The sequence below is a fragment of the Callionymus lyra genome, chromosome 5 (genome assembly GCF_982586985.1).
Source record: "Callionymus lyra chromosome 5, fCalLyr1.hap1.1, whole genome shotgun sequence".
Lineage (NCBI taxonomy): Eukaryota > Metazoa > Chordata > Actinopteri > Syngnathiformes > Callionymidae > Callionymus > Callionymus lyra.
Genome location: NC_141822.1, coordinates 17072434 through 17133381, shown reverse-complemented (window position 1 = coordinate 17133381; position 60948 = coordinate 17072434). Strand labels below are relative to the sequence as shown.

The following is a 60948-nucleotide window of genomic DNA, read 5'->3' as shown; positions in this document are numbered from 1 at the left end:
GACCAGACCAGACAGCAGCTGCCCCAGCATCTCACTGACTACAGATGACTTCTCACCGACTCACTTGCAAATTTTTAATAAGCTACTTTTTTCTAGCACATAATATCCAAGGATGCATATTGAAGTGCGAGAGTGAGAGCGATGGATGTCGCCACCAAGATTTTGTTCAGACCTGCGGGGAGAAAATTGAAAAAGTATTTTCTCCGTGAGATCAGTGTTGTGAAGGAGAAACGCTGAAATCAGGGTGTGAGAAAAGTGTGATTTATTCTTTTATGCGGGCACTGGCTGTTCGTGACAAAGAAAGAAAGACCGAGCTGAGCCAGATGCTGCGGTTTGATGGAAGAGAATGACAGATTTATAGAAATGTTGCGATAATGAAGACGCACAAATGATTTACTGAATCCTTGACATTCTTCAGATACATGCAGGGTCAATGAGGATAAATGGGAGAGAAACTCTGGAAACAACAGGACGTGAGAGGACACGAGTGACAAGAGGGCTTGTCTTGATGCTGGACTGCTGACCCGTCAAGGTCGTCCTTCTAGGCTTGAGTGGCTTCAGCCTTTTTGACCTTTGAAATACTCTGACAAACTAAAGTGTATGTTTGTGTTCGGTCGACTCAAAAGATGAGAGCAGATGGAGAACAGACGTCTCTCAAATCGACATGTTCGTAGATCTGTCACTCAATTGTCAGTCAATTAAGCGTGAACTACTGCCTCACTGAGTCGGTGATGGAAACGATCAACTATCGACGTCTTTATCCAAAAACTTGCCGCGTAAGAGAAGCTTTTAACATCATCTACATGCAGGAGAGAGTGTGTCCTGTCATTGGCTCGCTCTCTCTCGCTCTCATTTCTCTCGGCGTCGGAGAGCGGCGGCAGCTCTCAGAGACACACTGGAGGATTGTCATCTCCCCCAACTGTGCTCAGGTAAGAAACGCACTTTATCGCCGCTCGTGTTCACCTGTCGCCGGCAAAACGCTGCCAATTTAAAGATTAAATATTGATCCGTTGGTTTTGGGGTTTGCTTGTTTAAGTTGAGCTTTGTCACATGTCTTTATCTTTAAAATCTATAGGATGGAATCGAATGTGAATTCTTGACAACTTACCATTTTTGCACACCAAGAAATAAGCGTTAAGAGACGTTTTTTCATTGCTGCGACTGCAGTTTGGAATAAACTCGCAGTGATTCTTCTGTGCTGCTGTGACTGGTGGTCTTCATCTGATGGTATTTAACACTCATCACAGCGTCTGCTGCTGTCACGTTTTTAAAATATAAAAGAGTTAATAAGGCGACTAATAAGATCGGACTAGAAGAGAATTAAATAATATACCATTGATAGCTTTAATAAGATGTATTAAAGAAAAAAGTCTTCTTCACTTCAAAATAAAATCATGATCCTATTAAATACATTTGAATAAAATTGAGTGATTAGAAAGTTGACATTATAAATGATAACTGCATGGATTAATATTCAATACTAGTCAATTTAATAGTACATTTATTAGTGACAAAAAAAAACGAAATACTTTATGCTGAGTTAGTCAAGAAGGAATTCAAAGAAAACAATTAGCATATCAACATGCTAACATGCTAACATGCTCACAGCAGAATAACTTAAGCAAACATCCTGAAGTTGATTTAAGAAAAGTAAAAAACGACTTTAAAATGGAAAGTAGAGAGTAGATCTATGTTCATACGAGCTGGTTTAGTGGAAAATAATGTTGAATATCTGCATATTAACCAACATGCTAATGCTAATAATGAATATCCATCTTTAAAACATGTATAAATAAAATGTTGCTAACTATTATTACTAAATTAACTTTTTACCTGTGATAATTCAGAAGTGAGTTAAGTTATTGTAAAATTAAAAATAGTGCTGACTTATGAATAGGTTCTGGTGTCAAAATATTAACGTGTCTTTACGTTTTAATTGTGTTTTTATGCTTGCTGTCAGGTTTTATGTAAGGCGACTTTGAGTGCCAAGAAAGGTGCCTCGAAATAAAATGTATCATTTTTATTATTTTTATCAAACAATGTTATTAAAACATTTTTAATAATTATCGTTACTTAGTGGATGGCAAGAGTCATACATTGTTTGTTGGTTTTTAATGTGAATGTTACAAGCATCTATTACCGCAACCAAGGAGTTGATATTTTTATGTGTTCCAAATCCAGGACACTTTCAAAGGTTCTAAGAAACGTAGCAACTCTTCTCCATCTACCTTGTTGTGTGTGTTTTCTAGTTTTCACAATTCATTTGTAAAATATAAAAAACTACGAACACAGCAGAGGTGCTTTTAGCAAGAGATTCAAATTCCTTGAGTCTACAGTGTTTATATTAGTGTTCGGGAATGTGAGTGTATTTGTAGGAATGTACATGAATGTGAGTGTATTTGTACAAATGTACATGAATGTGAGTTTATTTGTACAAATGTATATGCATGTGAGTGTGTTTGTAGGAATGTATATGAATGTGAGTGTATTTGTAGGAATGTACATGCATGTGAGTGTATTTGTACGATTGTTTGGGAATGTGAGTGTATTTGTACGAATGTACATGAATGTGAGTTTATTTGTACAAATGTACATGAATACGAGTGTATTTGTACGATTTGTTTGGGAATGTGAGTGTATTTGTACGAATGTACATGAATGCGAGTGTATTTGTACAAATGTACATGAATACGAGTGTATTTGTACACATGTACATGAATGTGAGTGTATTTGTACGAATGTACATGAATGCGAGTGTATTTGTACAAATGTATATGAATGTGAGTGTATTTGTACGATTGTTTGGGAATGTGAGTGTATTTGTACGAATGTACATGAATGTCCGAGTGTATTTGTACGAGTGTTCATGAATGGGAGTGTATTTGTATGAATGTAAATAAATGTCAGAGTGTATTTGTACGAATGTACATGAATGTCAGAGTGTATTTATATGAATGTACATGAATATCCGAGTGTTCATGAACGGGAGTGTATTTGTATGAATGTACATGAATATCCGAGTGTTCATGAATGGGAGTGTATTTGTATGAATGTACATGAATGTACGAGTGTTCATGAATGGGAGTGTATTTGTACTAGTATACATGTAAGTTGTGTGTGTGTGTGTGTGTATTATATGATTTCTTATTCCGTGTCCAAAGAGTTCATTCTCACGGTTGTGTAGAGTTGATTGTCGTTTTAAATAAACCATGTTCCACTTATGATCTGAGTCATCTCTCCACATTGATAACAACCTTTTCTCCGTGAGCATCTCTAATGATGGAGACACTTTGTTCTCTTGTTCTCTTTGAATACGTCTAGTAGACATGACGGTGAAGAGTCTTGTGACTGCTGTCAGCTGTAAATGTCAGCAACTGTCTTGTTGGCCCTGTTATTATCTGGAAGGATGCATAAGAATTGACAGTCAATTACCTCTTGTATTTCTGGTCGACAGATCGTCAGCCATGGAGTCCAACCACAGCAGCCTCGCCAAGAACACCAAAGCAGCTTTTCCGCACACGGAGTCGGTGTTCGAGGTCGCCGTACGCAACGGCTCCGTCAACGGCAGCGCTCAGTTTGCCGACGTGGCGCTGCTGCAGACCGTCAAGCCGCTCATCATCCCCTTCTACGTGCTGGTGCTGGTGGTCGGCGTCTTCGGGAACTACCTGCTGCTCTACGTCATCTGCCGCACGCGCAGGATGCACAACGTCACCAACTTCTTCATCGGGAACCTGGCCTTCTCCGACATGCTCATGTGCGTGACGTGCGTGCCCTTCACGCTGGCCTACGCCTTCAACCCCCACGGCTGGGTCTTCGGACGCACCATGTGCTACGTGGTGTTCCTCGTCCAGCCCGTCACCGTCTACGTGTCCGTCTTCACGCTCACGGCCATCGCCGTCGACAGGTGAGCGCCGCGTGATCAGTGTGGTATCACAATAGAAACAATCACAAGTACTAGTGTGTACGCTAACATTTGAGCAAACACACACACCTCTCTAACACAAAAATAGAAATCAACACATACACCACCCCTACACAAACATGGAAACAAACACACCACACCAACACAAAGACAGAAACAAACACAAATTATTACAACACAAAAACAAAACCTAAAACGCAAATACAAACCAAAATACACTCCAACACAAACACAGAAGAAAAAAACACACACCACCCAAACACAAAAAACAAACACACACCATCTCACACAAACACAGTTACAAAAAACACACCACACCAACACAAACACAGAAACAAACACACACCATCTTACACAAACACAGTAACAAAAAACACACCACACCAACACAAACACAGAAAAAAAACACACCACCCAAACACAAAAACAAAACCTAAAACCACCCTAAAACACAAATACAAACCAAATAACACACAACACCAACACAAAATAACACCCCACCCCAACACCAAACACAGAAAAAAACACACCACCCAAACACAAAAACAAACACACACCATCTCACACAAACACAGTTACAAAAAACACACCACACCAACACAAACACAGAAACAAACACACACCATCTTACACAAGCACAGTAACAAAAAACACACCACACCAACACAAACACAGACAAAAAAACACACCACCCAAACACAAAAACAAAACCTAAAACCACCCTAAAACACAAATACAAACCAAATAACACACAACACCAACACAAAATAACACCCCACCCCAACACCAAACACAGAAAAAAACACACCACCCAAACACAAAAACAAAACCTAAAACCACACTAAAACACAAATACAAACCAAATAACACACCACACCAACACAAAATAACACCCCACCCCAACACCAAACACAGACCCAACAACCCCACCCCATCAAAACAACAAAAGAAAACACCTGCAACATAGACACACACAACACAAAAACAAACACACAAACCATCCCAACACAAAAAAACTCACTCACCACCTGAACACAGAAACAAACTTACTTGCAATCCAAATACAAACACAAACTATCCCAACACAAAAACAAACAAACACACAAACCACCCCAACATAAAAACAAACACATAATTACACCCAAACACAAAAACAAAACCGTCCCTTCACAAAAACAAACACATAATTTCACCCCAACACAAAAACAAACACAGAAATCATCCCTTCACAAAAATAAACACAATTACACCCAAACACAAAAACAAAATCGTCCCTTCACAAAAACAAACACATAATTTCACCCCAACACAAAAACAAACACAGAAATCGTCCCTTCACAAAAATAAACACACCTCACATGCTCAACAATAGATGCAGCTCTAGTAACTCTACTGTATACGTCTTCTACAGAATACAAATATTTAAAAAGTCTTTGGTCTTTTGAAAACCCTAAAAGCTTATAAATGCTTCTCCACTGTTGAGCCGAGGGTGTCTCACCAAGACGCAGTTATGTCTGTGAATCTTTCATAAATATTAAATTGGTTCTGAATAAAACAAACTCAGTTTGATGTTCAAAGCAACAACCTCGTCCGTCTTCCCTCATCTCGCCGTCCAATTATTTCGCTGGAGATCTGCTCCTCGTTGATCCACTCGGCTGTTCGCCGGAAAGTAAGGCTGTCGTGGTATTCGTCGCCGGCTTCAGCCCAGTCGTGTTGTGCTGCTGAAATAAACCTTCTTGAATAAACATTAGCTTTAGCGGCTGCAGCTAATGATCCTGCCAGCTGGCATGAGACAACAACGTCGGACTGACCAACGGCATGTCAGCGAAAGGTCAGGGTTTTTATGAACAAAACAAATACCATCAGATGTAAACTCTGCAAGACATCACAGGAAGGATAGGGTGCCATTAGCACTAAGCAGTTCAAAGTTTAAAGTTCAATCGTGAGAAACGAAAAGCTAGCTATGGTTCTGCAGGCTGTTAAACTGTCCGAGTCATTATGATCTTAATTCAAACTCTGTTGTCACAATGATGTGAGCAGCCGTCAGGCAAAGGAATACAAATAAAGACATGAAGAAAGGAGCCTATATGGTTCTAAAACTAAATAATCTCAATATAAAAACAAATGTTGAAGTCTTCCTCTCCAAGATACATTAAGTTCCTCGTCATGACCATGTTTTGAACTTATTACTTTATAAAGTTTTTGGCGAACAAAAGGTTATGAGAGCGGAGACCATTATGACATATTACCGTCTTCACTCCTCCTCCAGCCAGCTGTAATCAAGCCCGCTTTCTTTATACAACAAGTCCCTTGGAGGTGTAGACTCCTTGGATTGATGACACACGATGACGAACCTCAATGTTTGACCAATCACAGCAGAGTGGGCGTGGTTATAGTAAGGTGTTTTCAGTGGGCGGGGCTTAAGCACATTTTCTAAAGTAAATATTTCAATGAAGAGTTTTGTACAAAAACACACTGATGATACAATAGAGTCCAACATCTATTTAAGACACACTTAAATCAACACATTAGTTGCGCTGTAAAATAATGAGAAAATTTTTCCTACTTTCACTTAATAATTGAATACATTTTTAAGCTCGCAATGAAGTTTACTTCAAATATTCTATGTATTTTTTTTCCATGTTAACATTCCCACTTCAATTTTAATTAATTTGGTTTTATCTATTTGGATCCATATTCATTTCCATTTAATTCTGAGTTATAAATCCAACATGTTTTACTATCCCTTAAAGGCCATGCAAACAAATGTGTTTGTGGTATCCCTTGTGTTGTCTCTGGGTCAAGGTGAACGACCTGCCTGGCTTTTATAAACACATATGCAGTGGTGGAGGTTGTTCACCTTGACCCAGAGACAACACAAGGGATACCGCAAACACATTTTTTTTCTTTTTGTGGCCTTTGGGTCACCTTAAACCAGAGACAACACAAGGGATACCACAAATACATTTGCTTTCGTGGCCTTTGGGTCACCTTGACCCTGAGACAACACAAGGGATACCACAAATACATTTGTTTTCATGGCCTTTTGGTCACCTTGACCCAGAGACAACACAAGGGATACCACAAACACATTTGTTTTCGTGGCCTTTGGGTCACCTTGACCCAGAGACAACACAAGGGATACCACAAACACATTTGTTTTCGTGGCCTTTGGGTCACCTTGACCCAGAGACAACACAAGGGATACCACAAACACATTTGTTTTGGTTTTTGGTGGCCTTTGGGTCACATTGACCCTGAGATAACACAAGGGTTAAAAATAAAATCCAGCCATTTTGTTGAAATGAAAGTGAGTGTAAGGCTCGGATCTCAACTGTGACCTTGCAGGTACTATGCCACGGTGCACCCTCTGAAGAAACGCACCACAGTTGCCACCTGTGTGTCGGTCCTCGCCGGGATCTGGCTGCTGTCCTGCGTCCTGGTGGCGCCGGCCGTCAGCCACACCTACCACGTGGAGTTCAAGGACGAGGGCTTCACCATCTGCGAGGAGTTCTGGATCGACCAGGAGACGGCGAGGCGCGCCTACGCCTACAGCACCCTGCTCATGACCTACGTCCTGCCGCTGTCGGCCGTCTTCGTCTCCTACCTGTGCATCACCGTCAAGCTGAAGAAGTGCGTGGCCCCGGGTCAGAGGTCGCAGAGCCAGGCGGGGGTCCACCGCGCCAGGAAGAAGAAGATCTTCCGGCTGGTCGCCCTCCTGGTGGCGGCCTTCGCCGTCTGCTGGCTGCCCATCCACGTGTTCAACGTGCTGCGCGACATCGACATCCAGCTGATCAACAAGCGCTTCTTCCTGCTCATCCAGCTGCTGTGTCACCTGTGCGCCATGAGCTCGTCCTGCTGCAACCCCTTCCTCTACGCCTGGCTGCACGACCGCTTCCGCGCCGAGCTCAGGAAGATGTTCAAGTGCCACCGTCGCGTCGGAGTTCCTGTCAATCACTGCGCCGCCGCCGTCGTCTTGTAATCATCTCTCGCCGAAGATAGACTTTTTTTTTTTTCCCTCCCGTGTCCTATTGATCCAATGTTTGGCAGGAAACCACGAATAAACTTGAGACTTGTGCCACTTAATGCTGAACCACAGAAGCACCTCCAGCTCCAGAAGTGGAGTCTAATAGGAGAGCAAGTGCATAATTGTGAGAATTTTTTCCTAGTCGTTCTGCGACACTTTTTAGAGTCGTGGGTTTTTTTGTGTGCTTCGCCTCCTGCTGTGCAATCTTGAGCTTTACTGCAGAGATCGACTCGTGTCTGGCTCGGGCTTCTGTGTCGTGTCGCCGTGAATAAATGTATGAAGGGCGATAAATGACTCGTGTATAAATAAATGTCAAAATACATGAGAAATAGGAATAAATGACAAAATGTATGTATGTATACGTAAAAATAGCTCCATTCTTTGGACAGAAGTCATTTATTTATTTTGACAAATTGATATTTATCCTTTTAACATTTGTTTATTCATTTTGTTACGTATTTATACATTTATTTATACACAAGTCATTTATCGTCCTTCATATAGACGTTTTGCAAATAACACAATCAGAAATGTCAATACTTTTGTCTACCTTTATATATACTGTATATATTTTAAATTTATTTTAAAATATCCGATATAAATATATATGTATATATGGGAATCTGTGTTTGTCTTATGTGTCTTCGCCTTTTAGAGTTTATATTTTAACTGTGTATAGTTCTGATTGTTAAAGTGCTTAGTGACCCTGGTGCTTTAGAAATAACTATTTAACTTACTTACCTACAATTTTCGTATAATAGTGGTCAGCGCGACCACAGCAAGAAGGTTGTCGGTTCGCTTCCAGGTCAGGAGGGAGCCAACTTGTGTGGAGTTTGTTGTTGTTCTTCTCGTGTTGTGTGAGTTTACTCCGGGCACTCCGGTTTCCTCCCACAGTCCAAAAACATACAGATTGTTTAGGAACTGGGGGAAATTGTCCATAGGTATGAGTGTGTGTGTGAATGGTTGTCTGTCTTTGTGTGCCCTGCGACAGACTGGCGTCCTGTCCAGGGTGTCCGCTCACCTCACTGGGATAGGCTCCCTCCCTATGACACTCATAAGCGAATAAGTGCTAAAGAAAATGAATGAATGACTGACGAAGAAATGTATTCCTAGACACTATGAAATGCCACAAAAATGCAGTGCCTTGTTCCAGCTGCTCTCATTGTAAACGTAGACAACCAATAGAAGGCCGACGGGCCACATGTTTGAAACCCATGTCTTCAGTCATATATAGATGTCTAAATGACTGTAAAAAAAAAGGTTGACATCACTTTGTGGGTCATCAAATCAGGTGCATTATGGGAGATCTCATTTCAGTTTCAATTTTAACATTTGATTTCAGAGTTTTCCCATTTTAAACACAGGTTACAGGCCCCAACCAAGTTGTATCTATTGAAGATTCTCTAAGACGTAATCCGGTGTTAATTTTTAACCTTTTTTTTTTTTTGCATATTGTAGGAGTTTACAGAAATAATCGATCAAATTTTTCCATAGAATTGCAAATATTAAACACTGTGATCTTAATAACTTTTAATACTGACAAGCAGTTAAAAAAAACATGAATCTACGTTATTTATAACAATTATTTGGTAGAATGATATTGGTATTTATAGAGCACATGTAATGCTCTTGTAAACAGACAAGGGTGTTACATTTAAGATATAAATCATGCATTTATAAATGTAACATTTATTTTCAGTTTCATATTCGAAATAATTATCCTAATTATTTGAGTATTAAAGAATCTAGATATTAACAATGAACAAAGATACCTCATTCATCATCAGTTATATTGGCTAGTTAAGCTAAGCTAACAAGTTTAGCATTCATTTAAAATGTCATTCAATGACTTGCAAATAAACTGTGAATTGACTTAAAGAAAAAGTTATAGAAACTACATGTGAACGTTGAGGGGGTCGTTTGCCAAACAACTAATTTATCAATGAATCAGACTTTGATTTAAAGTCTACATAAAAAGATGCGTCGACATCAAGGTTATGACCGAAATAACATTTAAGAAAACCTGGTTAAAACTAAATGTTTTTTTATGGATATCGAATAATGTGAAACGTGAAGCTTTACATTCATATATGAAGCGTGTCAGAAGAACCGGCACTCATGCTTTCAATGTCTTAACACGCATGTGAGGTCAACATGTCAACGGTTTCTAATGAAGTGATAATGAGAATAATCTTATTCTCAGGATACGTTAGTTTCGGGCAGATTACTGTCACGTGGCTGTAAATGCTTTGAAAACGCTTCTCTGTACATGTGGTGGTAAAAATAACCATTTATGAATCAGATTGAATTCTAGCTACACGTGAGACTTTTTACAAAATAAAAGTTCATATCATAAATCAATGTGTTTGTTTTTTTATTATATCAATCCAGTCATTCTTTAGAAGTGACGACAGCAAAATAAAAGTGTAACCAAAGTAACCAGATTCAACCTCCTTTTTTAGCAGGTGAAAAAAACAACAAGTCCAACTAAAGAGAAACACAAGTCACAAGACATTCCCTGCACACATTATGGTCTGTCTGACACACTCATGAGAAAATTCAAAGTCCCAGAAATGAAAACGTATCAAGCGATGACAGCTGCTAAAGAAAAAAAATAAAATTTCAATTTATTTCTTTTCTGTAACAACGATTATTAAATCAAACGTCCTGTCAGGGAATGCAATAGTCCAGCCGACTATTAAAGCCGACTCCCATTAAATGTACCATCAGACTGAAGTGCAAAACGGAGGCATAGCAACACAAGCAACTTAAAAAAAAAAAAGAAAAAAGATGAACTTCAGTGAAATACAAGGTTATGAAACCTATAATTGGCAAGAGCAAGACACAACATTGTCATCTTTAACAGAAGTGTCATCCAAAAGCAAATGGAGGCACAAATAGCACTTTCAGCATCTTCCGCCCATCTACCGAAATGTCAGGGAAAATGCCAAGACTTCCACAAAGTATTCTTCTTAACCGTTAGAATGTTGGTTTTTTTACGTCACCGACAGGCACTTATTCAGGAGCGAGGCTCGTCTTAGCACGGCCGCAGAAAAATACGAAAAGCGGTTTACAATTGATTTCTGTTCACGTCAAGATGTCGAAGCATTCAGTGCAGTGTAGAATTGAACATAAATAGACGTACATAGACGTAACTTAGCACAACATAAATCACCATTATTCTCAACTTAGCCCTGGAAGTTCCAACTAAATCCAGGTCATGTGATCAAGAAATGGCGGATATATTTTCAACACGAGTCTTATGCGACCGGGAATGTAGATCCAAAGCAGAATCTGCTCGTATAATTATGTCTATTGTAGAACAACTAATCTTCTTCAAAGAACGTTATCAATAATCCAGCATCAGATAATCAAATAATTCCTCAAAATCTGAAGTAAATGATAAAACTTACAACATAACCAGAACATGTTATTTTAACGTGTCAAATATGAGCGAACATAGGTTTGATATGTGCAAAATAAATGCAACAGCGTCACAGTTTTTCACCTTCACTTAAGACCTTCTGCGCGTGGGCGAAGTCTTTGCACTCTTCAGGAGTGCGGATGTACGATTCTATCTCGCTGTCCGAGATTTCTTCATCGCCAGTCACCTCCTGTAGTGGGCGCTGCTGTGCCAGTCTTCTCTTCTTGGGATGGAGCAAACATGGAGGCGCGAACAGCAGCCTCTTGCCACCATCGGATCCAGTTGTGTCGACCTCCACCTCGACAACATCCTCTTCACTTTCCTCAACACGGTCTGGTTCAGCAGTTTGGGAAGGTTTTTCCTGATCCTCTGTAGCCATCTGAGACCTGACAGCCTTCTGGAGCAGAGAGGGCCGGAGCTTCAGGATGTCCTCCACCAGCTCAACAATGTTATCCGCCGTCACCGGCTGCCGAGCCCACGGGATCCCCTTCCCTAGCTTGACGAGGACTTCCTTTATCTCGCTCACCCTCATGACGGCCATGGGCTGCTTCTTCACATTGACCATCTGGCAGAATTTATTCAGGGACAGTTTGAGGCGTCTCGGGGTGGGTTTTAAAGACTGCCAGGCCAAATAGATGGCTGCCAGGATGATGAAGAACGACTTGCGTCCGGTCACGATCCACGAGTCGGCTGCCAGCTCCACCAGAGCCTCGGCACGTCTGGCCAGCGCTTTTGTAGACTCGGCAAAATCCCCGGCAACACAATCCAGTTTGTACCTGAAGAAGAGATTATTATCAAGACCAACAAATATTGGATCTGAGAATTCACACGCCTGGTTGTTGATAAACTAAGCATCAGTTTAAAATGTCCTCCCCTTTAGATTAATGATGGTTAAACATTTTTTTTAAATAAAAATAAAGCTTAATGTGAGCAGTTTCTATTGTGTATTAGGGGGTGAGTTCATTTTAACAGCCTATATATTTAACTACCAATAGTAGCAAATAAATCCACTCAAATTTTGTGAGAACATATCCGCTTGAGACCTTGGCTCTCGCAAGGGTTTGAGTGATGTTTAACCTGTGTTATCGATCGGTCGAACTGACCCAAAGACCTGATAATGAATGTGTTCATGTGTTGACCCAGCGATAAAACAAGGGTTAATAATGGATAGACGTACATAGACAAACATAAATCACCATTATTCTCAAAACAAGGGTTAATAATGGAATAAATGGAAATTTGATTTAAATGAAAATGTTATACTCCAATTTGAACCTTTTACACATGAGAAAAATAGTCCATATTATGGGTAAACTATATAAGCAGTTTCTACAAGTTACCAAAATCAGAATTCTTTGTTTAAGAAGTTTGATCTTCTTAAAACATTTGGACAACTTTTCCGTTTCTTAGACTATGCCTTCTGAATTCTCAAAAGAATACACTGTAAGATTAAATGTTACATCAACACAAAGTGGACTGGCACCAAAAGTGGCCATAATGGAGAGATTCTTCTTTTGCCTCGTGAAATATAGACCTAATGCAAATCCAGCAGAGACTCCCCCGTTTCCGGTGAGCTCCGATTGACTCAGTGATAAAAGAAAAGTGCATCCGAGTCAATTTGCAGTATTAAAATGCTATTTAATAGCTTTAACTCTGAAACAAAAACATGGTTCCTCCTTTAAAGTAAAGTTTGCAAAAATCAAACTTAACTGCTCACCCCCATGTCGACCAACGGTTGGGATTATTTTCTTCTTCTTTTTTTTATTAGAGTATTAGAAAAAAATGTATGTTCATTTTAATTTAGCGACTGGATCTCAGTCATCTTCATAATACCTCCATACTGTTCGTCTTTAACGTCCATCTTGTATTGAAGCCTAGCTATGAAGAATTGTTCATAACTAAAAAGTTGGATTTTTAGAGGAACTCCCTCGACTTTTGTTGATCAGCCACAAACCTGGACTCCTCCAGGTGTTAGTCCTGGTGAAGCCTCTTGACTTACTCTGAACATTGAGCCTCCACGAGTGCCGTGATGTTGACGACAGGCGCCGTGATCTTAAAGATTTCCATCATGTCTTGGTAAACACCAGCCACCGACATGGAGTCGCTGTCCACCAAGCACGCGATGGTACCGATGGAAACCGGCCAGTTGAGCAGCCGGCAGCTCAGCAGAATACTGCAGCCGCCAAGAACCTCCTTCGTGGTGGTCAACCCATGCAGGAACTTTTCGTGTTGATAAGCCTGCCTGAAATAAGTGACGGACTGCTCCTCGATGTCCCGGTTGAGCCTCAGAGTGCGACATATGGCTCTCACGCGCAGAAGACCTGTAGCACAAGAGAGATCCGACCACATCTAGAGAAATAACATCACAAAAACAAGTAAAAACAACAACAACTTACCTCTTTTCAAGTTCAAACACGGCCTCTTGGTCGCAGCTGAGGAGAAGGCGTAACTTACGTCTGCGGAGGCAGAATTGAGAAACTTTGAAAACAAAAAAAAACTCCCTTCTGCTGTTCAACATTTGAGATAAACTATAATTTACTGTTTAACAAAAACAAAACCCCCATAAGGCCCTCAAGTAAACTGCCAAACAATATGTTTTTTTATTTAATAATAACATTTTTTGCCTGAGAGGAGAAATGTCTTATTTCTGCAGTTCATTCTTTTTTTTTTTTAAATGCAAAATTGTATTCAATAAACTTTAAGTTCATATTGTTTAAGCTTTAAAAATAATAAATAGTTTATTAATATTTTTTAATTTGCAATTAGGGCTGCCTCAGCCAATCGGCCAGAATTTCAGACCTCATCCTGATAGGCCGGTTTTTATTACATGTTAATTATAGTCATACACCATAATAGATACATAGAACTTAATTTTATCACCCCATTAAAATAAATCAGCAACACATGCGTGGATGAGGGAAAGAATGGAAGAACATGATGAAGGTTAACTTTCTCTGAACTTGTTTGTCACAATCCAATGACGCATTCAATGACGTCAGGATTGTGTTTGTATGTCAAGTGTCGAAGTGATACGTGAAGTTTACGTTGTAGATTTGATTAGTTCACCATTGTCTGCAATTACTCGTTCAATTGTTGTATTAAACAGCAAGTTTTGTATCGTTTGGAATTTATTTTCTGCTACAGGTTGATGTATTTTTTGTTCTGTGTTGTTCAGTTGGATTGTATTTAATAGGTTTGTGTGATAGAAAATAAAAAATAGTGACTTTGTCGTCCACAAAGACGACAATAGTATGCACCTCTATTTGTACTGTTGTCTTTCTTACGCTGTAACAAGGTTAAATTAAACGTAGGCAAAAGGACACAGAGAAAGGACTCCACAATCAAACAGGAATACATGAATCAAGTTAAATGTTTTATGGAATGGATTACACAAACTTTGTTGGAGCCATTTTAAGTAGCTATTAAGCAGCTCATCTGTCCTAGGAAACACAGAGCAATACATTTTCATTGAATATAAAAGCCTTGAAAGGTAAGAGACGCCGTTATTGCCCGTCTGCTCAAAACTGTTACAGAATATTCATCCGAGTCGACCAACACACATTAGATGACACAGGAGAAATCCACATTAAAAATGATTTGCAGGTGTTATGCAAGTTTCAAATCTTGAGACAGTTTCCTTCACATAAAAGAGAGCAACCATTCCTGGAATGATGGACTCACTGCTCTAAAGCAGTTTAGTCACGTTGACACTCACAAATTATTCAAGTGCATCTCTTGAGTCTGTGGTTTCCACATATCCTCCTATTCAGAAGTATTTCTTTGCCAGAACTGCAGTGAATAACCTTGCAGCTGACATCCTCTGGCACAAAGACAGTTGCCGTTCATGATCAGCAGCATTTGCCTTTCAGCAGTCTGTTTCGTGTGCAATAAGACACAAGATCAACTTGGATTGGCAACAATATGATCAAACTAAAAATAGATTAAAGAGGTTATAAAATATACACGACATATGTGGCACCCATTTAATTTAAAGTCCACCTATAGGCTTTTCAATGAATCAAACTACTCTTTGACTGCAAAACAGGAATTTAGAAAAAGGTCTTTTAAATTTTTAGTTTTTCCTCATGGTAGATTTGATTTAATATAATAATCCTATATCAGATAAGACTTCTGTTCTGTTCCCAGATGCGACACAATAGTAAACATGGCCCAACTTTGGTGATCACAGGCAATTGGATATAGAACTATTACAAAATATTAGGCTGTGAACCTTTTCAATGAGAGTTCAAATACTAGGACTGAGGTCACCAAACCAGAGACCAAAACAAAACACTGTATTCCCTTTTGAACTGTGTTCACATTGTTCTTGTCACCACAATACACCAATACCCAACACACATGTCTTAGTTTATTAAGAATATCTTAAGTATTCTGATTGAAGAAGTACAGACGGCACAAATCTCTAACATTTTCCCTCGACAAAACATCTATGGTGAGTAAAATCTTCATTGGAATCACTATATTATGAGTTATCATTCATCTACGAGTCTGCCAAATATATTTTAAATTAATACAGTATTAATGGCATTGATTTCAGAGCCAAATTTTCCAATTTAACATCAATTATTAAAGATTGTTAACATAACTATTACATTATGAAACAGGTTCTTCTGTTTCTTCATTTAGCAAACAAATTGTGATAGCAACCTTTTTAAATGTGGTAAATATTAAGCAAGATATGACATTTTGAAAGTCAGATTCAGCAAAAATTCACAACAAATATTACTTACTTAAATTAACTTAGAATTAAGAAGGTAGATCAGAAATGAGCGCATTTTCAGATAATATATAACTTTATCATTATCACAGGTAAATCATACTAATATCACTGGAGTCGTTTTTACAGTTTGAGGGCAAAAATAATGAATGAAAGTAAAATATGCTGATTTGATGTTTGGCTATTAGCACATATACTATATATATTATTGCGTACATAGATTTGAGTTTTACACACCTGTTCCCTCGTCGGTGTTGCTGGTCAGAATCCCCTCGGACACCACCAAGCCGCAGTCGGCGCACACACAAATGTCTTCCTCCACAATGTTCGTGGAGCCACAGGATGAACAGGAAGGACGAATCGCAGACATCTTTCCCAGAAGAAACGTTCAAAACCGCTTGCATACGTTTTAACTCATCACCTGTACACGTTTAACTCATCACCCGCACACGCCAACGTGAAGCGAACGACAGCCAAGATACCAAAAATAATTCCGAGTAGAAACAAGTGCAGCTCAACGATGGTTCCGCTTTTGAAGCCAACGTTACACTTTAGTCCTCAAATTTGTTTCCACTACGAATAATAAAAACATCAGCTGAAAATATATATTAAAATTAAGCGTAATTAATATTATTTTAATTACTCATCTTCAATCGTTAACCGTTTGAATCCAGTGCCTTTATTGAACATAACTGTAATCGGAAATTAGTAATTAAAAGTTAAAGTTAAATTAAAATTGAAATCCAGAGTTTAATATCCGAAACATCCCGTAACGATGCACACATTAATCCTTTACAATTCCACTAGTATATCTAACAAATGACAGAGTTACCTACTTAAAAAAAGCACGTTATAATGACTAATACCTAGAAAATTAACTCATGACGTAACACAACTATTAAAAACAGTTATATTCTTGGATGGATAGTTTTATGCATCAGGGACAACAGCAAGGACGAGTACAGGATATTTATATATATGTTTAATACATGACTTTGTGGACTGGAATGAGAGGAACCACCTGGGGTGTGAATGTGTCCAACAGGAGTGTCAACAGGTTTAATTCTGTTAATCTTTGTATCAATTTTCCTTTGCATCCTTTTTCTTTATACTTGCACCTTGTCATCCCTTGCATTTGTTCTTGTTTTTATGAAACTTACTGTACTGAACTGGAAACTCAATTTCCCAAAGTCGATCTCCAGAGTGATTTAATTGAATTTAATTGATTTATAATGTCTATCAATCTATATTCTACTATTTGGTCAAAGTAAAATTCTCATTCTTTGTCCAAAGATGGCAACCTCACAGAACTCTGATAAGTACGGAAAAGGAGATTATTAAATTCAATTGTTTATTTAAATTTATCATCAAAATACATATATCAAAATGTAGGAATCAAGTACAAAGACAGAAATAATCATGTTAGGAAATCATACAAGTAAAGTGCGTTTTGGGGTTAGTAGAATAATAATGTAAACATCTGACACAAGTGCAGCATTGTAACAGTCAGCAAAAGGCACATTTACAGCAGTTCATCATATACATTTGATTGATTACGTTTCATCCTGACATACAAACGCACATATTGTTTCACCAACAGAATCAGTATCGGAGGAGTTGAATGAAACTGTGATATGAAGCTGTCAGATTCATGACTGACACTCAGAGATGATCATATTTACAGCCATCATTTAACGTCTCATCATCTACCAAAATGATGAGATCCCGTCTTGAAGGCTCATGCGGTCTTCTTCATACTGTTCAGGGACATGAGGATGCTCGGCTGCTCTTCCATGACACGGACGAGAAGGCAGTCTATGTACTGCTCCAGCTCGGCTATCTTCTTGTCCCGGTCCGACAGCTGCTGCTCTTGTTTCTGGACCAGACGTACGAGTTCCTCCAGGGTCAATAAAGAGTACGGCCCCTTCACTTCAGATCTTTTCGTCTAGGAAACAAGAAACAGTTTTATAGACATGAACTCATTGTCCTCCCCTGCTTACTTTTTCACATTTTCTATCACTTTTAGAAGTCAATAAATAATGTGAACCTATAGAAAAGTAATTGCCTTTGGTCATGTAACAATGCTGCAAGAAGATTTATTTATTTTCACAGCTTTACTCTGTTCTAGTTGCTTTTTTTTCTTTCAATTTTCAGCAATCTGATCAAGTCAATAACACACCCTGTATCATGTTTGCATTATCCATACATCTACTATTACAGACTTGTACTAAACCTGCTTCTCCTCCTCCATGATTAAAGTAGATTTCACGCTCTGCTCGTGGTCTTGATGTTCCAGGGCATTCAAAGGTTTCACGGGTTGAAGCCTGAGAAGAGAGACAAGAGGACGTGATCACAGGTTTTATTTTTTTTAAGTGCGTCTTGTCATCGTGTCACCTTCGACGTGCGGTCTGTGGAGGTCCACTCTTCTGTCTCTCAGGCTTCTGAGGTGGGCTCTCGAGGAAAGACAGGGAGAGGCCCGAGTCTCGCTCTGGATCACACGTCTGGTTCCCGGGCGCTGGCGTCAGGTCGAGGTCTTCTGACGAAGTGCTGGATGGCGTTGTTGCATTTCCTGGAGGCTTGGGGGCTCGTGTCCCCTTAGAGGACTTCGTTTTTGCTTCAGGGTCGACGATTTCAGTATCTTCAGAGTCTTCGAAGGGATTCAAACTATGACAACTGGATTTGGAGTCAGGTGACGATGACTTCAGACCCTGTGAGGGTCTAGACGGCGCCAGACCCTTAGAGTGTCGGACCCGATCCGCAGGTCCCTCGTCGCCCCCGGTCCTGTTCTCCGTTGGACTCGCTCTGAGGGAAGGGACAGACTCTGCTGGTTGTTGAGGAACGACAGTAACAGTGTTGGGACGTTTGTCTTTCATCCCTTGTGGCGGTGAATCATCTCGTTCCTGCTGACGCTGGCGCACAGCAGGATTCCTTCCTGGTGGCTGAGGAGCTGGAGTCTTCTTCCGCTGACTCACAGAAAGGTCCTTGTCGGTTTCTGACGCAGCCTCGCTTCCGTCCGATGAATCAGATGGACACCTGAGGGAAATCACAGAACCCATTCATGTAGTTTTGTCGAGTGGTTACATATTCCCTCATGACACACACACTGGAATATCGATGATGCCATGAGTTCAATCCAAGTAAATAACAGCCGTTAATGAAAGAAAATGAATCAAAGGGCAAGTTTTACATCAAAACAATAACTGCAACTTTAAGTATAATATATTGACTTGTTCAAGTTGTTTTTTCTCCCCAGAACAATTCCTAATATCATTAAACTACGAATGATTGACAGGAGGTTTAAATAAAGAAAATCTATTTTAACAAGCATTTATTAACTCAATTTTAGCTAATACAAGTCAATTTCCATTAATTGAATAGTTTGCAAAGCAAATCTATAAACTATTTTTTGTGAAGAACGAATGCTACAATGCTTCTGGAAACATTTGTCCACAAATGATATTTTCTTATTGTTCAGATTTAGGGATGTTTTCAAAGAATCTCTGGATAACCGTGAGGCCAGTGTTTTGCGAACGAACCTGGTCTGGAGCGAGGACGGAGCAGGTGAGTCGGGAACATCAAACGGATTATTTGATACGTTTTCATCAAAAGGATTGTTTGAGGAGTCGGTAAGGTCAGCAGCCATGATCTCCGCCGTCTTCTGCGCCTTCTGTTCTTCCGCTTTCTTTCTGGCTGCTTCCTCGATTCTAATCCTCTCTTCCTCACGCTTTTCTCTTTCCTCTCTTCTTCTCAGCTCCTCTTCGATTCTTTTTTGTTCTTCCAAGGTTTCTTTTTCAATCCTCTCCTTTTCCTCTGCCCCTTTTTTAATCCTTTCCTCTTCAAATCTCTTCTTTTCTTCTGCCTCTTTTTTAATTCTTTCCTCTTCAAATCTCTTCTTTTCTTCTGCCTCTTTTTTAATTCTTTCCTCTTCAACTCTCTCCCTTTCTTCTGCCTCTTTCTTTATTCTTTCCTCTTCAACTCTCTCCCTTTCTTCTGCCTCTTTCTTTATTCTTTCGTCTTCAACTCTCTCCCTTTCTTCTGCCTCTTTCTTTATTCTTTCCTCTTCAACTCTCTCTCTTTCTTCTGCCTCTTTCTTTATTCTTTCCTCTTCAACTCTCTCCCTTTCTTCTGCCTCTTTCTTTATTCTTTCATCTTCAACTCTCTCCCTTTCTTCTGCCTCTTTCTTTATTCTTTCCTCTTCAACTCTCTCTCTTTCTTCTGCCAGTAGCTCTTCTTTTCGCCTCAGATGCTCATCCTCCTTTCTCATCTTCTCTTCTTCCATTAATTGTTCTTGTTCCCTTTGCATCCTCTTCTCTTCTTCCAATTTCCTTTGTTCCTCTTGCTGCTTTTCTTCCACTTCCCTCCTGAAGTTCTCCTCTTCCTCCTTTCTTGCCCTCTCTTCTTCCAGCAACCTTTCTTGTTCTCTCTGAATTCTCTTTTCCTCTTCCAGTTTCCTCTGTTCCTCCACCTGTCTCTTCTTTTCCTCTTCCTCCCTTAACTTCTCTTTTAGTTTCTGCTCTTCAATCCGTTTTCTTTCTTCCTCTTCCCTCTTTTCTTCATTTGCCCTCCTTAATAACTCCTCTTCCTCCTTTTGTATCCTTTCTTCTTCAGCGAGTCTCAGTTCATTTTCTCTTTGCTCTTGCTCCTCTTTTTCTTTTTGCATTCTTTCCAGGAGTATCCTTTTCTCCTCTTCAATTCTTTCCCGTTCCAACTTTTCTTGCTCGTCTTTCAATTTTTGTTCCTCCTCGCTTCTTCTTTGTTCAAGTCTAACGGCCTCCTCCTTTTGTAGGCTTTCTTCCACAAGCCTCCTTTCTTCTTCTTCTTCTTGTCTTCTTTTCTCCCCCAGCAGCATTTCTTCATCCCTTTTCCTTTGCTCCATTTCCTCCTGCAATTGTCTTCTCTCTTCCTCAGCCTTCTCCAGGTTTTCCTCTTCTCGTGCTCTAGTCTCCATGTCATCCACCCCCCTTTGTTTTTCTTCCTTGATTTTTCCTACTCCCCTTTTTTCTTTCTTGTCCTTCTCAAACCTTCTGAGCATCATCTGGACTTTATTCTGTTCACCCACCCTGCAGTCTTCACCACTCTTCTGTTCCTTCTCTTTTCTCTGAATCTCTTCGAGTCTTTTACGCACAACACTGTCCTCAGTAGATTCTTCTTCTTCTTCTTCATATCTGGGGTTATCTTCCAAATAGTCCATCGTATCTTCCCTCATCCCCTCCTCCGTCCAGGAAGAGCATTCTTGCACGACTCGGAGCGAGTCCACAGAAGGAGGAGAACTTTCAGGGACGTCCTCCAAGGATCCGTGCCCTGAGCTGGTGAGACTGAAGTTGGATCCGGCGCGAGTGCTTCGAGGCTGAGGCTCCTCACAGTAGACGTGACTCCCATTGATGCACACGTTACTTTGTTCCGTTTGCTTCTGGGAATCTTTGCTGTCGGAGCGTTTGTGCTTCAAGAACTTGAATTTCTTCTTACCTGGAAGAAAGAATGACATTTTTATTTTACCTAAAAGCATGAAAATCATGATGACCTTTTTATTTTTAACCCTCCTGCTGTTTTACATTCCACCCCGAAACGCTTAAATGTTCTGGGTATAAGATACCATTTCTTTAGGTGACATCAAAGAAAGCAGACGACACAACTCAAACCTTGCAGGTGATTTCTCACTCAATGCGATACGATTCATTTGATCTTTTTGGTTGTTAGAATGCTTTCGTTGTTTTTTTGTTTTTTTATATAGTTGCACACATTTTTTAAAAATATTTTTGGTGTTAAAAATATATTCAGAAAATCTCCAGTTAAATTACTTAGTGAAATAATAAACCAAGGTCATTTTTATGACAGAAAAACATTCAATGTTTGGATATTAAGTCCTGTTTTAAGTCCATATTGTCAGTTATGGGGTGGTCCATTTATGTCTAAAAGGTGGGAAAATATTTGTATCCGCTTGTTTTTACCAAATACAACAATACAAAAATGTTTGATGGAATGCCACAGTACAGAAGGTTTACCTTCTGAAGGATCCACATTAAGTGATGAAAGACTTCCCGTCAGTGACGAGTCTTTCCCAGGCAGGACGGTCATGGACTGGGACATATTTTTATGAAGATTGGATTTTGGGGCAAAAAGAGACTTCATCTTATGTTTCTTCTTCTTCTCTTCCTCTGGCAACCCTTCCTTCCCTTCCTCCTCGCTGTCCGTCAGAACCTGGTCAAAGGTCGGGACAGCGATGGACGATGCGTCGGATTCCTTTTTCTTGCCCCGAACTTTGTCCTTGAACTTGCCCAGTCGAGATCTGGACTTCCCGGCAGAGGACAGATCAAACATGCTGGCCGTCATGTTGTTCCTCATGAACTGTATGTCCACGAGAACCTCTCCTCGGTCTTTGTCCGATTTTCCAGTTTTATCCAATAACTTGAACCACCTGCAAGACAAAATAACATTTTTAAAAATTCAGGTTAATCAAGGAAGTCAAATTCCCATTGACATAATTTCCCGTGTGACTCGAGTATGACAGACACAAGACTCGGGTTTCTCGAAGGTTTCCTTTTCATCCTTCCTTTAGGCTTCTAAAGTATTAATAGACCGAGTCTCAGGTTTACAATTCCTGAGAAAGACGAGATCAGAATCAGTTCTTGCCGGTTTGGTAACATTTTTGAAAATAAGATTACATGAAAGATGATCATTGTTTGTTCTAGTTCACAAATGAAAGGTGTCTCTGGAGACGTTGCTGAGAATTAGAGCTTTCGCTTCACTTTGCATTTTCACACCATAAAACAGAGATTTATCCTGTGAGCAGCAGCCTCTGGAGGGAAGCAAAAGATTCATTTTAGGGGTCGGTTCATTGGAACAAAACCCTAACACTACAATTACTTTTTTCCTTAGACATATTTGTTTAGTTTAAGTCAAGTTAATTATTAGCAAGGATATTTTGTGGCTTAAACAAAAGTAGAGGTGGGCAGGGAAAGGTTCACTGGGTAGGTGTGTTGGCACCACAAGCCGCGCCCAAAATTTTTAGATAGATAAGACTATTAATCCCTCTGGAGATCTCCTTCGGTAAAATTGGGTTTCCAGTTCACAGCAGACAATAGTTTCATAAAAGCTAGAACAAAAACAAACAGCAAATAAAAAGAACAAAGCGCAAGGGATGACAAAGTGAAAATATACAGAACATAGGTCGCAAAAAGATTATTTTGTTGCGTGGAAATCGCCTTTTGGAAACATAACCTAAAAATGTTTTCAATTGTTTCATTCTTGGAGGCACCAGCTATCTTCATCATCTCCTCGATTGTTATTCCCATCAAAATTATTTTAAATCTTCAAAAACAACTGTTTGAATTTTTTATGTCAAACTTTGATTTTGAGCAGTATTTGCTCAAAAATTCTCAAATTTCTATCCCAAAAAAAAGAATTTCTGTATAATCGAGGTTCCGCGGTTTTGAAGTCTGTCTGGATCTTGTAATAGGATAAGATAGTGGGTTTTTTTTTTCCAGGAACCAAGGCCGCACACAGGGCCTAGCCAGCAGGTTACTAAAAACAATAACAGGGCCCTAAATCTGTGTTCAAACAGAATAACAAAAAAGTAAAACTTGAGCTAGCAAAAACAGCTAAAATTATGAAACTATATTATTGTAAAATAACAACTTCAACAAATCAAATTTCATGCAACTATAGTGGGGAAAATTCTTTTCTCCCTAAATTTCCAAAAGTTCTTTCTCAATCAACATAGTTTTTAAAATATTGCCAGGCTAATGGTTGAAGTCCTGGTCAAATAACTAACAATTCCTGAATTTTTTATTTATTTTATTGTGTACCATTTTTTATCCAAGTCATGTGACAAGAGTTGCAGTCAGCGAAACGAGCGCTGTGAGAGAACGTGATCCAATAATCAGGTTACACCACTAACTGTGGCTGGAACTACTCAAAAACAAGAACCAGATCAGTGACACAAAGAGCACTTTGTCAATAATTAACCGAGGTGGAGCTGCTCACAAACCCTAAACTATTATATACACTGTATAGACGTGTCTTTCTAACTAGTTAGCCAACTTCCAGTTTCTTTCCAGTGACCGAAATGCACTAAATAAGTTTGAGGTTATTAAATATCCTCCGGTCCAAACTCAGTGATCCATGAGAAACTGTTTTTGAGACAAAAAACATGATGGAATTTCTGTGATCTTTTCCTGGAAAATGACAAAATAGTAACTGGAATGTTGGAGGAACATCTTGATTACAACCAGGAAAGCGACCTTGAGGGAGGTTTCACAAAAAAACAAAAAAAATTGGTCCAGACTGTAGCGACACACACATGGAAACAACCTATGAATGCATGTACTGTATTTCCTAAAAGCCTGAAGCTTCGCAAACATTCCACGTCCCACTGACCACACAAATATTTATGAGTCGATCTCGCCTTCAAGTGCTCGTCTGCCTCTGTGAAAAGAACATTTTTGTCTGGACAAAATACATCCCAGAACATTCCTCAGGAAGAACCTGATCCCGAGCTCTTTTCTAACGAAAAGAAAAGATTAACAGATATTATTGAACATTCCAAGGTCATTTTGAAAAAAAAGGTCGAAAAACTTTTCTAGTTTTGTCACTTTGTCAAGCTACGCTCTCCTAATGTTAAAAAATGAGTTTCTTAAAAGATACACCCAGCTGCTCTTCCACTGAGCCTATCATGATCAATAATATTTCAAATGCTAAAAAATAAATGGAATTGTATAGATACAATGAATATAAAGGTTTTGTGGGTGGAAATAAGTTGCTGGACAGATGCCTGCTCTCTCTGGGGTCCAATAAAAAAAGGATTTTGTTGGTTTGGACAAGACGAAAAAACACCTCAGCAGAAAAAAAAAAAGTGCTGATGAAGCATGAGTTGGAGGTCAGCTCAGCACGGAACAAACAAGTGAAACTCCAGGGCCAGAGAAAGGAAGGAAGTGAGTCAGAAGCCTTAGAAATTGTGTTTGCACCAGATCCTCTAAAGTAGACTTTATCCAACTGCGATCTCGGCAGCAGCTTTAGAAGCCACAGGTTTTTTTTCCCCAAGTCGTTCTTGTTCTCTTGATAAAACAAACGAAAGAGTGAAACGCCTTTTTCCTGCAATTTGCTGTGTTTACAAGTGTTAATACTCAGAAGGAATCTTGAGGTTAAAAGAAGAAATGTCCCATTCATTCAAAATTATTTCAGTTTTTGACCAACATTTAGTCTATTTTTTTCCCTAATGACCATGATACTTAACTGACTTTAATTTAAACAAATAAAGTTTAATTAAATTTCTTATACAGTACAGGCCTAAAGTTTGTACTTATAGTGCTTTTCTTTGTTTTCACGATCATTTACATAGTACATTTATCACTGAATGCATCAAAACTATGAATGAACACATGCGGAACCTTGTACTTAACAGTGTAAAATAACTGAAAACTTGTCTTATATTGTAGTTTCTTCAAAGTAGCCACTTTCTTCTCTGATGACTGTTATTCCGCATTCCTTTGACGACCTTCAACATATAGATGCTGGAATGGTTTTTACTTCACAGGCATGTCTTTTTCAGAGTTACTTGCTGGAATTTCTTCTTTATTAATGGGGTCGAGAACATTAGTCGTGTTGTGCAGAATTTGGGGCGATACAGCCCTATTGGACAACTGGAGCCACAGAGTGAATCCATTGAAGGATCGATCGAGAAAATTCCTATTGAATTTTAAAAAGAACATCAATTCTGCAACAACTCATAGAGAAGCTCTTCAGAATCCTTCATTTGTCTTTGTGTCAATATTCCTTGAGTTATTTAAAAGTTTCATGTTTCCACTGCAGTCGACCCTCCTCTGTGATTATTCATCTTTCCAGGAACATTTTACATTTTCTGCTCACACATCCTTCAGTGAGGAACTTGAACTTGAGATAAGTGCCCTCTGCTCTTATCTTCACTTGCACAGCTTGTGTGAGGGGAAAAAAAATGAAAGAAAAGCTTAGTCGGTTGAACGACATCGGAGGACCTGGCTCTCCGGACAGGACCTCATGCAGGGAGTTTAATGAAGGGATGTGCACAGGAAATGAAGGGATGAGAGAAACATTATGGTGGTTTTAACGTGGCCTCTGAATGTTTGGCCAAGATGTCTGAAGATATAGCTCACAGGATTTTTCCAACTTCATCTACGCAAGAGAAGAGACACCAGACGTGTGTTGTTGAAACAGCGGTGACCTCGCTTCACTGAGTATTTGCTGCTTCATTGATCTAAACTTTCAGGAATGTGAGGTTACACTTTAGACCAGCACAGATAAAACCCTCTTATCTGACTGAAACTGAACAGAGCGTAGCACATCGGTTCATTTTTTACAACGCTTCACAAAAATACAGTGGAAAACAAATAGAGTACATTATTCTGCATGTGTTCCCTCATAGTTTTAATGCATTCAGTCAGAAGTTATTACGCAAATAATCAAGGAAAAAACATTGCAGGAGGTGTGTCAAAGCCTTTCGCCTGTACTATCTATCTATATATATATATATATATATATACATATACACACACAGTACATAATTGAAAGAAATGGTGAAGGAACAGGGAAGCAAATTGGGGGGAAAAGAAGTGTGTTGCTGTAATGCTAATATACATAATGAGCTATAAAAATACATTATGAACTATAAAAATACATTATGAATTGAAAATGGGTAGATGGTTGTGTTTTTTCTGCCTCTTCATGGTTCATCTTTTGCATCCTTGACACCATTTTTTAGCTTTAAAATAAATAATATTAAGCATATTTTCAACCAAAAAAAAAAACGACTGTATAAAACACAGACAAATTGGAAAATGCTGTCACTTCAGCACCTGAAGAAGAGCCACTCACAGTGAGTGTCTTGTGGCCTCATGATTGAAGCAAGTGTAGGATTGAGTGTGTAGTTTTAATTTTGAGTTTTTTAAAAGTTCCAGGCTGGCAGTGTTCGAGTGGGACGGACTTGTAAAGTATTGTAAAGGGTTTATAATGAGTTCAATGTAGAAATGAAAGACGTCATGTTGGATCCACAACTTGTCTTGACTTTTCACAGGCGGTCTGGAACTCAACCATAATCAAGGTGTGTGTGTGTGTGTGTGTGTGTGTGTGTGTTGTGTATCCCACCGAGGGAACTCAAATACCTAAACAGCTTAGCACATACCACATTATGTGAGCAGGTTCACAAATGACGATGGTTCCCTTCTGAACGACAACACTTGAAACTCGAAAGCACCAATAGAAATCCAACATCTTTCAAGAGAGAATCTGAAGCTACCTGAAGGCAACACTGAAATATTAAATCCACTCCTCCAGAGAAGAGCAGACAGCAGCAGGATTGATATCGAGCGAAAAGCATCAGACAAGAACCGTCTCCATGGATGTCACTTTTTTTTGAGGAGAGGACGAGGCTTGACGTCTTATTCCGATATTGCACACTCACATTTGGATCCTAATGGAATTCAGGTTCATTGAGAAGATGACTTTATCTAAAGTGACTCAAAGATGGTGGATTTGTTTCCAACTCTGAGTCAATTAAGCAGATGCGCATCTTTAGCAACCGCTTCTTCTTGAATAAACGTTAAATAACTTGACATTTGCAGTGTAATCAAAAGGGAAGTGACCGTTTCGAAATCGGGAAGTCCGTTCTCTTTCCACCCTCACCAGCCTGAACTCACTACAACTGACTCCACCACAACTGGACCTCAGTGTCCACACATCTCAGATCACAAGTTATTGTCTGCTGGAGAATTCATTTAAATCATTTAAAATATCTCCAACTACAGCGAGAACAAAATGGAAACGAGAAAAGAGAAGCTCTGGCTCTTACAGTCCACTCTTGTTTTAAGTTACACTGCCAACAAAGCCATGTTTGTTTGGAAAATACTTTCGGGGAGGTTTTAGTTTCAGCGGTTACTCCTCCTGCGATGAGAACCATCGATCAACTCCTAGATAAGAGCGAGAAATCCAGGCTTGCTTATGAATAATTGAAGATTACTCGGAGGTTTATTTTTTGATCATAACCACATGTTTGAGCCAAACTAAACGTAGTCATACTTGATAAATGTAACATACAGGAAGAAGAGAAATACCACATACATGTTATTTTAGGACACTGGTGCAATTTTGAATGGGCATTAACCAAAAAAGTATAATTTCATTTTTTTTTTTAAGGATTAACACGATATAAAATTCATAAAAAAAATGACTTTTTCCCCACATCAACCCCCAGTAACAGATAACATGAACTCCATTCAAGAGAAAAGTATCTATGAATTTACTTTTCATAAAAACATGCCTAATGCATCATTTAAAAGAGCAGCTTTTACAACATTTAAAGATGGCAAGACCGTTAGCATCGACAAGCTACGCTATCAAGAAAACATTACTGTTAAGTTTCTCTATAAAATATAATTAACAATAAATAGAACATATGTATAAAATCAAAGTGAGTGTGAATTTGCCTGCTTAAGAACTGGGCTCCTGCGAGTTTTGAGACAGATTATTAAAGAGTTGCGAGCTGGTATGTAAAACTTTGAGTTTTTTAATTTAACAAATTGTCTTTTATTTAAAAAAAATAAATCATATACTAACAAGGAAAACACATTGTGGGGATTTTAAGTAACAATGTTAGTGAATATGAATGTTTAGAATCAGTCATTTTACATATTTAAGATGCATTTTCTAAGATACATGTATTAGTTGGAAAAATAAAAATAATCTTGATTGTTTCTTTCATTACTTTTTGTTGTGCATGTCTCAGTTGTTCCCTCTACACACACACAAACACAACACTTGTGTATTTGACCAGCAACAGGTGAGAAACTACCATCCGACACCTGAGGGTCTCCTCTAGTCTCCTCAGGGTCTCGATCAAACTTGAATGAAGTCAGAAAAAAAACTTTTCTCAAGACTCACGCCGTCTTGTCTCGACTCGTGTCTTCTCTGAGCTGGACCAGGTCGATGACCGCCTGACCCAGCAGCTTGTCCGGACCCACCAGGGCTCGGTGCAGGACGTGGACCTGCAGCGTGGAGGTGCTTCTCCCCCCGGGCTGCAGCAGCAGCTCGAAGGCGGCCTCCTCCTTCCACACCGGGGCCACACTCTTCTCCACCACCGACGTCTGGAACTTCTCCTTCGCCACCTGCATCACCGCGTACGCATCGTTGGTCCCGTGCTTGCCTTTGGCCCTCAGACCCCGGGCCTGGACCGCGGTCACCTGGACGCTGGTGGGGGTCCACGACAGGTCCATGTTCACGGCGCGAGAGCTTTCAAACATGGAGCTGCTCACAAGTTTCTCTGGACTTGAGGAAACAGCTGACGGGGGGCGTGGCTTCACTTGCCTGGCTCGGATTAGCAGATTACGTGAATCATCTTCTGACCACACCTGCGCCCGTGACGTCACACCCGGGTCACCATCAGTCCAGGCGAGCGCGAGTGAGTCCATATCTTCACACTGACCCGTCATCTTATCTCAGATTATTCAATGCAAACATGAAACATCTACTCATACGAGTGTGGCCTCTTGCCGCAAAATGTTGTGTAGATGAGGATATAAAATACACAACATTACGACACCAGTGATGGTCAATTACATTTACTCAGGGGCCACTTTTATACACTGCCTGTTGTGAGGGGCCACCAAGCAAAAATAATAAATAAATAAAAAGTATCAAATATATTAATTAAATTAAGCTCAATGTGATAAAAAACAACAACAGTTAATTGTATTTTTATACAGCATTCAAAAAACAATATGTTTGAAAAAATATTTTTTATATTCATTTAAATCTGTTTGATGGGCTTTAAGACTCACAAAAATGACACAAGTCCTAAAACAAAAAACCCTAGTCATATTTAGAGACTAGTAATGAACTATAGTAATAAATACAAAATAGAAGATTAGTTTCAATATGATCTTTGACCTCATGAGGGCCACGTTAATAAGGGAGACTGACTCATACAGTGTTTAATATTGATTTAAGTAAATATTGATATGGTTTCTGTGCTTATACTGACTCCTGCTGTTTTAAAGTAGTAGGATTTATGTGTTTACTATCAATGTGAATTTTGTAACGTGTTGTGCTATAGACCATACCTGGGAAAAGTGTATTTAAAGTGTCACTCATGTGGTCAAAAATCCATGTAGAAAATAACAATTTTATTTTGCATAGACCTTAAATATGGCCATAGAGTTTTATCGTCTTGAAAAATGTAATATAAAACCTATTTTTTTGGGGGAAATAAATGCTATTTTGTGAGATTAAGAAATAAAAAATTAAATAATATTTTTTAGCATAATGTATTTCATCACTTGATTTTATACCTTTCCCCCTCTTTATGCTCTAAGGCCCCTCAAAAAAACCCACTTTTTAAATGTGGCCCCTAAAATAAATGAAGGTTTCCACCAGTGCTATTGACAGTTGCTGTATTGCTCAAGAACATATTTATTTCAAGTAAGTAGTTAAAAAAACCAACCAATGCAATCACGTGCATTTAAGAGCTTTTCAACGCACAGTTCACACTAAATCATATTTAAGATGTTTATACTCTCATTTCACTTCTCAGTAAATAACCAACTTGTCAATTTTACTAATAAATGACTGAGTCCATATAATCTATTTAAAATAATATTATTAATATATATATAATATTAATATATTAATTTAGCGTACACTTCATTTTAAAACGAGATTAAACTACGAATCAGGTTGTTTTTTTTAGAAAGATTAGAATAAAAAAGAATATATCGCAACCATGCAATTGAACATAAAACAAGTCTCAACAATGTTTTGATGTAACTTTTAGCATTAGCTATTTCCTGCTAGCTTTTAATAAGTTAAACGTCCATATTTATTTTTCATCTATTAAAAAATATGTTGATCTTAACGGATCTTAAAAGGTCAGAGGTGAATGTCACATTATATGTACATGATTAGTTGCTTAAAAATTAATATTATATTAACTCAAACAATGTGATTCACGTCATTGCCCACACGGTGGTAGTAGCGAGCTGTTCTTAATCATGCACGTTTGAAAAGAACGTCGTTAGATCTTTACCTCAAAAAAAAAGTATAAAACTGTTGAAAAACTTTACATGTACAGCTGAACAAATTAATCGACTGTCTTTATTTTGTGTCGAAAGGAAGAAAAAGGGAATTAGAGTGTGTCTTCTACTGATGACCACTAGAGGTCAGGCTTCACCTTATTATTTTCAACAACAGAATCATGAACTGTTGATGCTTATATTTAAAAGGCATTGGGATATAGTTGTTGCCTAAATGAAATGTATCGAATACATCAACCATTGTAGACTATAATGTCTGAATTTTGACTCATCACTTTTGCTTCTAAAGCTTTTTCTATGAAGCAAAATATGTCATTGTTGACGGTACCGAGACGAGACCTCGCCCCGAGACCCGGAATCTGGTCCACCAGAGATAACAAAAGCTCCCGGGAGAGTTGTCAAAGCCGAAGTCGCCCAGGAGAGATCAAGTACCAGGCCCTGTACAGTACACACATAATCCCTTTGAGCCGTGACGTCTCTGGAGAACCAGCGCGGAAAAGATCGGACTCCAGGGTCTGGCAGCAGCGACTGGAAACAACGTGGATTTATAGTCAACCAGACACAAGATTGTATTCTCCATGTAGCTCAGATATATTCAGATTATCTTTTACTTAATCATTACTTTTCACGTCAGAAATCTTTAGATGTTCCCTTGTCAGATTGAGCATCAGAGGAAATGGAAAAATAAAAATATTCATCTAAATTATTATCTCTTATTTATTTGTCATTCAAAAATATATCTAAATAATTGAAGCTATCAATAAAAACCATACTAGTATTTCTCCACAGGGTAATGAACCACTAACCTGTCCAGCCCAAGTTACTTAAGCACGAGTAAGTAAAAGAAAAAAGAATGGATTAAAATATTCTAGATATAGAGTTGTAGTATTTAAGACTTTTTGGTCAAAATTCCCCTGTTAATCATCAACAAACTAAATACTAAGCAAAGATAATGTGATGAACCAAAAGGCCTATGGGTTGTCGTAGAATAGTGATGTTGAATTTAACTTTTGAATTCATGATTTGTACACAAAAATATATTTTTAAGGGATGTATAATGATAAAACAAAAAGCCCTTAATCTTCTGTGGCCTAGAAGTACAACATTCAGAATCACAAACACCAAAATTACAGTTTTCTGAAACAAATATAAATAAATCCTGAAACGTGAGTTTCAGAGTTTGTGATTTTGTTTCAAACTTTGTACATTTTTTTTAACTTCTGGGCCACCGTACTAACCTTTAGTTTAGGCATGAGCGTTGAAATTTTAGCTCCATGAAGGTCCTTCAAACAAACCAGCCGACATGTTCATACAAAAAAAAAAAATCTTTATTTTCTTTATAGAATTTGCTACAAATTGTAATGCATGCATAGATATCCACACTTAAGACAAGAAGAATCACACAATATTTTTTTCATCGTGGCAGGTTCTGGACTCGCCACTTAAGACCTCCTTCATGCTTCCAGACCCAAGTTCAAGTCAACTAGTTAAAATACAGAACACATTTTTACAACACTTGAAATAAGACCTTAAAGAACGGTGTAAACTTTCTTTGGCATTTTGTTCATGAAGACATCGATGCTTCTTATTCAACACGGGGATGAAGGTTGACTAACACGGCAGGGATGAGGTTGATTGTTCAAATAAAGTTGAGGTATTAGAGGTCACTGTAGAAATCTCACAACCAAAACAAGAACATATGGAATTATATGTCAGATCTACTTTAAACTTAAACATGACTTTAGAAAAGTTCTAAATGCTACAGTGCAAGCTGGAGATATTTTCATTAAAAAAAAAAAAATCACACTTTTCCTCAACAAACACTCCTATCACAGTTAAGATGTGTTTCTACAGTAAGTAAACAATGTAAATCAACGTCACAGTACGAGGCTTTTTTGCTGTCCTCGTGTGGACCGCTACCTGTTAGCGAGGAATGAAGGGTCAAGAGAGTCATTGCTTTCTTTAAAGGAACCCTAGAACGAGAACATTTGTCTCTCTTTTGGGTTTTATTCTACAAGTCAGTTATCACATGACCAACGATAACTGTGTATTTTAAGGCCTACGTCACTTAAGAGTCTTTAAATAATATTGGCACGTGATTATATGACCAAAACTACCTTCTATTGTGCGCAGATGGTCACTATATTTAGCCCGGAGGGAGCAATAAACTAAACGTGATTTTCATCTGCTACTAAAGAAAACAACCACTTGTCACAATAACACTGCAAATAGTGTTGATTTTAAAGACCACCAGTTGCACGTAAGACTTTGGAAAATGATGATCCCTGCGTTAAATACTCATATACTATCTACAGTTCCTTTTGATCAGTCATGATAGCTCTCCGTTAGCATCTCACGTTTAGCATCAGGTACTACATCAAAGGTGCCTTTTGTCATATGTAAAATATACGGGCGAATAGTGCAAAGTTCTTCATAAATAAACGCTCCATGTTTATCAAAACTACAGTGCATTTCGTGGGCCCTTTAATAAACCCTAACAGATCATATCCACATAAACACATCCATGCAGCTTTGATAGGATCATATTGAATATATTGCAAAATTGTGCTTTTCGATTTTCCTCCCATTAGGAAAATAATCTTCTTTTCTGTTGCCGATTTTAAATAGCTACGTAACTTATTAGCTCCAGTGATTTAAGAAAAAACAAAAACATGTTTCATACCCACGAGAGCGTTAGAAATGTCAGAGCTAATGAGACTTTTAAAAAACCGACTCTGCAAAAGTCAAAAATGCAGCTTTGTTGCAGCAGGACGATAAAGTGCTGATCCTGGGCTTTGTGCTTGAGATTGGCAGTTTTAGGACGAAGCTTGATATGTTTGTCTTCTCCTCCAATGACAATCCAGGGATGCAGGGTTGGTCCCTGTTCCATCTCCAAGTCTTCACATGCCATCCTCCCATACTTGAACTCACCGGGACATCATTCGTACAAATTCTAGGATGTAATAAAAAAAAAAGTATATATATTTGGTCACATAGGTTAATACAACAGTTTATTTTCGTGTCTAAACAAGAAGGATCTGTCTCGCCTGCAGTTAATACAAAACTCTGCAGCGAGAATTCTGACCAGCTCTAGTAGAAGAACTCACATTTTCCGATCCTTAAATCTCTTCACTCGCTGCCAGTTTCTTTCAGGATCAATTTTAAAATTCTGGTTCTTTCTTTCAGATCTATTCATGGTCAGGCTCCTCCTTACATCACTGATCTGATCCAGCCTTACACCCCAGCTTGGGCTCTGAGGTCTGTGGATCAGAATCTACTGATGGTTCCTGAACACGGTTCACGACCAGAGGAAAAAAATCCTTCCAGACTGTTGCTCCTAAGCTTTGGAACGATCGTCCTCTCCCTCTGTGTTTGATGATCTACTGACTCCTTCAAGAAACATCTTAAGACCTTCTTATTTGTGCAGGATTTTCCCTGATTTTCTGAAAGTGTTGTTCGCGGTGTTATCTTGACCTTTAAAGTAAAAACTTTATATAATATTGTTTGGATTGTTTAAGCGCTTTGTGACCCTGGTCTTGAAAAGCGCTACATAAATAAAAATGACTTACTTACTTACTTACTTTCCTCTCCAGCTACATCATGGGGTGGGATCTTATCTAAAACAGGCAGCTGAGCCAAGGGCTCAGATTTGGTGTAGTTGATTTTCATCCCTTTTAGTTCCCGCTCGGTCATAAACTCCTCAGGGTAGAGCCGAAGCTCATGGCCCTGACGAAACCAACCGCATGAACTGCAAAAAGCAGTGACTCAAACCTAAGACCACCAACCCGGACTCTCTCATTAGCATGGCTGCTAGAAATCATGTCCTTAAAGGTTAAGAATGGAAAAGATGACAAATGGCAGCCCTGGCGAAGACCAACCCTCTCTGGATGGGTCCGACTTATTAATGGCTATCCTTACCAAGTACTACAGTACTACACGGAAGTCATTGGCGAATTACTTCTCCATAGCCACAAAGCACATTTAGACAGATTGGGGAAACTCCTATGCACCCTTAAGGATTCCACCAGGGAGTACAGAATGGATCCACAGTTCCACAACCCAGTCAAACACCACATTGCTCCTCATGAATCCGAAGTCCATCTATCCAATGTACCCTCCAATTAAGGACCCGTGAAAAGAACCTGAGAGGGAGGCTGAGGAGTGGGACACCCCTATAGTTGGAACACGCCCTCTGATCCCCCATCTTAAAAAAGGGGGAACGACCACCCCGGTCAGACAAACCAGAGGCACTGCTCCTTATGTCCATGTGATAGCCATAGCGGCGTCAACCACCACAGCTCTACAACATCCAAGGCCTTGAGAATACGTCAGAACCTGGGAATCCACAATGTGCAGTGTGGGCCCCCCCCAGCAATGGTGCTGGCACCATTCCTCTTGACATTATACACTACAGACCTCTCACACCTGTCATCCACCTGCCACCTGCAAAAGGTCCTCGAACGACTCTGCCATTGTCGGCCTCATCAAAGACGGGGACAACCAGTCGTATCGCAGACTTGTCCAGGACTTTGTGGACTGGTGCCAGAAAAACCACCTCCAGCTATGCAAGGAAGGCCAGCTATGTCCTGGGACGCCCCCTGGAGTCCCTGGAGGAGGTGTCTAGGGGAAGGATACCATCCAAGCTGGCCTCCATGAGGAAAAATGTCTCACACCTGAGATATGTGCCCGCAAGTTTGATGACTAAGGTAAGGTAAGGTAAAACTTTATTGATCCCTCAGGAGGTCTGAAATTGTTTTTTTTTCCAATAGCCAATACATACAGCATTTTTTTTATAAAAAATAAAAAATAAATCAAAATAAAATAAGAACAAGAGAAATAAAGAGAAAGAACACAATAAAATAATCTAAGTCTAAAAATAAAGAACATAAATAAAAGAAAAACAACAAAGACAAAGGATACAAAGATTAACATAGAACAGAACATCCAGATACTCTCACTCCACTCCTGCCCCCGAACTCAGAATTGTAAGGTAAGGTAAGGTAAGGTAAAACTTTATTGATCCCTCAGGAGGTCTCCTTCAGGAAATAGTTTTTTTCCAATAGCCAACATTGTACAAAATAGACTACAGTACAGATGGAGTGCACCAATGCTCCTCCCCATATGCAACACTAATAGACTAAACACAATTTCCTGAAGGAGAATTCCAGAAGGATTATCCATCCATCCATCCATCAATCTATCTTGAAGACCATCGAACAGTGGCCTAGGGTGGACAAGTGAAACCCTTATTCTTGAACACCATGATTAGTATGGATGAGCAAAGACGTTTCCATTTATTAAACATGCTAAAAAATGAATTGTTGAATTGTTGTTATCAAAAACTCCATACTCACAAACGTGGGTGGTTCCTTGAACACCTCTCCCTCCGGTTCTAGAGATTATGTTTTTTTAATCTTGCTGAAATCCACTAAAATGCACACACAAGTGTATTTCTTTAACTGTTTTATTTATAGCTGTCTGATATTCTCATAATTCCCAGCCAGCATGCATCCCCTCTTCTGTGTGCAATCTGAGAGGTGACATAATCCCTCAGTGTGAAGATAATCTGACAGACAGACATACTGCTTTGCTCTCTCACGTCAGCGTGGTATTTTGTGAGGAGTGCAAATATCTGAGACGAAGAAGACCTGCTGGTGAAAAGGAGCCGGATGTGCAGCTTTGATTTCTAAATCTTGACTGCGGTTTGTTTCTAGAACGTGCTCAGGATTTACCTTCAAAGTCTACGTGTCCATCACCGTTGAGGTCGATGTCTCGAAGGATGTCCTCCAGGTCTCTGTGGCCCACCTGTGATGAATACACACTTATTGATGATGATGATCTTGGTAATGACATCAAGCATCTTTTGAAAATGTCATTCTTTATTTTAAGTGTTGTGCTTAACGTGGAGAAAAAGTCACTTACTGTATTTGGGTTAGTACAGTATTGACCTGAAGATTTGTTTCCAGTTGGAAACAGTAGTTATACAGTTTATTTTGTAAGATTAATGCTTTTATTAAAAGGCCTGGTTTTAGAGAACTCTTTTTTTAAGCTACTTAAGTCCATCCCCCTTTCTTCAGACTCTCCCCCGCAGCCTCTTTACAGAAACTTAAGTTGTTTGGGGGGTTGTTAATTTTTTTTTTTTCACAATTAAAAGTGCTTTGGACTACATACAAATGTTGCTCAACTTAGTGTTGAGAAATTTTAAACAACATTTTTGGAGATTTTAGTTTGTATATAAGAATGCATGAATTGTTTACTAACACAAAACCTATCTCTCCTGACTCACTCACATGTTTCAAATTTTGAAGTCTTCCTCTCCAAGATGCAGTAAGTCCTTCATCAAGACCATGTTTTGAAGTAATTACTTCATAAAGTTTTCCCCCGTCTGAAATCTGGGCGAACGAGAGGTTATGAGAGCAGAGTCCATTATGACGTAATAATGGCTTCACTCCTCCTCAAGCCAGCTGTAATCACGCCCCACTTTTTTTTATACAAAAAGTCCCTTGAAGGTGGAGATTCTGGGATTGATGACACGAAGTGACAAACCTTGATGATTAACCAATCACAGGAGAGTGGGCCTCGTAAAATCAGGAGCATTTTATAAGGGTCAGCAATGTGTTGTTGCTCATCAACTTTCAAGAATAATTTATTTTATTTTGAGTTAAATCCCAGATCAGTTAAAGCAACCGTGAGGGATTTAAAGACTTTCTAAATGAAAGTGAATCCAGTTATAAACACAAACGAACTGCGCAAACACTTGACTACCTGCTGTCCCAGCAACTTTTTCATGGCTTCACGGAGTTCTGCGGTGCTGATCTGGCCGTCTCCGTTTGTGTCGAACTGAAGACAGACACGAGGAGAAAAAACACATTTGATTTCACCTGCATCATCGACTCACACTTTCTCCATCGTCTCTCACCTCTTTGAAGGCGTCCCTCAGCTCTTTCACGCCGATCATGTCCGCCGTCTCCGCCAGCAGCTTCGGTCCCATCAGTTCCACGAAGTCCTCAAAGTCAACGTGTCCTCCCACTGACGAGGGCGAGAAAGAAGATTTGAAGCTTCTCACGTCGTCACCTTGAAGTCGCCGCACTTACGGTTCATGTTGATCTGCTGACTCAGCTCGATCAGCTCCATCTCGGTCGGCATGTACCCCATCGTCCTCATGCAGTTGCCCAGGTCCTTGCAGCCGATGAAGCCGTCCTTGTCCTTGTCGAACTCCTTGAACGCCTCCCGCAGCTCTGAGGGCGGGGGGGGGAAAAGACAAACTTTTAGAAAGATAGTGACATGTCTTTGTGTTCTTTTGGAACCGCTGTCACTTACCATCCATTTCTTCTGGCCTCAACTCGCGGTCCTGCAAAAAGTCACATTCAGTTTAAGTCTCAAGATATTCATGGTTTCTATAAACATCAAAGTTCAGGCACCACTGCTGCTGCCGCTGCTGCTCGGAGTAAATCAATCATCGTGAGATAAGAGACAGAAGCAAAAACAGAGAATCTCCATGAAAGTGTTTTTTCCCAAAGGGATTAATAAATACATCTATATATAGTTATATGTCTATCGAAATAACTTTTTTTAGATCATCAATGGAAAATTCCAGTAAACTAATCATTCTGAAAATAATATAAGAAGGATACATAAACATGTTAAAAATACATAGATAATTATGAAACACTTTCAAAATGATTATTAAAAAACAAGTGTAACAATGATACAAACATTTAAACAATAGGCACAAAAATACCACCAATAATCAACCAAACATAAATTGTTATTGAATATTTATTTTTATTATTTTAAGATAAGCCAAGCTGTGTAGGGTGGAAATGGAAAGATTTCTAATTATACAATCATTATTCAATATTTATTTTGTATTTATTTATTTGATTATTTTTCATTTTCATAAATGTTTTGTTTTGTAGCCTTTTCACTGGGTGTATATATATATATACAGTATATGAAATATTTATTTGTTGAAAAAATAGGGTTCATGAAAAATGTTAAATGTAATTGTCTTTAATAATATTTACATATATATATATTATTATTATAATGCTATAAAAAGAATATATATCAAGATAGAATGAATGAATGAGGGTAGAATGTGTGCGAAAGATTTGGGGGATGAAAATACTTAAAAATTAAACAAAAACTAAACTAGATAAAATGCGTACATTTAATCCAAACAAACATTTACATACACATTTCCTCTCACGCAGTCAAAGTAAGTTTAACCTGCTTGGGCACGAACTAAACAAGGAACATTATTTATTTCCCAAAATGGCAAAATACTTGAAGACAGTCTTCAAAACAGTCTTTCTTTTCTTTTCTCTCTTCAAGCATGAAGTGATTCTTTCGTCTCTCACACACACACACACACACACACACACACACACACACAACCTCGCGACACATCCTCCAACATCAGTCGTTCTCTGTCGTTCTCTCAAGCCCTTGATCCACTAGTCGTGTCATGCTGACGCTAGAATTCTGCGCTCGTGGGATTTATCGCCTCTTTTTTTTTTTTCCGGACATGCAGTCAACGCCACGTTTCTCTGGACTTACGTACAGCCTGCCGGTTCTCAGCGAAGCCCTTGCGTAGAAAGATGCAGGCGGGCCCGAGCACGTTGTGCATGGTGGCTCCGTTCTGGGCCAGGGCCACTAGCGGCTCCAGATGGGCCCCCCCAGATCCCCCCTCCTCAGAGGACACTGCCTTGTAGTTCTTCTTTTGGTCCTGGAGTTGAGTCAGAGGTTCCGGACATTGGAGGAGCGCAAGGGAGTCAACATTCAGAGGAGGGGAGGGAGGGTTTGATGGAGGAGGTCGTCTGTCAGTCATGAAGATGATCTTGTCGTCCATGGGGATATAACCCTTGGTTCTAAGATTGATCTGAGGGTCTAAGATGGATACTTTCTCGTTGAAATCTAAAGTTAAAGTCATCAAGAGCCCGGGGGAACGATACATTGTGGACTCGATGAAAGCGCAGTTGAAGACACTCAATAATGGACGTCCAGAAGTTCATGTTTCCTGGTCGCCATGTTGTGTTACAGGAGTGTTACGTTCACTCATCCATCTCATTATAATCACCTAAGAAGCCAATGAAGCGGAACAAACGAGACTCACGAACCCATGACGGAGAGATCGACAGGTTAATTAAAGTGGACGTTCTGCTCATTAGCTTTCATATGAGGAAGAACACGCTCCAGAACCTCATCAGGGAGTGTTTACGCACAACATCAAATGATGCTTTGGAAGATTTCAGTTTGATCAGTTCCAGGTTTAACCACTAGAGGTTACATCAAATCCCGGAGATGAGTTTAATTGTGTATTGTTTACCTTTTTTTTTACAACTGAATCTTTCTTGTAATACAATTAAGTGCAAACATACAGTCGATGCCAAGAATATATATCAGCGCCTTTGCCTGTTCTATCAACACACATATGTTGTTGTTACTAATTATCTTTGCAAATATGCATTGGAACAACACTTAACCCAAAATTTATGTGGAGGATTATGGAAGAAATAATTGCTTTCAATCGCGTAATACTCGTTATTTTTACTCACGCTGATCATATGGAAGAGAGTCAAAGTGTTGGGGAACCTTCAATCCGAACAAAGCTAGAGATCATTAGGGTCATGTGTAAGTAAGTTTTATTTGTAAAGCACCTCTTCACAGATCAGGGTCACAAGTTGCTCAAACAACAAAAGAATAGTTAAAAATACATTCAAATTTAAAAACGTTATGTCGTCATGTCATCAAGCTAACCTCTCGGGAAGTGGACTGAAGACAAAATAGATTTTTAAAACCGCAACAAAGGATAATATCATTAACAGTAAATAAAAGGGTCGATGAAGCCGACCTGTACACACAACGTACAATGTTTTTGACCCACACTTTCTGAACTCCACAATAAAAGATAATGATCATCGTGGCGACGGAGAATATGATTCAAAACGTAAGTCTTTCATTTATTTACTTATTACTAAATATTACTATAGTGGCTGCCAATGATTATATTCAGGCCATGTTTTGAGTTTTGCTTTCTTTGTTGAAACTATTTTCATGCCATTTTCATGGACTTTCTATTACTGAACATCAGATATCACACGTAAATCCACAAAACATTAAACATCAAAATCATAATAAAAACAACTTAACGACGCCTAAGCCTGTCGCCCGGTCCCCACAAGAAGTCCCCTTCTGGTGGGCCCCTAGGACAGCTGAGGTTGAGACCCCTGCTATGCAAATTTCCATTTGACTTTATTTCTTAAGGCTCTAGATTATAATTCCTCCCTTGTTAGGAAGCGACACGTTGTGAGGGTCAAGATTGTGACATACATGCTTAAAATCTTGACATTTTCTGACGGCATGTTCCTTAAAGATCAACTAATGTGTTGATTTAAGTGTGTCTTAAATAGATGTTGGACTGTTTCTGTTAGTACAAAACTCTCTTTTCATTTAAATATTTACATTAAAAAATGTGATTAAGCTCCACCCACTGAAAACACTATGTTTTTCTGGAGATTAAATTTTGTTCACCATAACCACGCCCACTCTGCAAGTTTGTCACCGCGCGTCATCAATCCTGGAAGTCTCCACCTCCAAGGGAATCGTTGTATAAACAAAGCTCTCTTGAGTAACTATTTAAAATATCATTTGCAAGGTTGTCTCTGACATCAGATGTCTGTAAATTTCCATTTGCACTTCATTTTTTTATTTTTTGTCATATGCTAAAGGGAAACTATTGTGTTAAATAATGCTCTGCTATTTCACTGCGAGTGCACAATATAAGAGACGGAACAGGAAAATCCAGCTCTGCAGTCGCTGTCACAGCGGATTACTGATTCCCTTTACTCTGACGCGCTCAGACGTCAACTGGCTTCATGAGCTTTTAGACAAAAAAAACAAACAAACAAACCATATATTTGTATGAACTCTTTGTATCAAAGACCATGGAAGAGCTAAGAATATTTTTTCCGATGACCTTCACGCTGTTACTACTGCAGAGCGGTTCATGCCGTTCCCACCACAGGAGTCAGAAGCCCGCTGGCTGATCTAACCCAGTGATGCAGGGACGTCTGCGGAGATATCGTGCCAGGAAAATGACCACGAAGCCATGCATTTGACGTTATGTAAGCATGAAAAAAAAAAATACTGAGGAAGGCCTGAAGTCGAGGCAAAAATCTTCCCCAGCACAGATGGCATCAACAGTTGCACGCGGTTTTATAATTTCATGTCCAGCTGATGAAGAGAGGAAGTTATTCAAGGCTGACCGGACGTATGCGTAGCACGCGTCATGGTTCCACGCTGAAGGCGATCCATGGGCTTGTATAATATAAGGAGGGACAAGGTGAGTAGAAAAGGTATTTATGAAAAAAATACTGATTCTTGACAGGTCACGAACGCTGGTAAAAAATACTCTCTTTTTTTTTAAACAAATGTGTATGTATATGTTTTAACTAATAAGATAATAAATAACAGTAGGTCAGTGACTCACGACATAAAATAAAAAAATGTTTAAAGATCTTGTGTCATAAGGCTTTTAATTTGCACCTTAACACTTAGACACGTACAACGCAATAGAATAGGCTTTTGCCAGGTCGGTTTCCTGTCACCAGATACTCTCGATTTTTCAGCCATAATGGAAATGAATGCAACAGCCGTCACAAGAGCACTGTTGAGAATTTAGTGTAGTGATCACAAAGAATATCTGAGGTGGACGCTCACGACTGTTTAAAATAAAACTAGTTATGAAAGAAGATTCACCAAAATAACTGTGTTTTATTTGAAAATTTCACCTATTGCTGCTATAAAATGTGTATATCCGATTGACAATGTGTTATTTGTAAACACAAACACAAAATAAGTTCCTGACCAAAGTAGCCGTGCAGCCTAGAACTGAAGAAGAATTCAATATACTACATATTACCTTATTTTAAAGAAAATCATAGACAGTGTTTTCCAAATGCTAGTTTTTATTATCTTTACAGGTCCAAAATATTGTCATTAAAAAGCATTAGCGAAGTTGATAACCAAGTTCTAAGTCAAGTACCTGCAGTAGTTAAATGTTCTTTAATAAATCGAATAGACTCCGAAGAGATATGTTCCGTCATGATTAGCTACCTAGCATGTTTGCTAGGTAGCTATCAAGCTAATTATTACATACACTCAATTAAAACCAAAAATAATTGTAATTGTTATAGATAATCAATACACAAACAAAACAATCATTTTCTACAAAAATACTGACATGTTTTTGGAGACAATCTTTGCTAGCAGTAAGAAGATTAGCTTTTTGTGATATAGCATCAGTGGTGTGTCAATGTTTTCTTTTACCTGTCTTAAAAAAGAGTGAGATTAAATCAAGTGAATCATTTATTAACCTGTCACCATTAATATTTGGTAAAGTGGTTAACGAAAAACACGTGTTAAAGATAATTATTAACCTTCTATGTGAAAGGAAATAAAAGTATTTTGAAGAATATATATGAAAATACGACTTCATCATGAGACATCTTCATTTCTCAAGCATTTTTCAACGTTGCAATGACGAAAACCTTTCAAATTCATAGTATAAATATTCCTTGACTAACTTTATAACTGGAATGTGATCATGGAGATATGAGTTACGTCATTGTTAGCTTATTAGCATGTATGCGAGCAAATGAGTTGCTATCCAACAGTGACTGAAAGCTTAATGTTGAAAAACATCTGAAAAATACATTTTAAACATATGAGTATTAGTACTAGTGTAGCGTCAATCTAGTACCTTTAAAGATGAGAAATTACGAAACAAAAATTAACAGTAAACCAGTCAAAAAAAAAAGTTTTTGGTAAAGAATTCCTGCCCAATAAATCACCAATAAATGGCTTTAGTTAAACCAAGTATCCATCAGAATATTAGCACCGGAGATCATCACGAAACAGTCGGGTCGACGTGGAGGTCACGCGGGTTTGGTGGAGGTCAGGAGAAGGATTCAGACATGCGGCGGATTCAAGTGAAAAACCCTCGACCTTACCTTCTTGTTGAAATTTTTAAGCGACTTTACAGAGTTGCCCATTGCAAGAGAGAAAAGTCCTCCTCGTGTTTTTTTTCTCTCTAAGTGTGTGTGTGTGTGTGTGGAGACTCACGTGTGTGCATGTGCGCCGGCATCTGTTTCCCGGCATGCATGGAAACTGAGGCGCTCAGGAGAAGGAGTTTAGTGGGTCAGTGGTTAATATTGGAGGAGGTTTGGGAGGTATCACAGGTGGGAGAGGAGGAGGACACTGGGAGGAACGAGGGAGGGACACCGAGACAAAGGAGTAAATACGTAAACAAAGAGAGATGTGCGAGGGAGAGGAAGCATGCATGTGATCGGAGATGTACGCGCCAGGAATAGAAAACAAGATTCACTCCATCCTCCTTCCGACAGAGTCTTTGCTCCCTCCCCTCTTTCTCTCTTCCCTCTATCTCTCCCCCTCTTCCCCTTCACTCTCTCTCTCTCTCTCTCCCTCCCTCTTTCTCTCTCTCCACTGTTCCAAACCTATGCAAATGTGGCGGAGGAAGCTCATTCGGACAAGCATATTACCTTCCCCTAAGCAAGACGCCCCGGCCACTAATCCAAATGTAACACACACACACACACAATCACACACACACAATCACACATACTCACTTGATTAAACACACACCGATGTGGGGCTGTGTTTCTAAAAATACACACTTTCTCTCCCCCTATCCTCCACAAACTCACCCCACTCTACCCCAAGCCTCTCCCGCTGACTGACACACACACACACACACACACACACACACACACAGTATAGCGACACACGCGAGCAGAGACACACACAGACATCACAAAGTCATGTGAAGCTCAGAGGGCTTTGGATTGAGATCAAGACGAGAATGAAATGATAAGAAATGACACATGATTATAAAACACCAATGACACAAACCGATGGATGCGACACACACACACGACCGCCTCGTACACACACACACTCATACACACACGACAAGCTCGTACACACACACAGCTAACATGCTTATCTATGGCGAATAAACCGCATAAAGGTCATCCTGGGCAACAACATGGATCACAAGGTGTAGCATTGAATAAAAAAAAGTCAGCTGTGTGTAGTGCAGATATAATAATAACCAATACTTACACCAATAGTAGTTTGAATTAATTATGAATTAATTTTATATAATACATTTTGATTATTGTGCCCTTTTCTATCAGATATATATTTATACTTCTTTGATTAACTCTTTGATTATTAACATTTACCATTTTTTACCTTTTGCTTTATGTCTGATTTTTGGTTGTTCAACGTTAGGGGTGTAAAAAAAAAACACCAAGACTAAAATATTGTGATACTTTTTTTTTCAAAATACTCTATCTATATGCAATAGCATATGTATCTATTTTCTTTTCATATTCATCAGATTTATGTAAGTATGTAAAAAATATTTAAAAAATTGGATTTTATTGGTTACGTATATATATATATATATATATATATATTTACAATTAACATGCAAAACATATGCAGTGTTTATTCATTTTTGTGTATCTGGGCAAGATGCCAGCCATCATTACTTCCTCCGCAACTAAAGGAACTTCTGCAAGATCCAGGCAATGACTGAGGACGAGAGGATACAGTCAACTCCAGCAGCTTTTAAAGCTGTTGTTTGGACATATTTTACTTTCAAAACAAATGAAAGCAGTTACGACTTTGTCAAGACTCATGTGGTCTTTAAATTCTGCAACACCAGAGTCAAGTACTCAGACGATACTACAAATATATCCTTGTTCTTAGATTATACCGTATTGTCATACGTGTAGTATTGACAGATACTTGACAATACACAGTCCTAGTTAACGTTCCATAAGATTAAAACGGCGACACCAACCAATGAACTGAAGCCTTTCTACCTGTAACTTTTCCTCACCTGTCAGTAACCCTAAACATTCCAGCGCCGTCGAGTGTCTTTCTTTCTCCCTCACACACTTCCTTGTCTAGTTTTAATGAGCGCATTCACACCACAGTCATTTCCAATTTCTCCTCCATTCAGCAGCGACGCGGCTGGTCTGTGTGTGTCTGTGCGCATGAATCACAGCCTCTCACCGGAGGCTCATTGTGAACATCACAACGCATCAGACGTCAGACACAGCAGCCATCAGCTCGGATAATGTCAGAGCGTGCACGGGTAAGAGAGTCATCCCTGCCTGGCTGCTCCTCACTGTTTTTATTCGTCTTCTCCAACTCTGGCTGCAGCATCTTAACCCAAGTTACGCAACAGTGAGGACAAACTGGGAACGTTGTGTTTACGCTGTTCGCTCAATTCTGAGGTCGCCTGCCATTAAAACTTGTTCACAAGCGATGCCCTACAACTGGTCACATACTTGCTAAACTATATACACTCAGAGGACCTTGAAATTGTGTTTGACAGTGTTCTTCATGAAATCATGTGGTGGGTACACCGGGGATTTAGGGGTACATTTTGATGTTTGTATTTGGATGCAACATTAGTACTTATTTATAATTATACTTTAAATTTATCTTCAGCGATTGGAAAAGTAATTTCCCCAAAGGAACCTTCTCAAGGGAATAATAATATTAATAATAATATGAGGATTATTTGATTTTGTCTAATTACCTTCGTCAGTCCAGAGCTGAGCCAAAAGGCAAAGCTCCAGATTGCCCAGGCAATCCATGTTCTTTACTTTGAATACGTCAGTTGTTCCGACTCTTTTTTGCAGTATGTCGTCATAGCATATGTTAAGCATATGCAGGTTGTTTTTTTTTAATATTTTAAGATTAAAAAATGTATATAAAATAAAATAAACTTATTTGGGTGGGCAAATTGAACTTAAAGGTTATAAGTTATAAATATCTGTGTGCCAGTCTATCTATTATTATCAGTCAAAAGAGCTGAGCCAAAAGACAGAAACATTCTTACCGTTGACTAAGTCATTGCTTCAGTTTGTTGTCATAATATAACGTTGGGATGCACAGATTTTTCATTGATTTAAAAAATTGTCTGTCCAGGTTTTGACTTGGAAAATGGGGAAATAATAAACTGAAAATTATTTTGGGGGTTCATTCATTATTCTGCACATAAATATTATTAGAATATCTCCTGTAATCACTTCTTTTTTTAGGCAAAATAGACAATATATTTGATCAAATTATAAACAAACTGAGTAGCAACATTCCCTGCCAAGGATAGTCAAGTACGCTCCGTAGAGACAGTGAGGCGTTCAGGGACTTCCTGTAGAGATAGTAAGCATTAAATCGTGTTTCAAAATGCTTCTATTTAAGCACCAAATAAAAGACAAATCTATATGTAGAACAAACAAGTGGCAACCTTAACACTGTACACATGTGCCAACCTGTCATTTCATTTCCACAAATAACCAGGAAGGTTTATTTAAAACGCTGAGATTTATTGTGATGTTCTCTCCTGGAGTTTTCCCAAAACCTTCCTCTCAACCCACTCATGTCTGTGTTCTAATTCCAGCACCAGCTTCCAATAATAATATTCCTCATCTTCATTTGTTCGTGTAATTATAACGACGATCACGAGCTTTTTCATTCGATACGACTAATCCTCGTTCAGAAAAAAAAGGGGGTTTAACCCAAGACTGGATTTTTCTGCCATCTTCAGAGCTGAAATAAAAATACACACGTGTCTAAAAATAGCTCCACACTCTGAGGCATATGCTGGGCCGACTGTGATGATTCTGCTCTTCTCTTCCTCAGATGTTCATCCTTCGACACTTTTTTTTTAAAAAGGATGCACGCTCATTTTTTGGAAGTGAAGAAAGATGTGAGGACAGGATACGAGTGAGTGCTGCAGGAGCAGAAATAATGGTTATTTAAAAACCTTTTCCTGTCTTTGTCTTCAGTAAAAAGCAGAGGAAGTTAACACTGCTGCGGGTCTTTCCTAACAGACATCCTAGTCCTCCTTTGATTTTTTACGATGATCCTCATTTTAAATTAAATCCATTATGTTACACAATAAAAGAATATGTGAAGCTCTCCTCTTTCATGATGGTACAGACGAACTGAGCCACACGTCTCTTGCACCATCTGCTGGTCAACACGGAAACAGCAATTTCATTATACACTATTTTTTTATTTTAAATAAAGGCTCTTTATGTTTCGCAATAATTCTGTGTTGAAAAACTCATGTTCAAGGTTCATAATAAGTTATTATTATGTAAATGGTTGCATGTGAGGATATACAGTAGATCAACTACAAGCTACTGAGGCTGACATGTGAAAAAGGGATGTGGAATAATAGAATTCACCAACCCCCTCTTTCTTTCGTGGTCGTTCTTGGACTGCGTGGAAGCTTTTTATGTCTAGTTAGGAAGTGACGGAGGGACGGACAGATCTTCAAAACTGGACGTGCAAAAAGCAATCAGATTTAAACGTGAGGTTTCTACAGACTCTCCATAATGATGGGGGTGATAACACTTTTTATCCAGAGAAAACTTGTGCTGCCATATTAATAAAGTTAATCTAATCTAATTATATGCTTCAAACACATGGCCAAGTCATTTTGTACGGCCACAACAAAAGTAAATGTACATATTTGGGTAACAAAGTATTTTTTAAAATGACCTTTAATTGGTAATTATTTTTGTGCAAGGGAAATTGAATGTTCTCACTGAATCTTGGAATTGTAAAATAAAAACAAAGATGGAAGGGAGTTCAATGTAAAATGGCAAAGAATACTTGTGTCTTGTGTTATTAGGGTTTTCTCCAAAATAAAAGATGACAATTTCCATACAGCGACATGCTATATGCTAAGATTAGCGTTCCACACTAAACTATAATGAATGTTTTTCAGAATTACTTTAAAAAAAGACATTGTTACACAACTTCGGACAATTTACTTATTTACCAAAGTCAGAAGAGCCGCTGCTTATCTAGTGTTTACTATCGTCACTTCCTGTTTACCATCGTGCACTGATTTGCTGTGGGGTCAGGGGCCAAATGCGTTAAGGCAAGTCATTTTATGTGGCCCACCAACGGTTGCTCAAAATCAAAGTTTGACATAAAAAATTCAAACAGTTGTTTTTGAAGATTTAAAATAATTTTGATGGGAATAACAATCGAGGAGATGATGAAGATAGCTGGTGCCTCCAAGAATGAAACAAAAATATCTTAAATATTTTATAGATTTTGGCCCCTTGTGTGATGGAGTTTGAAAGCACTGCTCTGTAGAGTTGTTTCTGCTGGTTGTCCCGGGAACAAGTCGTACTGATGAGAAGAGTTATGTATGTTTCTTCCTTCACGTTGTCCTGGTTAGTTTTCGGACAAACACAAGCGATGACCTTCAAACACAAGCACTAAATCCAGAGCTGCGCAGGAGGGTTTGTTCAGTGAAGGTCTAGATCTGCATCGCTGACGCCAGACTCGCTGCAGAGGACACGTGTGGCTTAATTGTGAAAAAAATTTCCTTTGAAATATCACAAGGACACAGGCTTTTTGCTGCGACCTTCTCCTCATACTCACCCCTACTTCAACTTCTTCCTGCATCTCATCCAGATGAACAAGCTTATCCTGCCTCGAATGTGCTTCCACCAAAACTGACTCCATCACCCTGCCATCCTCAGGGCTGTCTAAATCAAGACTGGAGCTGCTATTTTTAGCTGCTTCCACTGGCAGCCACGGAGTTCTATGCAGATCTGGAGGTTACATAAGTGAAAATATGAAGTATTTGTGGAGTCTCGTTGTGATTTACCATCACTGTGTGATCAGTTGACAAATAACAAGTGAAGTGGGACACTTCGTACTCTCAGTACTATTCTCCTTCACACACATTCTGTACCGTCCTTTGATGTGGCTGTTCTTTTTCTTCTTTTTATACATCTAGAATAGTAGATGTGTCCTTCAACCATGTCATTCAAAAAGTCGAAAAATACATCTATCTATCTATCTATCGATCTATCTATCTATCTATCTATGCGTTTATCCATCTAGATATATATGTATTTATCATCTATATATCTATATATATATGTTTTTATCTATTTATATATCTATCTATGTATTTATCATCTATATATCTATGTATTTATTCATCTATATATCTATGTATTTAACCATCTATATGCATTTGTATTTATCCATCTATATATCTATGTATTTATCATCTACATACATTTGTATATATCCATCTAAATATCTATGTATTTATCATCTATACATCTTTGTATTTATCATCTATACATCTATGTATGTATCCATCTATATAGCTTTGTATTTATCATCTATATATCTATGGATTTATCATCTATATATCTATGTAGTTATCATCTGTATATATGTATTTATCATCTATAATATATGTATTTATCCATCTATATATCTATGTATTTATCATCTATATATCTTTGTATTTATCATCTATATATGTTTGTATTTATCATCTATACATCTATGGATTTATTATCTATACATCTATGTATTTATCATCTATATAGCTATGTATTTATCATCTATATATCTTTGTATTTATCATCTATATATCTACAGTATGTATTTATCATCTATATATCTATGTATTTATCATCTATACATCTATGGATTTATCATCTATACATCTATGGATTTATCATCTATATATCTACAGTATGGATTTATCATCTATATAGCTATGTATTTATCATCTATATATCTTTGTATTTATCATCCATATATCTACAGTATGTATTTATCATCTATATATCTATGTATTTATCATCTATACATCTATGGATTTATCATCTATACATCTATGGATTTATCATCTATATAGCTATGTATTTATCATCTATATATCTTTGTATTTATCATCTATATATCTACAGTATGTATTTATCATCTATATATCTATGTATTTATCATCTATACATCTATGGAATTATCATCTATATATCTATGTAGTTATCATCTGTATATATGTATTTATCATCTATAACATATGTATTTATCCATCTATATATCTTTGTATTTATCATCTATATATCTTTGTATTTATCATCTATATATCTATGTGTTTATCATCTATATATTTATGTATTTATCATCTATATATCTATGTATTTATCATATATACTGTATATCTATGTTTTTATCAACTATATATCTTTGTATTTATCATATATACTGTATATCTATGTATTTATTGTCTATATATCTATGTATTTATCATCTATACATCCATTTATTTATCACCTATATATCTATGTATTTATCCATCTATATATCTAAAGTTGGCCTAAAATGTCTAATGGGAATTATTTGGGGAAAAAAGAATAGGGAAAGAAAAAAGAGGTTCAGAACTAGGGAAATTCCCTCATGTCTTCAGAATTGGAGATTATCGTAACATCTTATGATAGTCACGCAACAGTTTTAACCTCTGACGTTACAAAATGAACAACAATATTTTATAATTCTAGGGGAATTGATACGACCACACATTGCTGATATCAAGCACAAACCTCTTTTTTTTATGTTGCTTGTGTTCTCTTATGTTTGTAAAGTTTCTTAAGAACACAGTGATGGGTGGCACTGTCTTGGATGCTGGTTTGAGTGGTTGTCTAGAGATGTCCTGTGAGGATATGAACTTCAGTTCCTCACAACACAGAAAGATCTAAACCACTGTTTCTTGTAGGCGCTTCAAAAAGCAACCAGCGGATAGAATTATGACAAAATATCTGCCCACATGTCAGCAGCTGTACATTCTAAAAATATCTCCTCCATGTGTCGATTTGCCTCACTGGAGCCCCAAAGACTGATTGACGCTCTGCCCTGGTTTTAGAGAAGTTATTTTTGGATCACATTAGTGCGCACAAAGGTAATTGTCTCCCCTTGAGCCTTTTATCAACGACTCTGAGAGAGGGATTGAAATGAAACTAGAAAAAAAAAGAACACTATCTGAACAAAAACACATTTTTTTTAATCTGGAGCTATATCGACGTCTGTTCTCTGAAATGATCCGCCGACGTCTTCCGTGAAGTGAAACCTGATCCGCTATTGAACCCCTGCGAGATGAAAGCAACTGCCTCGATACAATGCATGACAGCACCATCATAGAGACCGGCGGTCATCAGATATGAGCCGTCACTTGGAGAGAAAACATACATTCATATTTAATTTGATTTCAGAGGTAAACGTAACTTTCCTTGACCTTTTGGTCGACAACAAAAACTAGTACTACTACTACTACTACTACAAAAACAACAACAACATCAAATCAAAAACCAAGTGTATCAGAAGGAGAGTTCATGAGAGAAGATGGATGAAGAAGTTTGGAGATGGAGGTACCAGGAAAAGAAGTTACGAAATATAATGGATGAAGTAAGAGAGGAATAATAAGATAAATAAAGGTGGAAGAGATTGACTTGCTCTGGAAACTCCTGACGGGAAATGCCTTAAGAAGATAGACGAGGCAAACCCTTTGTCTGTCGTACCAAATTTGTTTCTTTCTTGCAGCGTATTCTGGGCGTTTCATGGAACCTGGAGTATTTTCTAGCCAGCATTGAAGGGCGAGGGACATACTGGAAAGGACCATCATCCACTTACACACACACACACTCTCACAGCTAAGAGGTGAAATATATACAGTTATCAATAATTCACTTGATATGATTTTGGACTCTGGGATTAAAACCAAACTCGACATTGTGATAAGATGCAGCACTAAACGCCCTGTCAGTTTATTTAATGTACAAAATAAATTTGAAGCACCCACTCAAATTATTGAGTTATATATTTAATATTTATTGGTATACTTTTACTGCTATATACTTTTCAATATTTTATTCTATTTTATTTTCATAAGTCATTAACTCTTTAAAAAACACGTTTATGTTTGTCTCATAATAATAATAATAATAATAATATATTTATTTATTTAAATAATGATGAAATCACACAACATTATCAAATATGTTCTTCATACTCGATAGTTGAAGCTTTAATATCAGCAGTTTTTTTTTTCTGGCAAAACTTTTCCTACCTGTCCAAACACCGACTTGACGATGGGGTGCAGACTGGAGTCGGACTCGGACACGCTGGCACTCGCTCTCTTCGAGGTCTTGCTGGACTTGGCGTGGACAGGTGCAGGGGAGCCCGAGCTGAGACTCGTGGACGAGGACCTGGTGATGACTCTGGCGCCGGACTCGAAGAAAGAGTCCGCCTCGTCGGACTGCTTCGGACGCGACGGTGACGTCTTCCTGGCCCCCGACGGTTCCCCTCGCGGCAGGTGATGCTGAGGGTTCTTGGACCTGCAGGACTTGCTGCGCTCCTTCTGCTGGTGTCGACCCGAGCCGGGTCTGGCGTCATCCGAGCGGGTCTTCTGGTCAGCGTTGCTCCTGGACTCGGACAGCCTGGGCTGGCAGAGGGGTCTCCGCGAACTTGTCTCGCAGTCCGACCAGTCCGGACCGGGTCCTGCGGGATGCTGATGGTTCCGGTGACCGTGTGGTCCATGATCGGAGGACTTGCGGTTCAGTCCAGAAGGTCTCAGCAGGGACGTGGTGGACTCGCTCTTGGGCACCGTGGAGCTCATCTCTGATGTGATGCTGCAGGTGCTGATGGTTCCGGTCCGGATGGGTCCACGTGTGCAAACCCAACTGAACGTGTGCGGCTGATGCTGAGAGAAGAGTGTGACGAAGTTTGGATGCTGCAGTGAGCGCGTAAAGTTCTGTCGGATCCACGTCACTGCAGGTTCTCCCTCCACGCGCGCGCGCGTCAGATGATGCTGTGGTCACACACGGACCCACACCATCAGTGACACCATCGTTCACTCGCACCTTCTGCAGCCAACAACAGTTTTAACATCATCCAGAAATGTAGTTATAGTATATGTATATATGTATGTATATAGTTTAAATAAAGTGACCCGCTTTATTTCCCTCTTTCTCTTATAATTCTTTTCTTAGCTCCTTCCATTTTGCCCTTTGTCTGCCTAGTGATTCCTGTTCTTCAATAGCTGCTTTTTCCTATCATTACTCATCAATCTTCGCCCCATTATTTACCTTTTTAACTTCCCACCCTTTCCTACTCCAATTGTTCCCCTTTTTTTTTTACAGCTTTTTTGTATTGACCTTTTTTTTATTCACTTCCCAACTTATCTTCTACATCTTTTATTGCCTTCCCTTCTATTTGTCTCTTCTTTCTGATGTCACTCAGTGTCGTTCTCCAGATTTCTATACACTATACACATATCAAAACACTTACTTCTCTCTTTTTAATCATCTATTTTCATTATTACAATTTTGTCCTTCCTGTTTTTCACATTTCCTATTATTTTATTTTTATTTAATCCTAACATCCAACATAATTCACATTTTGGAACGTAAGTAAGTAAGTAGTCATTTTTATTTGTATAGCGCTTTTCCAGACCAGGGTCACAAAGCGCTTAAACAATCAAAACAATATTCAATAAGGTATATACTTTAAAGATCAAGATAAAACTGATAACACAACAGGAGTTCCAGAAAATCAAGGTAAAGCCTGAACAAATAGAAACGTCTTAAGATGTTTTTTAAAGGAGTCAGTAGATCCATAAAGCACAAAGAGAGAGGGTTATCCATTGTCTCGTTATACTTATAAATCAAGAGGGATCAATAAAGTCTATCCATCTAAATATATATTTTTTATTTTATCTTTTGATGAATTCACTCGAGTTTGTTTCACTGCTTTTCAATTTTTCTCAGTCATTCATACTACTTTCAATCCTCCCCTATTCCCTTCCCAGTTGGCTTTTTTTTTCATTCAGAAAAACCGAGCGTCTACATCAGAGCTGCACAAGAAAATGAAAAAAAAAGCGACAATAATAAAAGATCTCACATCCCATCTGCAGCGCCAGGGTTGTGTCTCTGGCAGCAGATGTCCGGGTATGCAGGGCAGACGTACGTAACCATGTTAATAAACAGGCCAATTAGCCACTCCAGCTCTCACGGACTGACTTTCACAGGGAAGAGCCAAGAACGAGCAGATTTCTCTCTTCTCTCTGGGGAGTTTTTGTTCCCCGACATCTGTGTCTCTTCACCTCCGGGGAGAAAGTTTCCTCACCCTCGCTCGCTCGCTTCCCTTCAGCATCGGCTGCTTTTGGCTTGCTATGCGTTTGTGCTCCCTGTGTTTCACCAAGATGCTGATGCCGCTAAAGAGGCTGTTACTGAGGTTGCAAACTGATAAAAAGACATGACGGGTTAGGATTTAATACACTATATATGGCGGTGCAGTCCTAAAGCAAGGAGGTTTGTGGGTTTGAATCCAGCTGTCGGCGAATCTGTGTTCAGAGCGAACTGGAATTATCTTTCTGTATAAAGTTTCTTTGTTTGTATTCGCCCACGTAAATAAAAGAAACACAGAAATCAACCAAAGGAAAGTCATACGGATCCAAAACAATAATCTGATGATAAAACTACGACGCTAATACCCAACCTTGACATGTGTTTACACCGCGGGTATACAGTGAACTAGCCAGAGCATGAATCAGAAGGAAAGGACGTTAATAAAAAAAAAAGTTCAAATGAAGTTCACAATAAGGACATTTCTTTGCTAATAGACCTCTTGTATATCAAAGTTTGCATAATGTATTCCTGGAAAAACATCATCAGTTGGAGCCATCTGCCCATATAAAGCGCCAAGTTTAGGAACAAGATCATCAATTAAAGCAGCTCTATGCGATTGGAAGTCGAGCGACACCGGTGGACTAAAGTGGTAGTGTTTACCCCAACGAGAGACCATGTTTCCCATGAGCACTCGCTAAACGTCGCAATAGTTGCCATGTCCCGGTTTGCAGCAGTTGGACGCATTTTCCAGACTTCCATTGACTGAATGAAGGATGGATACCGATGAGGTAATGAATCAGATTGTGGATAATGAAATATAATATGCGTTAAGACGGCTTTGTAAATAACATAACTTTAATTTAGTTTTTGTGCCTTAATTCGCCCCCCTCTCCCTCCCGAGCAAAAATGCCTTGTTGATGCCAGAGGTCAGAGGAGAATTGCCAGACTGGTTCAATCTTATAAAAAGGCAACAGTAACTCAAATAACCACTTGTTACAACCAAAGTATGCAGGAGAGCATCTCTGAACGCACAACACGTCGAACCTTGAGGCAGATACAGCAGCAGCAGACCTCGCCGGTTTCCACTGTCAGCTAAGAACAGGAAACTGAGGCTACAATTTGCACAGGTTTCGACCCAAATTGGACAGTAGAAGATTGGGAAAAACACTGCCTGATGAGTCTCGATTAATGCTGTGACATTCGGATGGTAGGGTCAGAAGTTGGCGTCAACAACATGAAAGCATAGATCCATCCTGCCTTGTATCGACAGTGGTGGTGTAATGATGTGGGGGTAGTTTTCTTGGCACTCTTTGGGCCCCTTAGTAGCAATTGAGCATCATTGCAACACCACAGCCTACCTGAGTATTGTTGCTGACCATGTCCATCCCTTAATGACTACAGTGTACTATCTTCTGATGATTACTTACAGCAGGATAGGATGACCACCATGTCATAAAACTGGAATCATCTCAGACTGGTTTCTTGAACATGACAATGAGTTCACTGGACTCGAATGGCCTCCAAAGTCACCAGATCTCCAGTGATGTGGTGGAACGGTAGGTTCGCATCATGGATGTGCAGCCGACAAACATGCAGCAACTCATGATGCTATCATGTCAATGTGGACCGAACTCTCTGAGGAATGTTTCCAGTACCTTGTTGAATCTATGCCACAAAGGAATTAAGGGCGTTCTGAAGGCAAAAGAGGGTCCAACCCGGTACTAGCAAGGTGTACCTAATAAAGTGGCCGGTGAGTGTATTTCATTCTTTAATTTGACACCACTGGTCAAACTACTGGTTAACCTTTCACTCTTATCTAGACCAGTGGTTCTCACCTGCGGTTTGGGAAACACTTTTGTCGTTATTATTGACGCAGCAAACGGCTACGTCGGTGATTGTCTTGCTTTTGTCTCGCTTCAGACGACGCAACCGTCATCGTACAAGTCCGGGACTAGAAAGGGAGCAGGGAACATCATCAAAGACCCGACTCACCCTGGATCATCCCTCTACCGCCCCCTCCCCTCAGACAGGCACTACAGAGCCCTGCGGACAAGAACTATCCGCCACAAGAACACTTTCTTCCCCTCCGCCATCTCACTATTGAACAGTTCATTCCCACCATGTCATTTATTTACACTCCATTTATTGCACTTTTTGACTTTTTTTTGCACTGTGTACTATCTCCTGTATTTTTGTTTACATTGCATATATATGTTTTGATTTGATTTCCTCTTCAATTTTCATTAAACTACTTACGGAATGTCCACGGCCACAAAACTCTACTTGTATGTGTACATTCCATGTATGTGTACTGGCGAATAAAGCTGCTCTTGAATCTCCTTTTTCACTACACGCCTAAAAAATGTTGTTTTGTTTTTACATAATTACATTTTTTGTTCTTACATTACTGACAATAATATATAATATAATAGTATCTTACTTCCCGAAAGAGATCTCCAGAGGGATTCATAAAGTCAATCTATCTATGAAGGCATTTCTGATTCTTTTTAAAGTCATTATTAGACGTAATGCCAAGTTTTCATCCTAATCAAGTAAAAAAAAGTCATCTAAATGATTTAATATAAGTGATAAAGATGATGTGACATAGTATGACATTTTGAAATTCATTAAATAAGAACATTCCTAGCAACAGTTTCTATTTTATCTACGCATGTGTCGCACTATTTAAAAAAAAAAAAATAATATTTTGGATTTGTTTCTATGATAAATGAATGGAATTGTATCCGTTTTGTGATTTTAAATTGAATATCCGATGTTCAACTGCATGGACAAATTATTGGAATACAGAAAAGTATTTCTTCCCTAAACTGTAATTTCTGTGATGCTTCTGCTTTCATATCTATACAGTTTTATTTGACGTAACACTACTGCTACTTCCTTGAAAATGCGTCATTTCTAAAAAAAAAACATTAGTCTCACCTGAACAATGTTGGATAGAATTTTAACAAGCATTTTGAAGTATTATGACGTAAAAACCTATGACTCTGCTTGTTAAAATTCAAGTATTTCTGAAGAAATAGGGGAGCTGAGCCAATATAACTAACCATGACAACTTCTGGACTCACACATAGTCGCCTGAAGCTCAGATCAAAAACACACACATACACACTTACATACACACACCTTCACTGGACAAATCCCAAGATTGTACAGGAGACAAATTTGAGAGGGTACTGTATTCTGGGTCGCTACGTTCCTAAAAATAGTCCCCAGCTATTATCCTGACTTCCCTGCGTCATAAACCGAACCCACACTCCAGCATGTCAGTGCTCATCCACTCACATTCAGAACTCACTTTAGCCTTCCTCAACCTCCAGTGGAAGATCTGTCACTCATCTTCCTCCTTTTCTTCCCCCCTTCTATTCTTGTCATGGACACAATAGTTCATAGATAATCTCAGATCTGAGATACGAAAAATGACTGAAGGAAATCTTATATGGTTATGACTCAGAGCATGACTAATTTATATTCTAACTTTATTTAATTGTTTTATTGGATTACATTTGTTGTAGCTAACTAGAGAATTATAAATACGTAATTAAGTGTTGTGTATGTTTAGGTGGTGTGTGACTAAAAAATAGCTATTTATTTTTAAACATATATATTTTAATTTTTCATTCAGTATTTGTAACAATAGATATTCTTTCTTTCTTTAATACTTTAACAGATGATTGTACATTCAATAGAAAATAAAATGTCTCAAATGTAGCAGTCCAATCAAATCATCTAACAAAAAACTAAATATTTTATCAACCTGTGGTAAGTCCAGTTATGTAAAAACGTCATCCAATCATTTTAAGGAGGTCTGCTCAAAATGATTGGTTCATGATATGTCAATCAAATTGGTCCAACAGAGACCCCCCCCTAGCCAAAGTCACAAGTGGACTTTTTGAAGTTTCCAGGAAGGTAAACAGGCAACAGACCCGACAAGAGCCTTTCCCTTCTTTTATAAACAAATGCCAAAGGCAGGATGTGACAAAAGTGCAATAGAGGAGTTCATCGTTTCTGTAGTAGACGAAGTTTTAAGGAACCATGACATTATCAATACAAGCACTGAGAGAAGTTAACACAGGTAGTATAGTAGTATAGTTACAGTAACAAAAATAAAATAAAAAAAGCAACATACAAATTGTAGGGTTCAATATCAATTATATTTTATTTTACTTTTTTTTAGTATTTGTAATAGTAGCATAACACTCAGCGGTACCTGCAGTAAGTAAGCAAGTAAGTAAGTAAGTTCGTAAGTACGTAAGTAATGGTTATTTGTAAAGCGCCTTTCTAGACCAGGGTTACAAAGCGCTTGAACAATGAAAAACAATACACAGTTAAAATATATACTTTAAAAGATCAAGACACATAAGACAAACACAGGAGTCCCAGAAAATCAGGAAATAGTCTGCACAAATAAGAAGGTCTTAAGATGTTTCTTGAAGGAGTCAGTAGATCATCAAACACAGAGGGAGAGGAAGATCGTTCCAAAGCTTAGGAGCAACAGTCTGGAAGGATTTCTCTCCTCTGGTCCTGAAGCGTGTTCAGGAACCATCAGTAGATTCGATCCACAGACCTCAGAGCCCGAGGTGGGGTGTAAGGCTGGATCAGATCAGTGATGTAAGGAGAAGCCTGACCATGAATAGATCTGAAAGTAAGAACCAGAAATTTAAAATGGATCCTGAAAGAAACTGGCAGCAAGTGGAGATTTGAGGAAAAACGTGAGTTCTTCTACTAGAGCGGGTCAGAATTCTTGCTGCAGAGTTTTGTATTCATTGCAGTCCTTCTTGTTTAGACACGAAACTAAATTGTTACGATGGTCCAGACCATAAGACACAAACTCATGGATTACAAGCTCCAGATCGTGTTGTGACAACATTTTCCTAAGTTTAGAGATTTTTCTCAGTTGAAGGAAACAATTTCTCATCAGTTTTCTGCAGTGTTGAACTAGAGACATGTCCTTGTCAAATACAACACCCAGGTTTCTCAGGCTCAGTTTGACAGACTGACCTAAGTCACCCAAGTACTGACTCAACCCTGGAACCTTATCATCAGGAGCAATCACCAGAGTTTCAGTTTTGTCCACATTTAGCTGCAAAGTGTTTTCACTCATTGTTTGATTTCTAGCAAACACTAAGCTGTTCAGCCTCTGGGGCTCAGTTGGATATAAGTCTAATGTAGGTTATTAGGTGCTTGTAGCAATTGTGATTGAAGGAATAGTAGCAACCGTAACAGTAGTAGTATTACACGAACATGACAGGTACTGTTCAGCCCCTCGCCTGTAATTATGTGTCAAATCTGTTTCTAAAAGACGGCTTTCAGCGTGTGATCACGGCCTCAGGCTCCATTAACTGAGATGAAGTGTTTAAATGGAAGTGGGAGGAAATAAGCAGTTCAAGCTCAGAGGTATTAACGCCTCTTTTAGCCGGAGCTGATTGGAAAAAGCGTTACGAGTGAGTCAGAGAGGGGACGTGAATATGTTCGACCTCATCGACTAATGTCAGGATCACATTTGATAATCAAACTGGTGTTGCCATCTTGACCGGGGTCAAGTACTCAAGTGTCATGTTGTTATGGTTGATATGAGAAGTGAATCATTTATGAAATCATCTGATGTTCACTGAAGCAGCAGCTTCGTTTATAGGTCCAGCAAGAGACGAGCCGCAGCCGTTATATCAGGTTTCATGAGTGAAATGATGAAACAAAGTCTGTC

At 38.8% G+C, this 60948-nt stretch overlaps 5 protein-coding genes across 8 annotated transcripts in view; 1 reads left to right on the top strand and 4 right to left on the bottom strand.

The window, feature by feature from the left end:
* The first annotated feature begins 3464 nt into the window (after positions 1-3464).
* On the top strand, positions 3465-7904 carry LOC148079583 (prolactin-releasing peptide receptor-like). The gene is made up of 2 exons (XM_087792502.1): positions 3465-3904; positions 7271-7904. Exons 1-2 carry the CDS (start codon positions 3465-3467, stop codon positions 7902-7904), a joined length of 1074 nt encoding a protein of 357 aa, XP_087648628.1.
* A 2648-nt stretch (positions 7905-10552) lies between these two features.
* Positions 10553-16551, bottom strand: brf2 (BRF2 general transcription factor IIIB subunit). The gene is made up of 4 exons (XM_087792501.1): positions 16349-16551; positions 13770-13829; positions 13373-13694; positions 10553-12149 (listed from the first exon to the last, which is right to left on the bottom strand). The coding sequence occupies exons 1-4, from the start codon at positions 16479-16481 to the stop codon at positions 11444-11446; spliced, it is 1221 nt and encodes a 406-aa protein (XP_087648627.1). The 5' UTR covers positions 16482-16551; the 3' UTR covers positions 10553-11443.
* Positions 16552-17445: 894 nt separating this feature from the next.
* LOC148079581 (uncharacterized) lies at positions 17446-29400 on the bottom strand. Its single transcript, XM_087791195.1, has 6 exons — positions 29018-29400; positions 22114-22526; positions 19648-21577; positions 18506-19144; positions 18345-18435; positions 17446-18056 (listed from the first exon to the last, which is right to left on the bottom strand). The coding sequence occupies exons 1-6, from the start codon at positions 29374-29376 to the stop codon at positions 17850-17852; spliced, it is 3639 nt and encodes a 1212-aa protein (XP_087647321.1). The 5' UTR covers positions 29377-29400; the 3' UTR covers positions 17446-17849.
* A 3151-nt stretch (positions 29401-32551) lies between these two features.
* cabp1b (calcium binding protein 1b) lies at positions 32552-53891 on the bottom strand. 3 transcript variants are annotated; one of them, XM_087791203.1, is made up of 8 exons: positions 44181-44504; positions 39731-39895; positions 38485-38515; positions 38259-38402; positions 38084-38193; positions 37930-38004; positions 36897-36969; positions 32552-34117 (listed from the first exon to the last, which is right to left on the bottom strand). In XM_087791203.1, exons 1-8 carry the CDS (start codon positions 44220-44222, stop codon positions 34092-34094), a joined length of 666 nt encoding a protein of 221 aa, XP_087647329.1. In that variant the 5' UTR covers positions 44223-44504; the 3' UTR covers positions 32552-34091. The 3 variants fall into 3 exon arrangements, with proteins under 3 accessions (XP_087647329.1, XP_087647328.1, XP_087647330.1); XM_087791202.1 differs by lacking the exons at positions 39731-39895; positions 44181-44504 and adding an exon at positions 53168-53891; XM_087791204.1 differs by lacking the exons at positions 39731-39895; positions 44181-44504 and adding an exon at positions 53168-53884 and having other exon boundaries at positions 37927-38004.
* Positions 53892-59384: 5493 nt separating this feature from the next.
* The window catches only part of LOC148079579 (uncharacterized), a 3771-nt gene continuing 2207 nt past the window's right edge, over positions 59385-60948 (bottom strand). For both annotated transcript variants that reach the window (XM_087792496.1, XM_087792498.1), the window contains exon 6: positions 59385-59883. The gene's annotated coding sequence lies outside the window, so the exon portion shown is untranslated. The remainder of the gene's footprint in view (positions 59884-60948) is intronic.

Excerpts from the sequence above, each read along its gene's own strand:
- LOC148079583 (XM_087792502.1), top strand. The coding sequence starts at position 3,465 with ATGGAGTCCAACCACAGCAGCCTCGCCAAGAACACCAAAGCAGCTTTT. Across the intron at positions 3,905-7,270 it reads ACGGCCATCGCCGTCGACAG|GTACTATGCCACGGTGCACC; the intron begins GTGAGCGCCGCG and ends GTGACCTTGCAG.
- brf2 (XM_087792501.1), bottom strand. The coding sequence starts at position 16,481 with ATGTCTGCGATTCGTCCTTCCTGTTCATCCTGTGGCTCCACGAACATT. Across the intron at positions 13,695-13,769 it reads GTGTTTGAACTTGAAAAGAG|GTCTTCTGCGCGTGAGAGCC; the intron begins GTAAGTTGTTGT and ends CTTGTGCTACAG. Across the intron at positions 12,150-13,372 it reads GTGGAGGCTCAATGTTCAGA|GTACAAACTGGATTGTGTTG; the intron begins GTAAGTCAAGAG and ends TCTCTTCTTCAG.
- LOC148079581 (XM_087791195.1), bottom strand. The coding sequence starts at position 29,376 with ATGTTTGAAAGCTCTCGCGCCGTGAACATGGACCTGTCGTGGACCCCC. Across the intron at positions 22,527-29,017 it reads ACGAGTCGAGACAAGACGGC|GTGGTTCAAGTTATTGGATA; the intron begins GTGAGTCTTGAG and ends TTTGTCTTGCAG. Across the intron at positions 21,578-22,113 it reads TAATGTGGATCCTTCAGAAG|GTAAGAAGAAATTCAAGTTC; the intron begins GTAAACCTTCTG and ends TCTTTCTTCCAG.
- cabp1b (XM_087791204.1), bottom strand. The coding sequence starts at position 53,716 with ATGAGCTCCACGGTGCCCAAGAGCGAGTCCACCACGTCCCTGCTGAGA. Across the intron at positions 36,970-37,926 it reads AGTTGCTGGGACAGCAGGTA|GTGGGCCACAGAGACCTGGA; the intron begins GTCAAGTGTTTG and ends TATTCATCACAG. Across the intron at positions 34,118-36,896 it reads TGGACACGTAGACTTTGAAG|AATTTGTACGAATGATGTCC; the intron begins GTAAATCCTGAG and ends ATTACATCCTAG.